The following is a 71,668-nucleotide window of genomic DNA, read 5'->3' on the forward strand; positions in this document are numbered from 1 at the left end:
CAGCGGAGGACTGTGCTGTGTCCTGTGTTCACCGTTCATACTGGTGCCATAGCAGGAGTTACTAGAAATCTTATTTGACCTAGACGGCCAACTGTGTCAGCTGAGCACCCAGTCTGGCCAGTAGCACCAGTGTTATTCTAAACCAGGAGCGCTCAAACCATCATATTAGACTTCTTCTGTGCCTTTTTTGTTGTTTTGTTGCTTTTAAAAGTAGGTCTGATCTACATAAGTCATAATAAAAGACAAACATTCCCACAGGTAATTAGAAATTCATTCATTACAGTCCTGGTTGAAAGGGGTTTGTAAATACAGTATGTCTTTTGTAACTGGCAAGAGAACCTCTATTAGCAGTGTTGTATTTTTCTGTAGCTACTGAATAAGATGTTTAATTTAAGAAATCAATTTTTAAATTCCAAATTTCAATCAGTTCCATTAAATTTAATTAAATTCCAAAGCTGTTCAGTGGGGCTGAGGTCAGGGTTCTGGAGTTTATTTAAACTGAGCTTTTCCATGTCTTTTTAAAGCCTGCATTGTGCACAGGGGCACAGTCACACTAAAACAGGAAAGGGCCTTCCCTAATCTCTTAACTCTAAACTCATCTACAGTGGTACCTTGTAACTCGACGTCAACGAGAAATTTTTACCCCTAAGCTCAGCGTTTCCCTTTAACTCAACATGTTCAGGTTGTTTTTTAAAAATGTATTTAATTTCAAATTAACAATGAGCGGTGCGGTAAAACGTCATCAAAGTGCGAATATGAGACGAAACTGCATTTGTGTGGAATAACCATCAAATTCCCTCTGAAAGCTCCACATGTATCTGTGTTTATCTGGATTTTCTTCACTGTTTCACTTTTAAACTTGCGTTACAGCTCGAGGTTCTGAGAAACTGTAAGAATCAGCTTTTATTTCAGTGATTTTATATTATATTTGTGTTATTTTCAGTGTCAAAAACATCCCAATTATTTTACATTAGCCTAAAATATATGCAGTTTCAAGGGACCATGGAACACATTAACAGGTTTCCCAAACATCCTTATGGGAAAAAATACCTTAAAACTCAACATCTTTTAAACTCTGTGCCACTCCCAGAACCGAGTGAGACACGTTGAGTTTCAAGGTACCACTGTATATGGTTTAAGAACACCTTAGACCCTAATAGAGGGCTCCCCTCTGATACTATGTTAATATGTGTTTCCTGCCTTTTCCAGAAAAGCATCAGAGCAGGTTAAGGTTCATAGTGACATGTTATGAAGCTTTACTTGTTTTAAAAGTATTTATTGTATTTTATAATACAGGGTCAATTACAGAGATGTGAATTACCAAAACAACATAGTGCTGTAACAGAGTAAATGCAACGAAAATTCAAAGTGCTTTGGGTGCTGACATTCGTATGAAATTTTAATTAGTCGAGTTTATATATTCTACACTGATCAGCCATAACATTAAAACCACCTCCTTGTTTCTACACTCACTGTCCATGTTATTAGCTCCACTTGCCATATAGAAGCACTTTGTAGTTCTACAATTACTGACTGTAGGCCATCTGTTTCTCTACATACCTTTTTAACCTGCTTTCACCCTGTTCTTCAATGGTCAGGACCCCCACAGAGCAGGTATTATTTAGGTGGTGAATCATTCTCAGCACTGCAGTGACACTGACATGGTGGTGGTGTGTTAGTGTGTGTTGTACTGGTATGAGTGGATCAGACACAGCAGCGCTGCTGGAGTTTTTAAATACTGTCCACTCACTTAGACACTCCTACCTAGTTGGTCCACCTTGTAGATGTAAAGTCAGAGACGATCGCTCATCTATTGCTGCTGTTTGAGTCGGTCATCTTCTAGACCGTCATCAGTGGTCACAGGACGCTGCTCACGGGGCGCTGTTGGCTGGATATTTTTGGTTGGTGGACTATTCTCAGTCCAGCAGTGACAGTGAGGTGTTTAAAAACTCCAGCAGCGCTGCTGTGTCTTATCTACTCATAACGGCACAACACACCACCACCACCATGTCATGTGGTTTTAATGTTATGGCTGATCGGTGTATATAATAATATATTTACTTTAAAGTCGTGTAGGATCTGCTGTATCTCAAAACTGAAGTGTTCTGGTGCTTTGGTATCTGGCCACTAGGTGGCGCTAAAGGAATACAAAACGCCATCACACGACATTGCACTAAAGTTCGGCTAACACATTTAACTTCCCTAAAAGCCCCTGACATTAGCTTTACAGATAAATCTTTAGACAGAAATAACACAAAAGTAAAACAAATATTTAGTTTATTTGGTTAACTGGAGTTATATAACGACTCTGAATATGTACAGTGTGTGTAAAATGGCTTCAGTGCTAACATGACACACTCCATACAGTAGTTATAGACCTATCTGTGGTTGAACTTTGGTTATCTGCACTACATTATTCACAAAAAGAGAAGAAAAGAAAAACATTCACGAGAGCTTAGTGTTTACAGAGCGTCAGTGCTTTATACAGGAATCCACATGCATTAAGAACAACTCCGCTAATGTCAGACGGTGTTTATAAAAGCTTCGATGCACATCGATGCACAGTGGTTTACCAAAACGTTGCTGGCTGAAAGGAAAGTGTTGTTCTATTTGTGAATGTTCTCCCTACTTTTTAGGACAGTAAATAACAGTAAATAAAGTATGTGGGCACCTCAACATTAGCTTGTTAGACTTCGTTTTTCAAAACCAAGGCATGGGCAAGGGATTGTGGAGAGTTTTTGTAGGAAATTGTCCTCATTAAGTCAAAAGAGCATGTTTGTGGTCAGGTACTATAGTAATATAGACAAGAAGTCCTAGCTTGTGATGGGCGTTCTAATTCATCCTACAGGTGTTCAATGGGGCTGGGGGCAGCACGGTCGCCTCACAGCAAGAAGGTCCTGGGTTCGATCCCCAGGTGGGGCGGCCCGGGTCCTTTCTGTGTGGAGTTTGCATGTTCTCCCCGTGGCCATGTGGGTTTCCTCCGGGTGCTCTGGTTTCCTCCCACAGTCCAAAGACGTGCAAGTGAGGTGAATTGGAGACACTAAATTGTCCATGACTGTTTGATGTAACCTTGTGAACTGGTGAATCTTGTGTAATGAGTAACTACCGTTCCTGTCAGGAATGTAACCAAAAGTGTAAAACATGACGTTAAAATCCTAATAAATAAATAAATAAATCAATGGGACTGAGCTCAGGTCTCCATGCTGGCTACTAAAACTCGAAAGTCTTACTATGTCTTTATTGACTTTGCTTTGTGCACAGGGGCACAATCATACTGTAACAGTAACTTCTTATCAACAATTATACTGTAACTTTTTCCACAGAGACGTAGGCATTTACTTTATTTTATAGAAGAATATTGATTTTGTACACTTATTGGCAACTGGTGGTGTTGAAACATTCATCTGGACTTTTGGCCACTGTCATTTAGTGTAAATGTTAACTGTCTCTGTGAACAGAAGACTTAAAACAAACCAAGATGGCATTCCTTATTGAACCAATTGGCACAAGGGGGCACTCTAAGCTGCTTGTTTCTGGGGTCCTGTTTTCTTACGGGAACGATGACGGTAGCGTCTCCTCAAAATTCACTGACATTAACACAGATAAACCCTTACATGGGTTGACAAGTTAAAAACAGCAATTTAATTGGTTAAGTTGAGTTATATAGATGACTCTGAATATGTACAGTATAGGTAAAATGGTTTCAGTGCTAACATGCCAGTGTGTTCATAGAATGCTCAGCATAAATAATCCCAAAGCTTTAGCCTTCTCTGCAGTCCATATAGTTCTCCTTGATCCAGTAGCAGATCTGAGCATATTTTAAAGGGGTGATGCGCACTGCCACGTTAAACTCCTGGGGGGCGTTATTGAGGTCCACCCACTGGTGTCCTGAAAAGACTCCAATCACTTTCCGCTCCCAGCGTCGGTGCCTGCGGTCCCACATCCGCGCATAGACCCCGGAGCCACTAGCGCCGGGCTGTGCATCACAGTGCTGATACAGTAGGTCATAGGTTTCATCCCCAGACTTGCAAAAGCGGTACACCAGCTGGCCCTGTCGATCATTGTCAAAGCCAGAGAATTGAACTCGCTGCCCAGGCAGCTGCTTGGCAGGAGGACTCACTCCTATCTTCATGTGCTTCCGCTTATGAGCCTTTTTGAGCTCCAAGAGGGCATAATCATAGTCCATGCCAATGTCATTTGCGTTGCCCTTTATCCAACCCTTGGGCACGTGAGTGCGCTTGACTCTGATCCACTGGAACTTCATTTTGTTGCTTGTGCTGTTGTTAACTGGATCTTTCTGATGCGGCTTTAGGAAGCCCACTCTTAGCCTCTGCGCACCTTTGACATAGTTCTTCCCATCATGGATGCAGTGTGCCGCTGTGAGAACATGCCGGTCACCCACTAGTGTGCCTGAGCAACCGGTTGACAGCTTGACAGCCGCTGAGAACGGGTAGCTCAACAAGAAGTCCCGGCCTATGATGCTAAAACGTCCGTCGTGGCCAAAGATCTGCCGTTTGGCTCTGGAGCGGCCTTGCACTGCGGGGCTCTTCTGCAGTGTGGCTGGATTAAAGCCATAGATTCCTACCAGTGTCTCGGTCAGCTGGCCATTTGAGTAGAGGGTCTCGTAAGACAGGAAGCTGCGTAGATCCCAGTAGTTGGGCGTTGGGGCCTGCTTGTGACACTCAGGACTGCAGGAAGAGGTCACCTCTAGTTGAGCTGGCCCGAGAAAATCAGGGGTCGGCCTTGTCTCAGTTTGTTGGGGAAGGACCACAGGGACACGCTGCAAAGGCCACTGAGGCTTGTGGGTGAGGGCTGGACAAACACTCATGAGCAGGAAGAACAGAACAGGAAGAAGCAGGGACGCCATGGTTGTAACGCACCTTAGGATGGTTAAAAAGAACCAAACAAACAGAAAAGAAAATGACCTTTAGTTTTTCAACACATGCTAGCTCTTCTAACACAACTCTGTCCCATTTTCCTGTTTACATTACCACAAACAAGTTAAACAAGTATGACATCCAGAGTTCCTTGAACTAAGACTTACAGGACATGAAAATTTTTTTTTGGTGTGATTTCATGACCAACAATCTATGATAATCCAGCAGACTTAAATAACTCGATCACACTATTTGTGATTGCATGGCGAGACAGCAAAAGCATGGAACCGACTGTCCTGTGGTATATTTAGCAACTGGGCTTGTGGAACAGAAGAGGACTGGCAGTCTGCTTGGAATTTTACGGCATAAAGGAATTACACGTTTCCTCTGTTTCCAGGCAAAACATTTTCTAATGTAAATAAATAGGCTTTATTTATTCCTTGTACTGTGAAAAGCACCGAGCTCTGTGTCGCCACACAGTCACACGTAGCTCAGGGGCTGGAAACTTCTTAGGTCTATTCTTAGTTCAAGGAGCTTTATCTGTCCTTCAGATGTCTGTCTTGTTTGCCAGCTCCTTTCTCAGTATTCTGAAAGTGTCCTTAAGCTGGTTTAGAAATGCTTAAAACATCCTGGATTGCTGATTGTATAAATACACTATATGGCCAAAAGTAAGTAAACACCCCTGTTAATGATGAGTTCAGGTGTTTCAGCCACACCCATTGCTAACAGCCCCGAAAGTAGAAGATAAAGGACATTTCCTCTTTTTAACATGACTGAACCGCTGCACACAAAGCGAGGTTCATAAAGATAAAAAAGGTTGGACAAATTTAGTAGGAAGGAACTCTATAGTCTTGCACAGAGCACTGACCCCACCGAACACATCTGGGATGAAATGGAACATCCACTGTGAGCCAGGTCTTCTAGTCCATCATTAATTCTCTTGCGACACAAATTCCCATAGATAAACTTTTGGAAAGCCTTCTCAGAAGAGTGCAGATTATTATAGCCATATACAGGTCCTTCTCAAAAAATTAGCATATTGTGATAAAGTTCATTATTTTCCATAATGTAATGATAAAAATTAAACTTTCATATATTTTAGATTCATTGCACACCAACTGAAATATTTCAGGTCTTTTATTGTTTTAATACTGATGATTTTGGCATACAGCTCATGAAAACCCAAAATTCCTATCTCAAAAAATTAGCATATCATGAAAAGGTTCTCTAAACGAGCTATTAACCTAATCATCTGAATCAACGAATTAACTCTAAACACCTGCAAAAGATTCCTGAGGCTTTTAAAAACACCCAGCCTGGTTCATTACTCAAAACTGCAATCATGGGTAAGACTGCCGACCTGACTGCTGTCCAGAAGGCCATCATTGACACCCTCAAGCAAGAGGGTAAGACACAGAAAGAAATTTCTGAACGAATAGGCTGTTCCCAGAGTGCTGTATCAAGGCACCTCAGTGGGAAGTCTGTGGGAAGGAAAAAGTGTGGCAGAAAACGCTGCACAACGAGAAGAGGTGACCGGACCCTGAGGAAGATTGTGGAGAAGGGCCGATTCCAGACCTTGGGGGACCTGCGGAAGCAGTGGACTGAGTCTGGAGTAGAAACATCCAGAGCCACCGTGCACAGGCGTGTGCAGGAAATGGGCTACAGGTGCCGCATTCCCCAGGTCAAGCCACTTTCGAACCAGAAACAGCGGCAGAAGCGCCTGACCTGGGCTACAGAGAAGCAGCACTGGACTGTTGCTCAGTGGTCCAAAGTACTGTTTTCGGAAATCAAGGTGCCAGAGTCTGGAGGAAGACTGGGGAGAAGGAAATGCCAAAATGCCTGAAGTCCAGTGTCAAGTACCCACAGTCAGTGATGGTCTGGGGTGCCATGTCAGCTGCTGGTGTTGGTCCACTGTGTTTTATCAAGGGCAGGGTCAATGCAGCTAGCTATCAGGAGATTTTGGAGCACTTCATGCTTCCATCTGCTGAAAAGCTTTATGGAGATGAAGATTTCATTTTTCAGCACGACCTGGCACCTGCTCACAGTGCCAAAACCACTGGTGAATGGTTTACTGACCATGGTATTACTGTGCTCAATTGGCCTGCCAACTCTCCTGACCTGAACCCCATAGAGAATCTGTGGGATATTGTGAAGAGAAAGTTGAGAGACACAAGACCCAACACTCTGGATGAGCTTAAGGCCGCTATCGAAGCATCCTGGGCCTCCATAACACCTCATCAGTGCCACAGGCTGATTGCCTCCATGCCACGCCGCATTGAAGCAGTCATTTCTGCAAAAGGATTCCCGACCAAGTATTGAGTGCATAACTGAACATAATTATTTGAAGGTTGACTTTTTTTGTATTAAAAACACTTCTTTTATTGGTCGGATGAAATATGCTAATTTTTTGAGATAGGAATTTTGGGTTTTCATGAGCTGTATGCCAAAATCATCAGTATTAAAACAATAAAAGACCTGAAATATTTCAGTTGGTGTGCAATGAATCTAAAATATATGAAAGTTTAATTTTTATCATTACATTATGGAAAATAATGAACTTTATCACAATATGCTAATTTTTTGAGAAGGACCTGTAGAAGACATGTATGTGGGTGGGATCCATATGTCCAACAATCTTAAGGGAGGTTATCTAGATACTTTTGGCCATAGAGTATATTTACGTCAATAAAGTCATTTTTTATAGTTTCAGTTAGCCTGACTGGATGTCTATGGACTTGTGGGAGGAAACCAGAGCACCCGGAGGAAACCCACACAGACTGAGGTAGAACATGCAAACTCAAGTTAGGCTAATTCTGCAGGTTTTGTAAGTGCCTTTGACAGACTTTTATACATTTTAACAGTATTCAAGTTAGGAGATTTACTAGGTCATGCAAGTTCAATCTCTAAGCACTTCTAAGCAATCTCTAAGGTCCTTCGTTGCCATGATTGCTCCTAATTTTAGGAAATCTTGCCAACCATGTGTAACCTATGATAAAACCAGATGCACTTAGTAGAACAACATGTTTAATTTGCATGAATCCTGGTCAGGGTCGTAGTGGGTCCGATTCATTGGGCAAGAGACAGGAAACACCCCGGACGAGTCCAAAGACATGCAGTCAAGCTAACTGGAGCTACTAAAATTGTTCTAAGTGTGTGTATAGGGCAGTTGTAGCCTAGTTTACATTTACATTTTCAGCATTTAGCAGACGCTTTTATCCAAAGCGACTTACACAGTGAGCGGAACACAATGAGCAATTGAGGGTTAAGGGCCTTGCTCAAGGACCCAACAGTGGCAACTTGGTGGTGGCGGGGCTTGAACCGGCAACCTTCTGTTTACTAGTCCAGTACCTTAACCACTGAGCTATCATTGGCCCCCTAGTGGTTAAGGTACTGGTCCAGTAATCAGAAGGTTGCCGGTTCAAGCCTCACCACTGCCAGGTTGCCACTGTTGGGCCCTTGAGCAAGGCCCTTAACCCTCAATTGCTTTGATAATACTGTATACTGTCACAGTACTGTAAGTCACTTTGGATAAAAGTGTCTGCTAATTGCTGAAAATGTAAATGTGTGTCTGCCCTGTGATGGACTGCTGATTTGACCAGGGTGTTCCCTGCCTTTCACCCAATGAAGCAGACCCACAAGGACCCTGACCAGGATAAAGCGGTGGTAAAACAGCTAATTATAATATAACTATCATCAAAATTACAGTTTTAAATACTTTATCTGCATCTTTTCTGAATTTTGGAATAAAAAAGTTCTGAAAGTCACTAAAATAAGTGATATATAGTTGGTATTTATTGAGATATGCAGTTGATTTAAATGCATACTTGGTTGTTGATTGTACTAATAGCAATCACAGTCACCGAAGCAGGTTAAATGGTTGCCGCATTGCAATATGGGATCCGAGGACCTGGGTTCGGTTACTGTCTGTAAGCAGTTTTGCATGTTTACCCCGTGTCTACGTGGGTTTATTTTAATTACAGACATCCCAAAAACCTGCAGAATGTGAAGTAGCTGATCTTAATCAACCCTAGGTGTAGGTACGTACGTAAAGATGTATTCTTGCTTTAAGTTCAGTGTTTCCTGGTGACCCACCTCGACCCTTACCAGGAGGCATTGTTATTATTTTTATCATAACTATAACTATTATAACAGGCTTTTGCGCTTGATGTAAATACAGTAAAAACAAGAACAATAACCCAAATGTCAGATACTTTGAGATGGATTTATTGCACTACAGGTGATGAAATAAGAAGGTAAATGTAAAGTGAATAATAGTCACCTGTGGCTGAGGGTCCGAGTGCTTCAATAAGCAGGTGTTTCCAAAGCAGCGCACCTATTTAAGGAAATCTAATCTAAAGAAGTCCGTTTAAATGTTGCATGTTGCATTGAAATAAAAATGTCAGGTTATGTCGCTTGTTTCCTTCTTCCTCTGGTCTCATCTTGTCTAGAGCCTCAGTAAAAGTTTCCAGACGCTGGATGCGGGTGAGAGCAGCAGCGTCCATGAGCAAAGCCCCAGAACACCACCAGCTCACACACGTGACCGCGCACAGTGCGCGCTCATGTATCCAGCCAGCGGCTGTGCGCGCACACGAATCCATACTTGAGTACTAGGTAGTGTGCTAGAACAGTACTCAAACCGAGTCTGTACTTTCACTGCAGCATAGACCGCATACTAACGTACCATATAGTATGTGAATCGTATGTTTTAACGTGTTATAGGAGAGTAGAGACGATAAAGTCACTTAAAAAGTATATTTAGAGACTCAAGTCAAATTTATTTATATAGCGCATTTTACAATAGACATTGTCTCAAAGCAACTTTACAAAATCCAGGACCAACAGACCAAAACCCCTGTTGAGCAAGCCGAGGGCGACAGTGGCAAGGAAAAACTCCCTTAAAATTACAGGAAGAAACCTTGAGAGGAACCAGACTCAGCAGGGACCTCCATCCTTCTTGGGTGTATGGAGGATACTTTAAATGAATAAGATTTACACAAATCATACAAACACAGAATTAAAATGAACTAAAAGTTATAACTAGCAATAATAAATGAACAAATAATAATAGAGTTATAATTCAGTCCAGTCTGTAATAAAGTCTGTAGTGAGTTCTTGACATTCTTGGTGCAAACACGCCAGGTCCCGTCACATCCAGCAGGAGCAGCATTGTTGGCACGTCAGTCTCGACTTCATTCCTTAACCTCGGGCAGGTAAACAGGTTTCCATCAGAAGGACCTTGGGGTAAAACAACAGAAACTGTAGTTAAAAATGTAAAATGCGGAGACCTAAATATTACACACAATTGAGGTCTAAAGTCTGCACATGCTTGTTCACTATATGGACAAAAGTATATGGACACCTGAAATAAGCTTGTTGGACATCCTATTGCAAAACCACATTAATATAATGAGAATGATTTCTTCAACAATTTGGCTCATGTCTGCTGAAAATTGTCCAGTGTCTGCCTATTAATATTTATTTATTAGGATCTTATCGTCATGTTGACACACTTTGGTTACATTCATGACAGGACAAGTAGTTACTTGTTACACAAAATTCATCAGTTTAAGGACAATGGACAATTTTGTATCTCCAATTCACCTCACTTGCATGTCTTTGGAATGTGGGAGGCACGGGGAGAGCATGCAAACTCCACACAGAAAGGACCCGGACAGGCGCTCATGTGGCGCAGCGGTAAAAACACGCGCTGGAACCGGACCTGGGATCTCGAATACATCGTATCGAATCTCAGCTCTGCCTGCCGGCTAAGGCTGAGCGGCCACATGAACAAAGATTGGCCTGTTGTTCAGATATGAGAAAAGAGTGCTCTTAGGGTGTGTCTCTCCGTACACAACGCTGAGCTGCACTGCACTCGTAAAAGTGCAGGTGATAAGATGCATACGGCTGCTGCCCACGTGTCGGAGGGGGCGAGGGTTAGCGTCGTTCTCCTCAATCAGAGCAGGGATCGGCATTGGTGGAGAGGAAGCATGACGCAATCGGGCAATTGGACGTGCTAAAAAAGGGAGAAAAAGGGGAGAAAATGCATAAACAAAATATATAAAAAAAAGAAAGGACCCAGACAACCTCATCTGGGAATCGAACCCAGGACCTTCTTGCTGTGAGGCGACAGTGCTAACCACTGAGTCACCGTGCTGCCTGCCCATTAATAAGGTGACCAGATTTCTAGCATAGCCTACACAATAATCAATGACTATGAATTAAAAAAGAACAGGGACAGTCTGGGTACTTTCACTTGTAACATAGTGATTGCAGTTTAAGTAAAATATGGAATACATATTCATATGGTCAACAACAATGGCCTAGTAAGGTGTATTTAATTATCTCTCCAGTCAGGTACAATACAGAAATGCTGATATGGTTGCGTAGGGAGGTTCAGGGTTCCTGGGGATCCTCATGGTCCCGGAGGTTTGACTACAATATAAGCAGAAGAGATAACAGCCAAAACAAGACAAGAGAACATCTGCACTTCTGAACTGCATGACAGCGTAATGGTGTATTTTGGTTATTATTTTTGTTTCTCAAGGGAAACCCATTGAACCTCCTCTGTCAGCTATTTGTCACTGATCTTTTTCTTTACTGACTGTTTTACTGTCATTGCTTGATTCTTGTTACTTCCTTTAATACTACTTTTACTTTTTGCTCTTCTCTCAATGCAGTTAACATTTCCCATCTCCAGTATTCCCTCCTCCTCCTACTGTTCAGAGATTCTTCACCTTTTCGTATCTTTCTCACTGACCTTCTTTAATACCTTTAACTGTAATTATAAGACTTTAATAATTGATTTATTAATATTGGTAGGCTCAGTCTACTGTAAATAGAAAAAGAGCTGAAAGGGGTTAATTACCTTTACGGCGGTCCAGTCATGTCATATTTACAGTGTTGGATTAAGGTTTTTAATACTAGATATATCGTCAAAAGTATGCCGACACCTAACCTTGAGATTTCCATTCGAAAATCATAGCCATTTTTAAGAAATTACACCCTGGCTACAACAGCCTCTATACTTTTGGAAAGGCTTCTACTAGATCTAAGAGTGTGGTCATTTCTTAAACTCATAGAATTGATAAAAGTATATAATTTATGTGGCATATCATTTATTTTATGTAATTGATTTTAGAGTTAATAATTAGGAGGGGTGTCCACATACTTTTGGTCATACACCAAGTCTTCACCAGGGGTGTCAATAGTTCTAAAATAGTTCTGTTTTTACTGTAAACATAATAAATCCAAGGACTGTTTATTATGTCTATAAACTCAGGCTATTTTGTAAATTATCTTGTGGCCACCAGTTTATGTGAAAAGCCATTATTGGACTTTTGGATGTTGTTGAGAACTGGAAAATCAAATAAAAATGTAAACCCTCATTTTCTTAAGCATTCTTGAACAATTCATTCAGTCTGGATTTTGATTTAAATGCTGCCAAAGGTCAGTTAATGATGTAAGAGAGTAACGCTTTCCCATGGCTACATTTCTCCTTATTTAGGTATCCAGGGGTCAAGGACATGAAATACGTCCTCAGATATTTTGCTTTGGGTCTTGTGAGAATTGTAAGCATGTACCCAATGCAGTAGAGTTTTGATAAAAATCCACATGGGAAAAATTAATTATACAAAGCTATGGGCACTCGGGTGGCACGGCAATATAGTACATTTGCCTCTCGGCTGGTCGGGCAATCTCTAGTCACACCGGCCATGGTTGAGGGAGGAAAGGCTAAACGAGATGTTGCCTGATTTCTGTAGCAACAGCAACTACTTCTGTGCAATCATGCCACTTTACTAAATCTTTCACATCTTGTTCTGTAAAAAAGGGACAACAATGCAGAAAGGACAGAAAACAGAAAGAGGATGAGGAGATTGAGTAGGATTTCTGCCCTCTGATGATGACCCTGGTACTGGTGGGTGAAGCAGGGATTCCATGAAAGCTTGGTCTGTTTTGGAATATTGGCTTAGTCACCATGGTAGCATTGAAGACTGCATGTTTGCATTTATCACCCTCCTACTCCGGCCTCAGCCCTGGGCACATGGCCTGGATGTCCTAATATTGGTGCAATCTTCCTCTAAACTGTCTATCACCTGATTGTTGTCGTTACCAGAAGTTCATTTTGAGTTTATTTGTGTTGTCATGTATCTCCAGTTGCTTAACACTTTACAAGACTCACTTATCATTTTTAACTGGTGCTAAAACTGTTTTTAATTACAATTAGTTATAAACTGGGCATCCTTCCTAAAGACATAGACAATCCTGTCTGTGTAGATGCCTGGCCAGCCGATAGCACCACTGAGATTTGAACAGATGTCAGCAGTGACGGGCTGGTGTTGCAGATGAGCGCCTTTTCATTGTTAATCATTAATCCTTTTAATAACCACTGCCCAACCCCAAGTTGCCACTGTAGGGCCCCTGACCAAGGCCCCAAAGGCCCTAAATCAAAATAATAATAATTATACAATCAGCAAATTCGTTTTTTAATTTGTTTTCATCAACCAGTCTATCCTGGTCACTGTCACGAAACAGGGTGCCAATTAATTGCAGGGTTTCGGTCAGTCTTCTCCTCATCAGAGAGTCGATAATGTCTGTATAGACGCCCGGCCGGCCGTTAGCCCTGCTGGGATTCAAACCCGGATCTCAGCATTGGTGGGCTAGCATGAAAGACCACCGTACCACCCAAGCATCTTTAGTAAAGATAGTAGCAATTAAATTTACTTAATACTGTCATAATTTAATAAACCATACATTTCTTAAAGGTTACACACACACGTCATTCTTATAATTCACTACATTTTAGTATCAAATGAAGGATTTATGTGCTACTTTCACCACAGTTACAAGTATGGCTCTGTGTGAAGAACAAATGTCGAGGAGTTGATGGCTCCAGTGCAAGATCAGTGAAATTATTTAACAAAAGTGGACAAAAGCCAGCTTTCTGTACATCCTCCCATAAAACCATAAAAACGATGCTGATGACCTTCTGTGCCGAAGAAAAGTTCCTCCTATCTCTCATCAAAGCTCTCCCGAACCTTTTAAGTAAAAAAAAAGGAAATCAAAAAGGCCAAGTAATACAGCATTGTAACACAAAAAAGCATAGCTTTGTGTCATTAAACGTAAAGGCTTCTGTCTTTCCATGTGTAAGTGGTAAATACCACGCTCATTATAGGTGTTATGAATGTTCAGAGTCCAGAGTTCAAGGAATCTGAAAAATTCCCCCATGCTTGTCCCCCATGAGTCATAGATGAGTCAGGGCCACCAGGGAGAGGCTGAGAAAACTCCAGCAGCTTTTCAAAGTAGCTTCACAAAGAAAGAGATGGAGGGGGTGGCCTGTGATGGTCTCCTGCTTTAGGCTGAGCATTGTAATGATTAAGGTTATGATTTGGCCAAAAACTGTCTTCATTTTTCCCGAAAGTAGAGGGTGTTGCTTGCACAAGGGTGCTCCAGATTCTTTTGCCAATACAGTGACACTGTCCCTTAGTCCAAGTTTCATAGAATGGCTGAGAGAACGAGCTTTTTCGTAACGGATGAAAGAACACATGATTAATTGAGAATGACAACAATCCTAATGATGTGTACCCTTAAGATATCTGGGGGATCGTTTGGATTACTCACAACCTGGATTGCCAAGTCTTAGCACCATTTGCAGCATTTCCATTTCCTTATTTTCCCTCTTCTAGTGTTTGTCTTTCATCAGGATCAGCTGACTAACCATTATTTCTCTTGAAACATGACTAAATGTGCTTAAGTGACACAGCAGTCTTATATGCCAATCCATCACAGGCTTGGCCAGGTCCTTTAAACGCAACTGACTGTGTCTGAAGGAAGGTATGATTCACCTTCTTGCTGCTTTAACATGGGTTCCCTCTGTCTGGTTTAGGTCCTGGAACGAATGGTACAAGAATACAGAAAAAGTCGTTGGAATCCATCCACCGCTGGCCGGAGTAATTATGCAGTCTGCAGTTTTACAGGTTTGGAGGAGGTGTGTGCTACCTTTCTTTTGTTTTGGCCAACAAGGGTGCTGTACAACAGACAGAAGTCACCAGAGTACACAAAATTGCAAGAAAAAAAGGGCAGTCGGGTGGCTACACTAGTCTACTACTGCTGTGGTCTGGAAATCCAGAGTTCGACTTTTAGTGGGTCGATCTGCTGGATGGGCATATGAACGAACACGGACATGACTGGCTATTGTCTGGAATGGGGAGGAGGGGGGATTTGGCTGAAAGGAAAGATGGTAGGAAAAAACCCTTTATTTAAAATAAAGGAATAGTAAAATAAAAGAAGTAAAAGTAACATTTCTAATTACTGACATTTAAAAATCTGGATTAAACAAAACTAATCTGTTCTACAAGGAACCTCCCAATATCAGACCTCCTACCAATGAAACCGTTACACAGCAGTTTATTCACATTTTTGGCATTTAGCAGACGCTTTTATCTAAAGAGACTTACAGTACTGTGACAGTATATTGTCTAAACAATTGAGGGTTAAGGGCCTTGCTCAAGGGCTGAACAGTTGCAACCTGGCAGTGGTGGGGCTCAAACCAGCGACCTTTGGATTAATAGTTTAGTACCTTAACCACTAGGCTGCAACAAGTTCATCCAGCTCATATAGCTATGAAGCTTGGTTTAATTCTGGAAAGCTTTATTTCTTTGATCAACAGATCTATTTTGATTAATCACAAAGTGTTTACTTTATAATGTAAGCATATCACATTTGATATCAGCTTAAACTGCTTAGAGTTTTATGCAGGCTGATGACTGTATAATTAAACTTCAGGCTTGATTGCTACAATCCTTTCTGGTTTCAATCCTTTCTTCTCTACGAAGCATTCAGGTAAATAGTGAACATTTAGTTTGCAGTGATCACAACGATTTTATGTAACTTTCTTCTGAGCTGACATTACTGGTTTACTGAATAAAAGAGGCTCAGATTTAAAACTCTTGCCTTGGGTGTCGGGTTCTACTAAACAGTGGTTTCAGAACTTTTTGCACCCACTAATGTGCTGTGGATTTGATTTGGTATAAATATAATTACCATAATATTAGAACATTTCCTTCGAACATGTACACTCTGAAAAATAATATACTGGATCTACTTAAAAAAATTATGGTAACAATTTGCATGCATTTTTCTATGTAATCTCAACTAGCATGTTTTAAGTAAATGCAACAAGCCTCTCGCTGTTAAACTAACTTAACTAAATTAGGTAATATCAACATGAAAATCTTTAAAACCATCACGCAAAATTAATCTGAATCTACTTAATTTTAATTTCATTGTTTTGTTCCACAAACCCAAATAAATTAGGTTCCACTGATATGAATATGCTGAATATTATTGTAATGTCGACACGATAGGAATCAGCTATTTTACTGAACCATTGGACAGACACTTATTCATACACATACACATTCTTACCACAAATGCACATGCTGATCCATTTCTCCGCATATCAACAAAGTTGAATCAGTTTATCTGGACACAAGTTTGTTGTAGAGATCAATAAACTTGTGTTCAGATGAACTAACGCAACTTTGTGAATTTTTGTACCTGGATTATCGAGCATGCATCAAAGCATTTTTCAGAGTAGCCACACTGTTCCCAACGCTGGGCTGCACGGTCACGGTAGGTCTGGATACCACTGCCGCAAGTCCTTCTGGTTAAAGCTCCGCCCCTTTCCAGTATTTAAACATAATACAGTACATTCAGGCAACTCAGATATTTTAGTTGCTCAACTCAAAATTGGTCTGATGTTGTACTAAAGCAAAAAAATGCATTGAAAAAGGTTAAAATTTTGAGTTTGTCTAAAATAATGTCTTTTTAAATTGCCCGAACTTAAAATTTTTAACAAATGTAACAAACTCATTTTTTTATGTTGAACTGACTTGTTATATTACGTTTAATTTACTAATGTGCTGAATCATTTTTTAGAGTGTACGTGGCGCAGCACAGATGCACCATGTGTGGAGTTTGTTATGAAAGAAGTCGTTTGTTTGAGATGAACGGACGTTTTTACCATGGAGACAGACATTCCCCTGAGTGTTGCTCCAGATAATTAAGGAATATTTCACATAAATTTTTTGGCAGGCTTTGACCATCATATTCAGAATCGTATCTGTAATTAACTTCGCCTGTCTGTCCTCGAGATCATTCCTCTCGGATTCCTCGTGATATCACAGCTGCCTTTGTCAAACTGTACTGATGTGATGGAAGTATGGAAAGCTGATTACATCCGAGGGAATGCAAGCCAAAGATGGAAAACTATGTTTAAGCCAGAATTTTATCTAAATGAAAACTTGCCAAAAAAGAAACAAATTGGAGGGAATTAAAAACTAGAGAGATTAATATTCCTCTGTATAGATTTGCATGCTTGGGCAAATGGAACTGAACGGATGCCAAATGAGCTGGGTCCGTTCATCATTCATGCAGCCTGATTCCTTCACTACACTATTTTACAGTATAATCATATATACAGTATATTCATATATTAACTTTAAATCTCAGTTTGAGCTTTTGTTTGTCTTGCACAGCTGGATTTCTTAAATCAAGGCCACTGCAAATTGTCTGCAGGGGTGTTCTGTGCATTTCGAAATTATTGTATATATCATTACATATATAAAAAAAACAAAGATGGGGCGTGAAATGAAATGCAGTTTCATCAAAACAGCCCATCTTGTTCCCATATGTATTTCATAAAGAACACATTTACAACTTACATTTGATTTATAAACACTATTAACATGAATGGCTATATTTGAGGGAGGGGGGTGACCATGGAGAGGTACCCGTGTCAGTGTGTTCTCATGGCTGGTCCCATGTCTGGATAGAAATAGGAGGGTTGCATCAGGAAGTGCATCCGGCATAAACACTGTGCCAAGTCTGGTATGTGGACCAGATCTGCTGTAAAGACTCTTAAATATATGGGAGCAGCTGAAAGAAAAGAAAACTGATAAGGTACATGAAGTCAGACATAGAGAGACATAAGCTGACATGAAGGTCAGGGTGAAGATAATGTTACAGGAGAATGTTAAAAAGATGTTACAGAAGAATGTTACAGAGATGTTACAGGAGAATTATACAGGGGAATGTTTCTCGAATTTCCCCCATGGGGATCAATAAAGGAATCTTATCTTACAGGGGAATATTACAGGAGAATGTTACAGAGATGTTACAGGAGATAGTTACAGGAGAATGTTGCAGGAGATAGTTACAGGAGAATGTAATGCTACAGGAGAATGTTACATCAGAAAGTTACAGGAGAATGTTGCAGGAGAATGTTACAGGAGAATGTAATGTTACAGGAGAATGTTACCGCAGAAAGTTACAGGAGAATGTTGCAGGAGGATGTTACAGGAGAATGTAATGTTACAGGAGAATGTTACAGCAGAAAGTTACAGGAGAATGTTACAGCAGAAAGTTACAGGAGAATGTTAGAGATGTTACAGGAGAATGTTAGAGATGTTACAGGAGAATGTTACAGCAGAAAGTTACAGGAGAATGTTACAGCAGAAAGTTACAGGAGAATGTTACAGCAGAAAGTTACAGGAGAATGTTACAGGAGAATGTTACAGCAGAAAGTTACAGGAGAATGTTAGAGATATTACAGGAGAATGTTAGAGATGTTACAGGAGAATGTTAGAGATGTTACAGGAGAATGTTACAGCAGAAAGTTACAAGAGAATGTTACAGGAGAATGTTACAGCAGAAAGTTACAGGAGAATGTTACAGCAGAATGTTACAGGAAAATGTTACAGAAGAATGTTGCAGGAGAATGTAATGTTACAGCAGAAACTTACTGGAGAATGTTGCAGGAGAATGTTACAGGAGAATGTTACAGCAGAATGTTACAGGAGAATGTTGCAGGAGAATGTAATGTTACAGGAGAATGTTGCAGGAGAATGTAATGTTACAGGAGAATGTTACAGGAGAATGTTGCAGGAGAATGTAATGTTACAGGAGAATGTAATGTTACAGGAGAATGTTACAGGAGAATGTAATGTTACAGGAGAATGTTACAGCAGAAAGTTACAGGAGAATGTTGCAGGAGAATGTTACAGGAGAATGTTACAGCAGAAAGTTACTGGAGAATGTTGCAGGAGAATGTTACAGGAGAATGTAATGTTCCAGGAGAATGTAATGTTACAGGAGAATGTAATGTTACAGGAGAATGTAATGTTACAGGAGAATGTAATGTTACAGGAGAATGTTACAGGAGAATATAATGTTACAGGAGAATGTTACATGAGAATGTTACATGAGAATGTTACAGGAGAATGTTACAGGAGAATGTTACAGGAGAATGTTACAGCAGAAAGTTACTGGAGAATGTTGCAGGAGAATATAATGTTTCAGGAGAATGTTACAGGAGAATGTTACATGAGAATGTTACATGAGAATGTTACAGGAGAATGGTAGCTTTTGTTTTTGCTGTAAGTTCATGCAGCTTTGTTCCGTCAGCTTAATGAGTTCATGATGAATACACACATGACTCTGTGTGCACAGCTGTGAAGTCAGGGTCGGTTCGAGCTTTTGGGATACAGAGACTGCAGTCATGTGGGTGGGGAGATGAGTCACCTAAGCTCTGGCCTAAAAACATGGAGCGGAGAGCGAGGGTTTAGATCATTAGTCTGAGCTTGTTCTGCATTTTGCTTGCTGCTCGTGTGGTTTGATTCTGAAAGCTGGCTGCAGTCGATTCGGAACAGGCAGGTTAGGATTTGTTCGGTGTTCGGTGGCAACACAGTAAAACCACTTTCTGCTGGCTGTGGCTGAGTGGCGAGCTTAGTTTTGTATGAAATGTATTTTAGTTAATGCAGGAACGTTCTGACAACAGTCATCATTTGGAGACGTGAGAAATAAAAACCCAGCAGAAGAATGAAGTGGGTTCATAAAACATTATTGTTTCGATAAATTAAGGGTGAATTACATCATACCAAAGAGCTTCAAACTTGGTAAATAGGTCCTCACAATTCACAGCTTGCTAGTCACCTTGTCATATTTTCTTTTTTATTACTTTTTTTATTCTATTTAAATTTGCATCCTCAACATCATTTTTGTTTAGTTTTCTGTCATTCTGAGAAAAAGGCCTTAATAATATTTGTGGACAAAGGCTTGAAACAGATGACCTTACATTCCCTACATGTTAGTCCAGGTCCTGATGCAGCACCCCTAAACCACTACACTACCAGCACCATGTATTTCACTGTTCTTACTTTGCCCTACCTGATGCAGCCTTAAGCTATGACTAATATTAATGGAACATCTGACACATCATGGGATTCCCAGAGACATAAAAACAGGATGTGCACCAAATTTTATAGGATGTTTAATGTTTTTTTTCTATAATTTTTCCATCCTGTCTGGGTGCTTTAAATATATAATGTTTCCCCACAAACATTTGACGAGTAGAGAACTGGTATTTCACAGAATTCCACAATAAAAAAAAATCATACCAACAGTCAGACATGGTGGGTGTAGTGTGATGGTGTGTAAAATAAATAATTTGTTGACGTTCGTCCAGCTGATGCTGGATAACGTTTTCACAGTGAGGGGGTAAATACTTTTTGACAGCACTGTGTATAAATCTGTTAACACAGTCTCATTATGGTGAAATGTTACAGGATGAGTGATTATAAAACATACGTGTGGTATTTGATAGTGCTGAGAGATGATAATACCTGCAGGAAGGAGTAGGGTCAGAGTTCGAGACACCAGCCATTTCAGAAATTGCAGTGGGATTCCATACGCTATGTGGCCAAAAGTATGTGGACACTTGATTGTGAACTTTTTGGACATCTCATATAAAAACCATGTGCATTAATACCGAGTTGTAATAACAGCCTTTACTCTTCTAGCAAGGTTTACATTTACATGTGTAGCATTAGGGCGGCACGGTGGCTAAGTGGGTAGCACTGTCGCCTCACAGCAAGAAGGTCCTGGGTTCGATCCCCAGGTGGGGCGGTCCGGGTCCTTTTTGTGTGGAGTTTGCATGTTCTCCCCGTGTCTGTGTGGGTTTACTCCGGGTGCGCCGGTTTCCTCCCACAGTCCAAAGACATGCAAGTGAGGTGAATTGGAGATAAAAAATTGTCCAGGACTGTGTTTGATATAACCTTGTGAACTGATGAATCTTGTGTAATGAGTAACTACCGTTCCTGTCATGAATGTAACCAAAGTGTAAAACATGACGTTAAAATCCTAATAAACAAACAAAAACATGTGTAGCATTAAGCAGACTTTTAATCCAAGGTGACTAACAGTTGCAAGCAATTGAAGGTTAAGGGCCTTGCTCAGGGGCCCAACGGTGGCAACTTGGCTGTGTCTTCCAATCACCTTCTATTCTGTTACCTTAACTAAGTTGTCACTGCCCCTTCCTCAAGAAATTGGATTTTCTCTGTGTGAATTTAGTTGACCTTCTTTTATTGGTCTGATGTCCTGTTCCGATGCCATTGTGCCCATTGTAGCTTCTTTTGATGGTGGACAGAAGTTAGCATGGGCACTTAGAGTGTCCTGAGATTATGTAGACCAAATACTGTGTGTTGTGACACCTTATCAATATTATAAACATGATCGGTAGCTCTTCTGTTGAGTCTTTGCTGCCCAGTAACCCGTCTGCAGTTCATGGCTTGTCTCTCCTCACCACTGTCGGTGGGGACTCACCATGGATGCATGTGTGCACCCCTTGCTTTTTCAGATATAGTTCAACCCACTCATTTGGCCCCATATATTTGGCTTTTATTGAAGTCACTTGAGTCTTCATGCCTGATCAGATTTGCTGTATTCAATGCGTGAACTATGAGAAACTCCCATCAGGCAATCATTATATATTTCCTTGTCTATGCACAAAATAGACATTGCTATGCTCTTTTTTGGAGAAAAGGGGATCACACTATTTATTTAAGCTCTTTAACAATAAGTGCGCTTGAATGTTCACATTGTTTACATTATCCATAACTGACAGTAAAACAATTAACTGGAGCTCGTTACAGATGAGCGTCAGTTTTAAGCTTTCATCCATACGAGGTGTGAAATCCTCACTCTTTTACCTATTCGGTTTATTTTGGATCAGAGAAAAGCTGTTCCTGCAGAAGCGTTGAGTATGTTTTGATAAAAGGTGTAGCGCAGGAGATTAAGCTTAAATCTGGGCGAGTCAGCACCGGGTCGATAAGAAACGGCTCCCCTGTACTTCCTGAGAGGCATGTGTAGTGCTGTGGAGTTTGATGTTGCACGCTTGACTTTTATTGTAAGTTTTGGACTGTGGTTGGTGTCCCTTGTGGAGAAAATGAGGAAATAATACTGTGTAACATGCTGATTTGGCTGCGGACCCACTGAGGCCGCTTCATCGAGCTGACGGACGGACATGTGAACCTTACGCAGATGTTGTGATCCGCTTCTGCTTCGTGCATGTAAGTTTGATTGTCACAGATGTTCTTTGAGCGGGCCAGATCACACCCTGCGCCTCACAATAACACACCCAGCTGGAAGTTCCCAGGCTCCTCTGTGTTTTGCAGTTAAAAGAACTGAAAAGGGGTTACCATGCTTCCGACATCCAACAAACCCAAATGTTTCTGTTCCAGAGTGGCAGAATGATTTATAAATACTCTAGAGTCCATTGATTGTGTGTTTTACACCAATCCAGCTTCATGCTTCTCTGTGGCTGATCAATCCATGACACTTCTTCTGAATCTTCTGCTTTAAGTTGATAGCTCAGAATTCTTAAACTGGTCCAGCACTTAAGTGACCAGATTTCACATACAATGCCCAACTGAACTTTTCATTTTACATTTGCAACATTTAGCAAATAATTTTATTCAAATGTCTGGATACAATCTGAGCAGTTCTTCCGACATCCAACAAACCTAAGTTCTTCTGTTCCAGACTGGCAGAATGATTTATGAATACTCTTGAGTCCATTCGCTGTGTGCTTTACACCAGTCCAGCCTCATTCTCCTGTGCAGTTTCCAAATCATTAAAATACACAACTCGGACACACGTTTTACATTATATTTGGTTCAGTCCTTGCTTTGGTGAGCTTGTGCATCCTGTCAGCTTTACAGCTGAGCTGTTGTTGCTACTAGATGTTTCTACTTCATAATACCAGCACTTACAGTTAACCAGCTCAGCTCATGGTGTAAAATAACTGACTTTATACTCCACAGCCAAAAAGACGGCAGCATGTTTTGAACGTCACTGAGCTTTTTGTTAAAAACCTGTTCTCCTTCCAGAATTCGTCCACTGGGATTCCATCACTGTATGTTTAATGTATTTAGAAGTAGTGTTCAGGGTTTTCAACTCCTTTTTGGGCCAGATTCCATATTCAGATCATCTTGTTTTCATTGGAAAGAGGATTTTTTGCGGGCCTGAACAGATGTCCTTTATGCTTGTGCTTCTCTCTATGGAAGAAACATCACCACACAGCAGGCATTAAGACTGCTTTGTTTTTGCGCGTCACTTAGAAACCAGTTATCACATCTTACTATCACTTTTTACACTTCTTACACAAAGCTCAAATAATTTATCACTAAAAGGTGCAGGTGTGGAAGTGATGAAGATTTTAAAAAAAGACAGCTATACTTTACCAGTTTGGGGACAGTAAGTCTACAGTTCATCTTTCCAGCCACACAGTGTGCGTGATTAGTTTAGGTTGGTAATGGTGAGTTAAACGTTTTCAGTTTCTAGGTTTTTGGGCCCATTTTTCCTGCTTCTAACATCAACTTTGAGGATAAAATGTTCACTTGCTGCCTAATATGTCCCACCCACTAACAGGTGCCGTGATGAAGAGATAATCAGTGTTATTTACTTCACCTGGTGGTCATAATGTTATGCCTTGTCAGTGTATATAAGCTATTCAGGGCATGTGCTATACCCTATTGCTACCTCACTGCTGTTTTCACCCATTGTCTTTTCATAAATATAGTTTGAGTCTTTATTCTTTATATTTAAGATTAGGTTGTACACTGTGCAATGACAATAAAGGCATCTTATCTCATCTCATATCATCTTATCTTACAGTACGATAAAATGTTTGTACCACATATCCCAGAAGGATCGGAAGTTGGGGTCAGAGCACAGGGGGAGCCATTGGAAGGAGCCTTTGGAGCCGAAAGGGTTAAAAGCCTCCTTCAGAGACCCTAGAGTGGCTGTATGGCAGAGCCAGGATTCAAACCCACAATCCTCCAAGGCTACAACTGTCAGTTGTCTATGTATTAACCTGTGGTCCACATACTTTTGGTCATGTGGAGCATGTTTTGTATTCCATGCTTATCAGCAAAGAATTAATGTCGCAACCTTTTAAAAAAAGGTTATAAACTTACTTGAATAGTTAAATAAATAATGGTGTAGCTAAGGCACACCCAGAGTGTGTGTATGTATGTGTGTGTGTGTGTGTGTGTGTGTGTGTGTGTGTGTGTGTGTGTGTGTGTCTGTGTGTGTGTTTGTGTTGGTGGGGTTTCCGGAAGTGTAAGTTGAAGATTAATTAGACCCCTGGTGAGTTAGTCATGTTCATGCCGGTACAATCGGGGATTTCCAGCTACTGAAATAAAGAAATGTTTTTCACACATTATCTGAACTTCAAAACAGAGGAATATTTGTGTTCATTTTCCGACTCAGCGGTCAGTTTTCCTCTGATTGTCTGAACAGGACAATCCGGGGCTGTTTAATGGCATGAACTTCTGTTTCCATCCTAATAAACCTGGTGTTACACACACAATATACTCCCCTCCTGTCTGAAGACTCTGTTGTTTGTTCCTTTTCGCTTTTCCACACCCTTGCTACTCCAGTGTTTTGGAGTGTGAGATTTACAACATTTACCTAGCACGATTCATTAAAAAAGGACTTTCTGATGGCTTTATATATTAGGACAGCTGGATATTTTCCTTTACCAGAAACACTTATGTCATTACTCAGTAGCTAAGGAGTTGGCCCATGTATGTTGTTATACTCACAGGTCAGTTTTTCTTCATTATTAGACAGAATTCTCCTGAACTCATATACAGTACGATCTGATGCTGGCACGCACTAGTCAGGGTTACGGCATTATAGAGAATCACAGTATATAATATTTATGTCTTAGTATTAAGCTATTTGTTGATTTTTCTTCTTTCGGCAGCTCCTGTATTTAGTGGGCCGCCACAGCGGATTTGGTCTGCATACCAGACTTTATACTGGTTGCCCTTCCTGACGCAGCCCTCCTATTTCTATCCGGGCGCGTCCCAATGGCTAGGCTGTTTCGGCCAGGACATTAGACAAGCACGTCCACATAGATGCCCAACCGGCCAACCGCTGAGATTTGAACCTTGGATCCCCAGATCTTGCAGTAGTGGGCGACTGTACTTTATAATGAATATAATATAATATTTGTAATAATTTATAATACATCAGTAATTTGCCAATTGACATTGTATATAAGCTTTATAATCAGCTTGAAATAGGGCAGTAGGGCAGTTGTAGCCTAGCGGTTAAGGTACTGGACTAGTAATCTGCCAGGTTGCACTGCCAGGTTGCAGCTGTTGGGCCCTTGAGCAAGGCCCTTAAGCCTCACATTGTATACTGTCACTACTGTAAGTCGCTTTGGATAAAGGCATCTGCTAAATGCTGAAAATGTAAATGTAAATAAAGCTGAGGTTTTGCTGTGTAAACTATCAGACACACACACACACACACAAATATACGTATATTGGCAGCTGTAGCCTAGCGGGTAAAGTGATGGCCTAGTAATCGAAAGGTCGCTGGTTCAAGCCCCACCACTGCCGGGTTGCCACTGTTGGGCCCTTGAGCAACCCTCAATTGCTTAGACAATGCACTGTCACAGTACTGTAAGTCGCTTTGGATAAAAGTGTCTGCTAAATGCTATAAATGTAAATATTATATATTATTTTTACCACTGTGTTACCTGTCCTTTTTGTCCTTTTCAGTACATTTATCACAGAAATACAGCAGTTTATAATGTAGCTGGTCTGTATTGTATCTGAGGGATCATTCAGTTAAGCTTTTTAGCCCTGCCGTTCTGTATAAATTCAGCTGTGTCCTTCTGTATTGTCATTTTGGCCGGCAGAGGGGGCACAGAGGCACAGATGATTGGTGATCAGTCTCTCCCGATTGACAATCATCTGCACCTTGTCAGCGTTAATTTGCTCCAGCTGAAAGTTATGTTGGCACGCTTGCTTCCCTTGGAAGCTGTGATACTGCTGGTCTGGTTCAGTCCAGTCTTCATGCGATGCCAGCATTCCTAAGTTTTCTGGGAACTCACCCTGAACAGCATGTCAAGTACCTTTTACTCGTTCTGCCACATTTAGCAGAAATAACTGCAACTTAAACACTTTCTCTAGTTTTATGTGAGTCTTTTACATTACTTTGATCTCACACTGCTTGGTTCTTCAACATACACTGTGTGTTTCAGGGCTTTTAACAGTAAAATTACTAGGTTCAGCTCAGAACCTTGAACAGGCCTCGCCAACAGAGAGAATGAAATTAATTTTTTCATCAATAAAACCAAATGATCCAGATTATGACATAAGGCACCACCACATCATTACAGCTCTAATGTTTGACTGCTGGTATAATGTTCCTACTATTAAACAGCAATAAACTTTTCAGTCAAAAAGCATTAACAGAAAGAGGTCTGGAAATCGTTCAGGTGCTTTTTTGTGTCATATAAGCACTGATAAAACTCGGGTTCCTCCTGGCTACCCTCTCATCAGTCTCTTTTTTGCCAGTTTTTTTGTATCATAAATTCTGATCCTGGATGAGGATGGAGACATCTGCAAATGTTAAACTGTTCCTGAATAGGTCGTCCCTGAGCCCTTGAAGAGATTCACCACTGTTCCTCCTTTGTTATATCATGATTCAGTGGAATGATACAGGGGAACCCTAACGCCCAACATATAGCTGTCTAATCCTTTTCTAAATTAAAAATTTCAATATTTTATTCTGAGCTCTTTTCAGATTTCTTTAGGATAGAGTAATCCTGTAGAAACTGTACATTTGGTTAAAATTAAGCCAAACTAAATTGGCTTAGCAATTAAATGATGTTGATTCAGTAATCGAGTGGAGAATTTATTTAAAAAGACTTACTGAAGTAAAAGTGTCTCCTTCTATCACTTTCAATTTTGTCACTTTTATTTTTAAGAGTGTGTATGATGTTACATTCATTCATTTTAGTTTTGTCTGTTTTATCACTGCTTCATTCTGGTCAGGGTCTTGGTGGGTCTACTTGGACAGTTTCTAGTATCTCCAATTGGCCTGACTTACATGTCTTGGGATTTGAGGGAGGCAACCTACATGGATACAGGGAGAACATGCAAACTCCTCACAGAAAGGACACTGTCCGCCAGTGCTACCCACTGTGCCACCATGCTGCCCATGATGTTACATATTCATATAAAGGATTTAAAAAATGAAATATATACAGTGTATCACAAAAGTGAGTACACCCCTCACATTTCTGCAGATATTTAAGTATATCTTTTCATGGGACAACACTGACAAAATGACACTTTGACACAATGAAAAGTAGTCTGTGTGCAGCTTATATAACAGTGTAAATTTATTCTTCCCTCAAAATAACTCAATATACAGCCATTAATGTCTAAACCACCGGCAACAAAAGTGAGTACACCCCTTAGTGAAAGTTCCTGAAGTGTCAATATTTTGTGTGGCCACCATTATTTCCCATAACTGCCTTAACTCTCCTGGGCATGGAGTTTACCAGAGCTTCACAGGTTGCCACTGGAATGCTTTTCCACTCCTCCATGACGACATCACGGAGCTGGCGGATATTCGAGACTTTGCGCTCCTCCACCTTCCGCTTGAGGATGCCCCAAAAATGTTCTATTGGGTTTAGGTCTGGAGACATGCTTGGCCAGTCCATCACCTTTACCCTCAGCCTCTTCAATAAAGCAGTGGTTGTCTTAGAGGTGTGTTTGGGGTCATTATCATGCTGGAACACTGCCCTGCGACCCAGTTTCCGGAGGGAGGGGATCATGCTCTGCTTCGGTATTTCACAGTACATATTGGAGTTCATGTGTCCCTCAATGAAATGTAACTCCCCAACACCTGCTGCACTCATGCAGCCCCAGACCATGGCATTCCCACCACCATGCTTGACTGTAGGCATGACACACTTATCTTTGTACTCCTCACCTGATTGCCGCCACACATGCTTGAGACCATCTGAACCAAACAAATTAATCTTGGTCTCATCAGACCATGGGACATGGTTCCAGTAATCCATGTCCTTTGTTGACATGTCTTCAGCAAACTGTTTGCGGGCTTTCTTGTGTAGAGACTTCAGAAGAGGCTTCCTTCTGGGGTGACAGCCATGCAGACCAATTTGATGTAGTGTGCGGCGTATGGTCTGAGCACTGACAGGCTGACCCCCCACCTTTTCAATCTCTGCAGCAATGCTGACAGCACTCCTGCGCCTATCTTTCAAACACAGCAGTTGGATGTGACGCTGAGCACGTGCACTCAGCTTCTTTGGACGACCAACGCGAGGTCTGTTCTGAGTGGACCCTGCTCTTTTAAAACGCTGGATGATCTTGGCCACTGTGCTGCAGCTCAGTTTCAGGGTGTTGGCAATCTTCTTGTAGCCTTGGCCATCTTCATGTAGCGCAACAATTCGTCTTTTAAGATCCTCAGAGAGTTCTTTGCCATGAGGTGCCATGTTGGAACTTTCAGTGACCAGTATGAGAGAGTGTGAGAGCTGTACTACTAAATTGAACACACCTGCTCCCTATGCACACCTGAGACCTAGTAACACTAACGGGTGACATGACATTTTGGAGGGAAAATGACAAGCAGTGCTCAATTTGGACATTTAGGGGTGTAGTCTCTTAGGGGTGTACTCACTTTTGTTGCCTGTGGTTTAGACATTAATGGCTGTATATTGAGTTATTTTGAGGGAAGAATAAATTTACACTGTTATATAAGCTGCACACAGACTACTTTTCATTGTGTCAAAGTGTCATTTTGTCAGTGTTGTCCCATGAAAAGATATACTTAAATATCTGCAGAAATGTGAGGGGTGTACTCACTTTTGTGATACACTGTATATCACGGTGGCTCAGTGGGTAGGACTGTCGCTTACAGCAAAAGGTCATGGGTTCGATCCCCAGGTGGGGCGGTCCGGGTCCTTTCCGTGTGAAGTTTGCATGTTCTCCCCGTGTCTGCGTTCCTCCCACAGTCCAAAAACATGCAGTTAAGTTAATTGGAGACACTAAATTGCCCTATAGGTGAATGGGTGTGTGTATGTGAGTGTATGTGTGTGTGTATGTGTGTCTGCTCTGCGATGGACCGGCGCCCCGGCCAGGGTATTACTGTGTGCCTTGCGCCCATTGAAAAGCTGGGATAGGCTCCAGCTCCCGCTTCCAACCCCCCCGCTTCCATATATATATATATATATATATATATTAGGGCTGTCGAAGTTAACGCGATAATAACGCATTAACGCAATCTCAATTTAACGCGATTATAAAAATTAGTGCCGTTAACGCAAATTCTAGTTCATGTTGAGACTTGACTGGTAGAACAAACGTTTTAATGTCGGACTTGCCACCGTTTTTTATTTGCGGTTTGTTAACATAATGTTACCGAGCGTGGTAGTGTCGTAGTAATGCACTTGCATAATAAAGAAGCTGCCAGTCCTCCATTCACGTAACGCTAGGACGGACACTTCAAAATCCTCCTTTTGGAGTGAACTGGTTTCATTTTTGATCAATATTATTTACCATTGGCTCAGGTACATGTCGAAACAAATGCTTTGTATTTCATTGGTTTAACAGCCTCATTTGACTCCTTATAGAGCTACCACTGGCCAATCGGAGAAGGTCCGCCCTCTAAATGCTAGTCTGTGATTGGGTGGTTGAATTTCGCCCGCCCTCTCTGTTTTGTAAACACCGCGCTACCTGAGTCAATCACTCAGCTCTCATGATCAGGAACGCGGTGAAAATGCCAAAAAGTAAACTTTTGAGGCAGCGATGAACGGACCTAAATATGAAAAGACACAACATTTAGTGAGTAAAACAGTCATTTGTTATATAATTCTTGCTTAAATTGGTCAAAAACTGTTATATGGGTTCTGGATTCATTCTGTGTGTTGCAGTAGCATGTCCCCCTGTTCCTAATATGATGTCCGGCTTTTTGGGGTGTAATGAATTTTTTTTGTTACTATGAATCTGGCCACCCTAGTCTAAACACACTCAGTTCGTGTAGAAACGTCCATTAAACCACTGGATAGTATTACTGCCTAGTATGTGAGTGAATAAAACTCCCTTACAGTTTTCTCTTGTCCCAGCAGTTTTTAACATTAGTACATTTAGCATAAAATGTGTTCACCATTGTAATTGTAACATTTCACTTAAAAATCCTTGTTTTCTATAACATTTACACAGATTTTTTTTAATGTGATTAATCGCGATTAACTATATGAAATTCTGAGATTAATCGCGATTAAAAATTTTAATCGTTTGACAGCCCTAATATATATATATATATATATATATATATATATATACAGTGTATCACAAAAGTGAGTACACCCCTCACATTTCTGCAGATATTTAAGTATATCTTTTCATGGGACAACACTGACGAAATGACACTTTGACACAATGAAAAGTAGTCTGTGTGCAGCTTATATAACAGTGTAAATTTATTCTTCCCTCAAAATAACTCAATATACAGCCATTAATGTCTAAACCACCGGCAACAAAAGTGAGTACACCCCTAAGAGACTACACCCCTAAATGTCCAAATTGAGCACTGCTTGTCATTTTCCCTCCAAAATGTCATGTGACTCGATAGTGTTACTAGGTCTCAGGTGTGCATAGGGAGCAGGTGTGTTCAATTTAGTAGTACAGCTCTCACACTCTCTCATACTGGTCACTGAAAGTTCCAACATGGCACCTCATGGCAAAGAACTCTCTGAGGATCTTAAAAGACGAATTGTTGCGCTACATGAAGATGGCCAAGGCTACAAGAAGATTGCCAACACCCTGAAACTGAGCTGCAGCACAGTGGCCAAGATCATCCAGCGTTTTAAAAGAGCAGGGTCCACTCAGAACAGACCTCGCGTTGGTCGTCCAAAGAAGCTGAGTGCACGTGCTCAGCGTCACATCCAACTGCTGTCTTTGAAAGATAGGCGCAGGAGTGCTGTCAGCATTGCTGCAGAGATTGAAAAGGTGGGGGGTCAGCCTGTCAGTGCTCAGACCATACGCCGCACACTACATCAAATTGGTCTGCATGGCTGTCACCCCAGAAGGAAGCCTCTTCTGAAGTCTCTACACAAGAAAGCCCGCAAACAGTTTGCTGAAGACATGTCAACAAAGGACATGGATTACTGGAACCATGTCCTATGGTCTGATGAGACCAAGATTAATTTGTTTGGTTCAGATGGTCTCAAGCATGTGTGGCGGCAATCAGGTGAGGAGTACAAAGATAAGTGTGTCATGCCTACAGTCAAGCATGGTGGTGCGAATGCCATGGTCTGGGGCTGCATGAGTGCAGCAGGTGTTGGGGAGTTACATTTCATTGAGGGACACATGAACTCCAATATGTACTGTGAAATACTGAAGCAGAGCATGATCCCCTCCCTCCGGAAACTGGGTCGCAGGGCAGTGTTCCAGCATGATAATGACCCCAAACACACCTCTAAGACGACCACTGCTTTATTGAAGAGGCTGAGGGTAAAGGTGATGGACTGGCCAAGCATGTCTCCAGACCTAAACCCAATAGAACATCTTTGGGGCATCCTCAAGCGAAAGGTGGAGGAGCGCAAAGTCTCGAATATCCGCCAGCTCCGTGATGTCGTCATGGAGGAGTGGAAAAGCATTCCAGTGGCAACCTGTGAAGCTCTGGTAAACTCCATGCCCAGGAGAGTTAAGGCAGTTCTGGGAAATAATGGTGGCCACACAAAATATTGACACTTCAGGAACTTTCACTAAGGGGTGTACTCACTTTTGTTGCCGGTGGTTTAGACATTAATGGCTGTATATTGAGTTATTTTGAGGGAAGAATAAATTTACACTGTTATATAAGCTGCACACAGACTACTTTTCATTGTGTCAAAGTGTCATTTTGTCAGTGTTGTCCCATGAAAAGATATACTTAAATATCTGCAGAAATGTGAGGGGTGTACTCACTTTTGTGATACACTGTATATATATATATGAAAAACCATTAAACAGCCTTTATAATGCTGCACATGAAACTACAGTTCCAAGACAGGTTTTAAAATATTGTTTTTTTTAATCATAAGATACTTTTTGATTATGTGGTAACAAATAAGTAAGTTTGCTCAGTTTGGCTGAACCCGGAACGGCACAGGCTCCTCTTCTACTGCTATCCTCTGTGAATAAACACAGCGGTGTGACTGATCATCTGTACTGTGAACATCGTGTTTGTTTTAGCACATTGTCTAAAATTCCAGCTGTAAATGAATGACTATGATCTTGCTGTCTATGGACCTGTCGTCAGGAAATAATTCATTGTACGTTAGCCACGATGTACACAACTGAACTAGCAAACATCATGGTTTGTTGTGTGGAGGTGGTGATGAAGGGCTGTACAGCAGACCGACTGATTCACCACCCAACTGATTCTGGACCCAAGTGCAGTAGCTGGACACAATCAGAACAAATTAAAGAATTTGGCTGACTAGAGAGACAATTTAGCGCGTCCAATTGCCCGATTGCGTCATGCTTCCTCTCCACCAATGCTCTGATTGAGGAGAATGAAGCTAACCCACGCCCCCTCCGACACGTGGGCAGCAGCTGTATGCATTTTGTCACCTACACTTTGATGAGTGCAATGCGAATTAGCACTGTGTACAGAGAGACACACCCTGACAGCACTATTAACCCGGCTCTGTGCAGATGCCATCAATCAGCAATCAGTGGTTGTAATTGCATTAGTTATGAGAGAGTCCTTATCCGGCTTAATATCCCACCCCTATTTGAACAACAGGCCAATCGGTGTATTCGAGATCTCAGCTCTGGTGTTCAGCGTGTGTTTTATTGCTTCGCCACCTGAGCGGCCTAGTTTTATTTCGTTTGTTGCGTCTGTGTGGGTTTCTTCCAGGCGCTCCGGTTTCCTTCCATAGTACAAAGACGTGTAAGTGAGGTAAATTGGAAATATAAAATTGCCTGGGATGATGTTTTACACTAACTTGAATTGATGAATCAAGTGTAACCGGTAACTATCTGTCCTGTCATCCTAATAAATAAAAAAGCAAAGCTGGTATGTGGGTGGGACATATCAAAATAGGTCCAAGGACCGAAACTCCACTTACTAAGCAGTTTTTCTTATTCTCCCATGTTCAAATAATCTACACTAATGCCTGGTGTCAACCAATAACACATGTTTTAAACTTCAAAGCATGCAGAAAGTCAAATGGTGTCTAATGTCATGCATAATGGCCTGCTCTTAATTTTTAACACAGCTCTTGGAGTCCGAACATGTTCTGGACAATGTATTGTAGCTACAAACCAAATAATGATGTCATAGTGCTGAACCTGTCCAATTCGATCTCATCACACAATCATGCTTCATTAGGAATAGTTTGATTTAAATCATATGGGATCCGAGTTGTTAATCCAAGTGCTAATGAGCTGTCGATGGGGAAAACCTGCTAGTGATTAAACCAACTGTGCAAAGTGAACTTGCTGGGCGTTTTCCAGTTAAAACATCCAGTAAAATATGTAAAAGAAAGGAGTTTTTCCTCAACGGTGGGTCAAGAATGAGAACAGAGGACATCAGCTGATGCTGAGATGTTCTGGTAGAAGATACTAGTTCCTAGATTGTTTAAAAAATCTGAATAAGAAATAGTGTAATTTATAATAGTGCAGTGTTTTTAATTAGCCACAACATTCAGCTGGCTATAGATGCAAATCAGACAAACTTTGGCCCAGTTTCAGCATGATGTATCAATTTTCTTTAAAGTTTAAACCATATGTGTTAAGCCTGTTTGTCTTATTTATTTATGATTCAGAAACAAAAGACAGAACAGTTATTTTTGCAGCTGCTGTTGTTCATGCAGAATTTATTTTAGAGGTCAGTGATAAATCATTTACAGACGTTATAACTAATCCTACAGATCAAAGATTAAAAGATGTAATAGCACATAAACCAAAGACAGGTACTGTTCTACTGTATAAAACCTGTCCTTCTGTTTCACTCAGTTCTGGACCACCATTAAGCTAAAGATCTTTTGATGCATGCTCAATAATCCAGGTACACAAATCCACAAAGTTGAATCAGTTTATCTGAACAAGTTTGTTGTAGAGAAACATTTGTCACTCATCCAAGTGATTTCTTTAGTCTGAGCTGGTGGTGAATAACCCCAACCGACACCGGGCCATTGCATAACAATGAAACCCCTGAACCGATGGGGGGGCCCGAGAGTACATCTCTCACCATCTTACAATGCTGTGATAGGAGCTACACCCCAATATATAAAAGGCACACATGGCCATTGTAATTAATGGTCATTGAAATTTGAATATGGACCTGATCACCGGTTTCATTGTTATGCAAATCAACTGCATATAAGGTTAGGGTTATTCACCACCAGCTCAGACTAAAGAAGTCACTTGGAGGAGTGACGGAACATTTCTCTACAACAAACTTGTGTCCTGATGAACTGATTCAACTTTGTGGATAAGCTAAAAATGTTTTATGGACATGAAAACGACTGTCTAACCCTACAGGTTAAAATCTGTGGGGGTAAAAGGCACATACAGCAGCGACTACCCACAAACTTCATGTGAGTTTGTTTTACTGCATAAATTAATAGATCTATCAGACAGCGCTGCATTAACACTAGAAGTCCCAGAGAGGGGTCATTTAGCATTTCTACCTTTGGAACCCAGAGACGGGTCGAATGACCTGAAGGATTTTAGCTAACATCCTATAATCACCGTCTTTTGTTCTGCAAATAAGGCCATTACTGTCGCACCACAGGAGGTTGTTGTTTTCCATTGAGTTTAGCCATTTAGTTTCTAGTTAGTTCTATTCAGTTTATTGTATTTGATAATATAAAGACTATACATATTGTATTTAGTTTAGTTTTATTTGAGCAAAAAAGCACTGAAACAATGAATCATTTTTTATATATTTTAAATAGAGAATTAGAAATTTTAGAGCAAGGTACAGCTGTGAGTAATGACCAGAAGCATTTGTGTCTAAGTCAAGAGGACTGAAATTTCAGTGTGAAAAATATACAAAAGAACAACTGTTATTTGTTTCCATGCTTTTTATTTTTGTTATAAAAATAATAAAAAAAATACAAGGAATAAAACAATTCCACACATATTTACAATAGGCTGCAGTGGGGGGCTGCGTGTGTGTGTGTGAGTGGCATGTCCTTCTTGTGTGACTAGCATTTCAGCACTCACTCAGCAGTCTGTCTGCACTGTCGGAACATACCTGGCACTGCCTGGGTATGTCCCTGGTACATTTGCCACACGTGTATTTGTAGCAGTCAACACATCTCTCAGTTGCACAATTGTTCGTGCATCGATGGTTGACCTGACACTTCGCCCTTTTGCCAGGGCTGGGTGTGGAAGGTTGTTGCCGAAGGAGTTTCTCCTTGCGTGCCTTCTTTTCACTCACATGAGAGTCACCTAACTCTTTTGCAAGCTCAACCAGGAAGTCCACCCGTCTCTCCTGCACCCCAGTGCATGCCTGATAAAGAACATGCGCATTCAGTGCTGCCATGTCAATCATGTTGTAGAACACGGCGACTGGCCATCTCCGTGTTCCTGCACGCACGCTGTACTCCCGCACCATTTGGTCCATTACATCCACACCGCACTTTGTGTGGTTGTATTGTGTGACCGTGTTTGGCTTCCTTTTGTTGGTATCCTCAGTCTCAACCACGCTGTGCATGCTGCTGAGAATGTAGACGGCCTTCTTTCGTTTGGGTGCATACACTGTCAGTGTGGCACCAGTGGTTGAAAACACCTGAGTGGTGAATTCAGTGCGGTCCATCTGTCTAGTGGATTGAGGAATTTCCCGGCGACTCTTGTTGACTGTGCCGAGGATAGTGGTTTTCCGGCTAAGCAGTCGTTGTGCAAGTGACAATGATGTAAAGAAATTGTCCGTGGTTACAGTTCTGCCCTTGTCCATGAATGGTTCCATCAGCCTCATCACTACAGTTTCGGACAGTCTCTCCCTGCTGGGACGACTGGGGTCCTTGCCAAGATATGGGAGGACATTACAGATGTACTTTGATTTCAAGTCGCAAGCCACCCAAAACTTGATGCCAAACTTGTCTGGTTTTGTTGCAATGTATTGCAGAAAACAGCAGCGAGTCTTTGACGGGAAAAGCTGTTCATCAATAGTGATGTGTCGACCAGGGTTGTAGGATGCGATGCAGTTGGTGACAAACGATCTCCACACATCGGAGATTGCAGCAAACTTATCGGTCTCCGCTCGCTCACTGCGTGTGAACATGTCATCAAAGCGTAGGTGTTGCATGATGTCTTGGAAGCGGTTTCGGGCCATAGTTGCAATGATCCTTGGGTTTGCCAGGTTTGCTGACCAGCTGTCACGTAGTGATGGAACCTTGGTCACCCCCCGCAAGATAATGACTGAAATAAATGCCATTAGTTCCGGGAGATCCATGAACCAATCCACCTGCTCTGTGTGACGTGCATGTTGAGTAGTCCATTCTTGAATGCTACGAAGCATGTCAAGAGTGATAAAACAGAGGAAGCTCTGAAGGCGACTCCGGACACTTCGTCTGGCCTTAGCCCTTGGCTCTCCATCTGTAGGGTACGGTTCTATTGGGGTGAAATGGAGACGTTTCCCCACTTGTACTTCACGCCACACTGTGCCATCTTTTGCGGTCTCTGTCGGCTCACTCGCCAACCGAGCTCTCTTTTTTGGTAGAGGAGGAGTCTCCTCATCTGCAAGATAAATAATTTCAAATTAACATTTTGTTTTGGTTCTAAATAAAAAAGATAGTCAGGAAATAAAAATAGGTAATTTGAAAAATCTAACCTGAAGACAGCTCAGAGTCCGAATCCGGTTGAAGGACTATGTCTTCTCCATCTGAGTCACAAGGGTTGGTGTTGCTCAGGATCAGTTCCAATGCCTGTTGAGTGGTGAGCCTTCTCTGCATTTTGTTTCTTTTGAACAAAATAGGTGAAGCAGTCACCTATTTATCCCCCACAGCACAAAAGGCTGCATGCAAATTTGCTAAGGTGTTAGCAACCTTATGCATATCCCCTGCACAACAATGCAGCTGGGGGGTGGGCAGACACACTCAGGAGCAGCTTACATTCTTTTGCTTACACTCATAATATAAACTCATATTACACTCAAAAACATAAATAAATTATTTTAGAAAAACTTGAAAACTTGAAACAGATTGTATGTTTTGCAAACTATATGTACAATATAACCAGTTGATTTCACAACTGTTAAGAGTATGTTAGAAATTGATTTTTTAGGTAAAATTTATTGATTTATATGGTAAAACTTTTTGACTTATAACTACTTAAAAAGCTGACTTTTGGATGGAAAAAGCCATTACATAATGTCTGGCTAATTCTCTGTACAGAACATTTAGGAACAGGGAACTGAAACTGATCTTTGTGAGTTTTTAGTCCTTTTCAAGTATTAGACAGACGTTAGTGTGAATTCAGCTCTACTCCCCCCTGCAGATTCCTCAGGCAATGGCCACATTTACAAATGAAAGGATGCTAATTGGAGCCATCAGAGTCGTCAGTTCGGACTAAGGGTCATTTGACCCTCTTTCGGGACTTCAGGGGGGAGCTCGAAATTTCTGGGACTTCTAGTGTTAAAGACTCACATGCTTCTCTAAATGATCTAACCCCATTGCCTTGGGAATGCTTAACACAACCCTTGTCAGTAAACACATTTTCTTTGCTACATCTAAAAAATGTAAGCCTCCATATAACAACCACATTCACTCAAGGTCACTTGAGATGGACTGATGCAAATCTACACGATCTCTGATCTCACGAGTCCAACTTTCAAACTGTTTTTAAATATAATGAATGTTGTATTGTTGTTACCAATGCAACTTAGGCACCAATGCAAAAGGCAGTCTGTCCTGGTATTATGTTAGTGCCAGTGAATAACACTAAGGGGTACATGAAGCAAAATATGCTGCCATCTAGGGGATGTTTTTCAGGGACGTCTTTGCTTGCTTCAGTAAAACGATGACAAGCCACGTTCTGTGTGTAACAACAACATGACCATTGCTTTGTAGAAGGTGAGTGCAGGTGCTAGACTGGCCTGCCTGCAGTCCAGACCTGTCTGTTATAGAAAATATGTGCTGCACTATGCCAGCTGAGTCTGTAGTTGGTAATTTAACCAGTATATACCAATATACACCGATCAGCCATAACATTAAATCCACCTCCTTGTTTCTACACTCACTGTCCATTTTATCAGCTCCGCTTACCATATAGAAGCACTTTGTAGTTCTACAATTACTGACTGTAGTCCATCTGTTTCTCTACATGCTTTGTTAGCCCCCTTTCATGCTGTTCTTTAATGGCCAGGACCCCCACAGAACCACCACAGAGCAGGTATTATTTAGATGGTGGATGATTCTCAGCACTGCAGTGACACTGACATGGTGGTGGTGTGTTAGTGTGTGTTGTGCTGGTATGAGTGGATCAGACACAGCAGCGCTGCTGGAATTTTTAAACACCTCACTGTCACTGCTGGACTGAGAATAGTCCACCAACCAAAAATATATCCAGCCAACAGCGGCCTGTGGACAGCGACCTGTGACCACTGATGAAGGTCTAGAAGATGACCAACTCAAACAGCAGCAATAGATGAGCAATCGTCTCTGACTTTACATCTACAAGGTGGACCAACTAGGTAGGAGTGTCTAATAGAGTGGACAGTGTGTGGACACGATATTTAAAAACTTCAGCAGCGCTGCTGTGTCTGATCCACTCATACCAGCACAACACACACTAACACACCACCACCATGTCAGTGTCACTGCAGTGCTGAGAATGATCCACCACCTAAATAATACCTGCTCTGTAGTGGTCCTGTGGGGGTCCTGACCATTGAAGAACAGGGTGAAAGCAGGTTAAAAAAGTATGTAGAGAAACAGATGGACTACAGTCAGTAATTGTAGAACTACAAAGTGCTTCTATATGGTAAGTGGAGCTGATAAAATGGACAGTGGCTGATCGTTGTATATATATATATATATATATATATATATATATATATATATATATATATATGTGTGTGTGTGTGTGTGTGTGTCTGTGTGTGTGTGTTTTATGTTGCAGTGCCCTGTCACTGCAATTGGACATACAATTATTTTAATCTAAAGCCATGAAGGAGGCCCAGTTGCTCTAACTACTAAAGAATAACCTAAAAACCTAAAAATGTCTTACAATTTGGACAAAGGCAAGAATAAGAAAAGTCTTGATCAGTTTGTTTTGAATATAATCAGAAAGCAGATCCAGTGAGTCTTAACCTGAAGCTGAGTGCACAGTTGTTTTGAATGTGATTATGTGCTTATCTTGATCTTGATTGCTTGGGTAGGGTTTGGAACAGTTTGAACAAAGTGAAATTGGAGCCGTTTTATCACATTACATCTGGCAGTCGTGAGCCTGGTCCACTTTTTATTATTCAGTCAAGCTTTTGGAAACAACATGGATATACGACATTAACTGCTAAGCTTTTACATGCGGGTTAGGCCGATATAAACATGAGCATGAACACTGACTATGGGAATAGGTAAGGCAGTGGTAACTTAGTGGTTAAGGTACTGGACTAGTGATCAGAAGGTTGGTGCTGCCAGGCTGTCACTGTTAGACCAGTAAGAAAGGCCCTTAATGTTCAATTGTTTACATTGTATTCAGTCACTATTGTACGAGGGTTGTTCAAAAAGTTTTCACACTTTTTAAAACTCCATTTATTAAGAATTTCAATAACAAATGACCACTTTTCTACATAATCACCTTCCAATGCATTTTTCCCAGCGTCTTTTGAAGAGCCCTCGTAAGTGGGTCAGTGGGAGCCTAGTGGGTAGATCTTTGGGCTTTCAATCAAAAGGTTGAGAGATTGAATCCCAGCTCTGCCATGCAGTCACTGTTGGGCCCTTGAGCAAGACCCTTGGCCTTCTTGGCTCCAGGGGCGCCAGACAATGGCTGACCCTGCGCTCTGACCCCAGCTTCCAAATGAGCTGGGATACGTGGAAAAAGAATTTTGTTGTACTGTACACATGTATACACTGATGAGGCATAACAATATGACCACCTTCCTGACATTGGGTTGGTCCCCCTTTTGCTGCTTCATACACAACAAACTGTGATGCACTGTGTATTCTGACACCTTTCTATTCTATCAGAACCAGCATTAACTTCCCCAGTAATTTGAGCTTTAGTAGCTCGTCTGTTGGATTGGACCACACGGTCCAGCCTTCACTTCCTATGTGCATCAATTAGTCTTGGCCACCCATGACCCTGTTGCCGGTTTACCACTGTTCCTTCCTTGGACCACTTTTGATAGATACTGACCACTGCAGACCGGGAACACCCCACAAGAGCTGCAGTTCTGGAGATGCTCTGACCCAGTCATCTAGCCATCACAATTTGTCCTTGTCAAACTTGCTCAAATCCTCATGCTTGATCATTTTTCCTGCTTCTAACATCAACTTTGAGGATAAAATTTTCACTTGCTGCCTAATATATCCCCCCACTAACAGGTGCCGTGATGAAGAGATAAACAGTGTTATTCACTTCACCTGTCAGTGGTCATAATGTTATGCCTAGTCAGTGTATGTATATATCACAAATAAAGGCATCCTTCAGGGTTCTTGCTGTAGCGGGCGTAGCCTTGGGATGAAGTAGGGCACAGTCATGATCGCATTCGAATGAACTGCAGCCTAGTTCATGGAAACAACCATGCAGCAAGTCCAACTGCTTTTGGTCCCCTGACACAAGAGAAAAGTTACAAAAATGTTTGTGATTCATGAATGATTCACCCAATATGAATCTGAAATCGGAGTATTTTAAGTATGAATGTTTTAATGGGCATGGATCAACAGTGAGTCATTAAATGTGCTGAAAAGCTGAAGAGTCTTTGTGGCTGTGGGTTTTGTGCCAGCTCACATGGTTCCTTAGGGAAGCACCATTTTTTAGTCATGACTGTGAATATGAATGTCATAAGAAAACAATAATGTCAGGGCTGGATGCTGAAAAGTCTTATGTCATATGTCCTAAAACCCTTTCCCATGGACCAATAAAGCCCAAAGAATCAGTGCCATGGTTTTATCTTTTGAATTTACCTTTATACGCACATTAAATTGCGAAAAAAGGTTGGGATGAAGACTGCTGGCTCAGCAGGGATTCACGATACAAATACAGTGTCACCATAAAAATAATACAATAAATATGATCAGCTGTTCAGGCATGAGTTTCCATAAAGCACGCGATTGCTAAAGAAATCGTTCAGCCAAAAGTTAAATTCACACAATATTCCCCTTATCCCAGGGGTCATCAATCCTCCAAGACATGCTGCTCTGCAAAGTCTGCGTCTTTAGATTAGCATTGGATTAAACTCAAGGATCAGATCAGTGAAGCACAGAACTACAGGGAGGTACAGGATTAAGGATACGGAAAATACTGGAGCTTCGTGTGGTCAATCAATAAGAAGTTGAGAAATTATAAAACTCCTTACAATGGACTGCTGTACACTATAAGCCCAAAAATATGTGGACACGTGGATCAGTTTTTTGCTGGATACCCTTCCTGACACAACCCTCCTATTCCTATCAGGGCTTGGAACCAGCATTGTGAGCACAATGACAAGTGCGCCTTCCATTGGCTAGGCTGTTTCGGCCACACCCCACCCTTGGATGTCATGTCAGTGCAGATTTGTGACTTGCCAATAGCACTGCTGAGATTTGCACCAAAACCATGTACATTTAAATGGAGTTAGAGAATACTGATACCATATTACCATATGAACCCCCTCACTGTGACTATCAGCCTCTTCTTTTCTGGAAAGACTTTCCACAAGATTTCTGATTGTGTCAAACATGGGAAATTGTGCCCATTTAGTCAAAGCAAAATTTGTAAGATCAGGCCACTGATATTGAAGAAGAAAGCCTGGCTCACAGTTGATGTTCCAATTCCATGTTTTTATGGAAATTCATGCATTGGGCATAGTCATGCTGGAACAGGAATGGGTATGTCCAAAATGCTCCCATATATTTGGAAGCAAGCATGGTGTTTATTTTATATTATTGGTTTTATAAATCTATATAATATGTTTTTTATTAGAACGCTACATTACTGAAGCCCTGCTATATGTATATGTGTATAAATACATATGTTTTGAAATCCTTTAGTCACAGAGAAAGTAAATTTGCCAAAATCATTACATCTTACTAGGAATGTAACGATGCACCACAAGGCAGTTAAAAATTGGTGCACATGTGCCCTGATTCGAATTGGTAATTCATGTAAAATAAATCGATATTCACTTTAAACAGCAGAGGGCGCTGGCGCTAGTCACCTCGCCTGGTTGACGTCACTACACGTACAGTTGTATGGGATTTTCCAGCCAAATCTATGTATGTGAGGATACTTTCCTTATTTGTATTATTCATTTATTTATATAATGTTGTATTTGTTTTAAAATTTCAGTTTTGTTACACAAAAAGGGAAATGTGCAGCATTGTTTTGCATAGTTTAAGAGAAGCAATAAAAGGAAACTGTCATCATTTGTCTTCAATTTCATTTTGTTTAAAAAATCGGGGGAAAAAATCGTATCGTGAATCGTATCACATCGTGGGTGTATCGTTACATCCCTACATCTTACATAAATGCATTTTCTCCCTTTTTCTTCTGATTTTAGCATAGCCAATTAGTCTTCCACTGCTGGGAATCCCAAATGCATTTGAGGAGGGTATATTTGCCTTCTCTACAATCATCTACCATGATGCTTTTAGTGCAGGATTTGCTTGAGTATTTAGATTAATTACTTTCCTCTTTGTTTGGCACTGATCAGGTGAGACTGTTTTTCTCAACCATGTTCTCATCTATGACCCACTTTACACTGGAGCTCAGTATATAAAAAGTGGCCAAGTGAGTCACTTCATAGCCTTGTCTTGCTGGAGATGTTTGGCATCCGATACGTGTACACAAATACAAAAGTAGACTGCTGACACCCCATTAGTGCTTGTTGAACATCACATTCCAAAATTAAATGTTAATATTGCTGCTAAAGCAGCCTCTTGAGAAGACTTAGCATTAGATTTTGGAAAATGGCTGCAGTGATTTGCTCATGTTTAACCACAATGGTGTTCGGGAGGTCAGGCATTTCCAATTTATCCCACAGTCTTTGTATGGTTTGGTGTTGGTGCTCTTTATCACAGATGGGGGCGGCACGGTCGCTCAGTGGGTAGCACTGTCGCCTCACAGCAAGAAGGTCCTGAGTTCGAATCCCTAGTGGAGCAGTCCGGGTCCTTTCAAAGACATGGAGTCAGGTGACTTGAAGATACAAAACTGTCATGACTGTGTTTGACATTAAACCTGTGAACTGGTAAATCTTGTGTAAGCAGCAATTATCTGTCCTGTCATGACTGTACCCAAAGTGGGTAAAACATGACGTTAAAATTTTAATAAATAAATAAAAATCACAGATGGGCTATGTGTCTCAGGACTCGTCAATTCTTGTGTGGCCTTTTTATTTGTAGTTGGGCTGTTGTCGCTCCTTAATAAATCTACTTTACAGTAACAGCACGTATGGATGAGCAGAAGAGCTCCAGCAGGGCAGAAACGTAATGACTTTGCTTGTTAAAAAGGCGTCCTATGAGAATGCCAAATTGAAAGGTCGCTGAACTCATAAAACAAAATTCGTTCTACTGCCAGTGTTTGTCTGTGGGGATTTCTTCATAATTCACTTGTTAGCACTGATTGTGGTTTGTAAGATTATATCATTCGTAGTGTAACAGACTGGATTGTAAACAGTGATTACTGCACTTTTGAGAGTTCGTTCTTACCCCAGCTAACGTTTGCTTGTGGCTCTTTCTGTCTGCCAAGTGTTGGATTGAATTCCAATGTGTATAATTCTGTAGATAAAAGCATCAGGCCTTCAATAAGACATAAAGACACACCGAGGGTGTTTGAAGGAGCTTTGTGGACACGGTGCTTGGAGGCCAGAAGAAGGGACATAGAATTAAAAAGGCCGAACATCTGCTGGCATGAACTGTGTCCATCCAAGAGTTGCCGGCCAGTAAATCTGGGATATCAATTTGATCTGGTGCCCTGGGAAAGTGGAACAGCGCGCTACTCCGTCTCAGTTTCATTTATTCGTTGATTGGCCTTTGAACATCTGCACGTGTTCTTGGAATATGTGCACGTACACCTTTTTTATTATCATGTGAATGACTGTTTTACACAATTTGATGTATTACACAGGCATCTGTGAGCCTTTGCTTAATGGATTTATGGATTTCTTGGTCTGTTACATTAATCATCTGAGGATGTAGCAGTCAGGTTTGATAAACATGTGTAAGATCTTTATGTTCTTGCAAAATTATTAGGAAGCTATCGATTTTCTCTGTCTTTTCTTTTTTTATTTCCAATGTGTGTGTTCTTCTGTGAATAAGTATACCTTAATGAATTCCCAATGGTCACTACAAGGAAAGGCAAAGTGATGTTTCTGTCCACCAACGACACCTTATTTAATCTCTCTATTTAAATACATAGCTGATTGCCCAAGAACAGAGCACAGATGGCTTATATGTGTACAGAATTTTATAGAGATTCATAAATTTTCTTATAACATTATTGAATATTAAATCTTTCCATTTGTTTCCTCGTTTTCTCAGATTTTCCCCCCCAATTTTCTCCCCTAATCTAGTTGTATCCAATTACCCTGATTGTTAAACTTCACCTCTACCGATAAAACCCTCCACTGCTGAGTGAGAAGCCTCGCAACTGACACACGCCCCCTTCGACATGTGAGCAGTACCAACTGCCTCTTTTCACCTTGACGAGTCGAGTTTATATGCGGATCAGCTTTGTATACAGAGAGCCACACCCTGATCAGCATTATTCCTCAACTCTGCGCAGGCACCACCAATCAGCCAGCAGAGGTTGTAGTTGCACCAGTTATGAGGTACCCTGGTGCGGCTTGTCCCACCCATGAACAACAGCCAATCGTTGTTCATGTGGCCACCCAGGCCTGCCGGATGGCAGAGCTAAGATTCGATATGATGTATTCGAAATCCCAGCTAGCGTATTTTACCGCTGCGCCACCTGAGCGCAAGTTTTTTTTTTAGGTTTTAATCTGGTTTAAGTAAATTAATGTGACCTTTTAATCCAGAAACTATGCTAATTCATAATTTAATGACAGAGATCCTTAATTATGATGTAAAACCATGTTATTAGTTCATGTTATAAACAAGTACAATCACCCTAAACCACAGCCAGCATTTTGTTTTATCACAAACATCATCTTTAAGTACATAATCATTAAAATGACAGCATGACAAATGCTTTTGCTTCTCAGTACTGAAGTGTTCCGTGAGCTTTATTCAGTGGGCTGTTGCTCTTCGCTGACAGAAATCTTGGGGGGTTCCGAAAGTTTGAAAAGAATGAGGTACCAGATTGAGAAAGGGGTCATACAATCTAGGGCGTAACTCCATCTGTTCCCCATTTCTTCCTGGCCACTAAACAAAATGCATTTTCCACGAATATGCTTCATATAGAGCTTTGTAATCTTTAAAAATGAGCGCTGTTTAAAACAATCAATAAAAAAGGACTGAACATTGGGAACATTATGTTTTCCTATCTCAGAACATCAAGTCTCCAAAATCATTTTGGAGATTATGTAGACTTAGAAATTGTATTTGTATTTAAATCTACCATATGTTAAACATAATGTAAAGCCAGCCTGAGGCAAGGACAAAATGAACCTAGTCATATTTTTTGTATTTCCCTGCATGGACGGGTTTGTTTTATTTGAAATCCTCGGTTCGAAACTTGGTGTTGCCACCGATCGGGTGGGCGCCATCTAGCGGGCATAATTGGCAGTGCCTGAAGCAGATACTAATTGGCCACGGTATCTGCAGGGTGGCGGTCGGACTATGTGTGGGTGGGTGTTACTTCATACGCTGTGTAAGGCCTGTGCAGAATGCAAGGGCGAGAAGAGGAGGGCTGTGCACGTGTCGGAAGAGTCGTGTACAGCGACGTGCTCTCCTCGGATGCAATCAGGTATCTCTCAGCAGCGGAAGACAAAATTGAGTGCGCTAAATCTGGAGGAAAATGGGGAGAAAACGCAGTATTTGGACACCTGACCATGAGTTTTCTGGACATCCTATTTCAAAAATAAATTTAAAGCAGTGACATCTATGTGATCTTTTAATAACTTTATTAATGAAAGGGTGTGCATATTCATGCAACCACGTGTTGCACTGTAACATTTTCAAGATTTAGTTCTTGAATCAGTCAATCATTTAGTTAAGGTCGTGTGGGCTACACCATCAGACGAGACCCGGCGATGTAGCGGAAATCCTTAAAGATGTTGCTCTCACCACAGTTGCTCGACTTTCTCTTACACTGGAAACAGCGGCGATATTGTTCACACTGATCCAGCAGCAGCATGCCGCCTGACCTGAACACCATTATAGAATAGTAAAATGATTAGGCTATAATTAATGCTGGACATGTTCTGTGCTCATATAAATAGGCCTAGTTTTTACCAAGGTCCCGTCTCACCTGATAAAAACCTCCTCCTCTAGATCTCTGAGGCGCTTCGTTTCAGCACCGTGCCTCAACGACTGTTTTAGCAAAGCTGCCATGTTTCCTTGCTTCTCGTGACGAGCGAGCTGATCTTCTCGGAACCTGTAAGGCAGCAAGATATGAGATCAAACCTTCATACTACAGAGAGAATAGTGAAACGAGACATCATGATGACAAACAGATACAGTTAGGTTAGGAATCTGTTACAGCCCTGCTATGTTTCTATCGTTTTACTTTATAGAGATAAATGATATAGTATTAGTAAAACACATGCATTATTTAGCCACAAGTATGTAGATGGCTTATTGGACATCCCATTCCAAAGCCTTCTCTTTTCTCCACAAGATTTTGAAGTGTATCTGAGGAAATTTGTGCTCATTCGGTCACAAAAGCTTTTGTCAGGTTAGGCACTGATGTTGGGCAGGAAGGCCGAGCTTCTGCCTTCTAATTCAGTGGGGTTAGGTGAGGTCACTTGAGACAAACCATGCCTTTAAGGATCATCTAGGGCAATAAAATGGCATTCTTTATCATATATAAATAAACACGTGTACAGTATAATGAAATCCCAGTATTCATTTGGAAGCTGGACTGTTACCTGCTGTAGATCCCTGACTGCAGTCGAAATGGGTATATTGCTGCTCACGCCTCCAACCCGCACAGCACTCTGCACAGTCGCCTCTCTATCTGCTAATCAGGGTCCTTACACAGCGTTTGAAGACCCCACACACATAGTCCGGTCATCCTGCTCTATCAGAAATGTGTCTGCTGCAGGCACTGCCAATTATGCCCGCTAGATGGCACCCAGCCGACCGGTGGCAACAACGAGTTTCGAACCGAGGAGCTCAGAATCTTAACTGGTGTGCTAGCAGAATATCCCGCTGTGCCACCTGGGTGCCAGACTGGTTCATTACTATTTATATTTTTTACTGTTTCTTTGAATCAGTTCTAACTGAGATCATACACACTGAACAGTGGGGATAGTCCTAGGCTAGTGGGTGGAGCTTTGGGCCATTTATTGGCAGGTTGTGGGTTTGAACCCTGGCATTGCCATGCAGCCACTGTTGGGTCCTTGAGCAAAGTCCTTAACTCTTTGGCTCCAGGGGTGTTGAAATTGGCAGATGCTGCACTCTGAGCAGATTACTTGGGAAAAATTTTTATTGTACCTGTGTATATGTATAAATGATATATAAAAGTGTTCCATCTGCACTAGATTATAAGAAAGATTTTTAGAGATGCTGTTGAACAATTTTATTGTCTATAATTCTATCGTTTCTGAACATGTGGCTACTTTGCATATGTTTCCATAGATATTGAAATAACGTTCAGATGTATCGGCCATCCATAAAGCGTCTAACAAATGTAGCCCAGTCATATGTTGATTGCTCACTCACTCCTTGTGGTTGCGCTGCAGCATTTCCTTTTCTTTTTTCTGCTCATTCAGCCTCTTTGACTGAACCTCGTTTCTCTTCACAGTGGCTGCATTCAGCTGATCTGCATAAATCCTCCGTGCTCGCAGCTTTTCTTCAGCCTGTGCAGCTGCTTCAACATCGGCTCTTGCACCAAACACCGGGACATCAGAGTTGGGCTGGCGTGCAGGGATGCGTGGGCCCAGGAACTCCAGCTGAACAAAACACATATATAAATAGGTTTGTGTTGGTTTGTGCATGGTGCACGTGTATATGATGGGAAATTTCAACAGGTCATTAACCGCTTAATCCAGATCTGCTGCATTCAATTCATGCACTCCTACTATCCCTCTGACTATCTCATGTACATGTTTGGTGGGTGTACAAGTGGGTTTTGTTTTATTGGGCTTGATAACATCATAAAACTTGAACTTACCTGGTAATCAAGGGCCCGCTGAAGCTTTCTGACATTCTCCTTTTTCATCTTAACATCATGAGCTTTTCGTCTAGCCAAGCTGTGGAAGACAAGACCACCTTAAACCTCAAGAATCATTAAAACACCTTGAGCAGATAACAGATCTTACTCTTGATCTTACTCTTCTGCTAGCTGGACCTGCTGAAGCTTATCGATAATTTTCTCCTCCTGGAGGCTCCGCTCGTGGGACTGTTTAAGTTGGGTCACCTGCTCTGTCAGCTCCTGTGTGTACTGCCTCTGCTTCAGGAGCTTTGGGGGGGTAAATGGGCGTACGTTGAAAATGTAGGAGCCCTGGAAGTGTGTGTTTGGATTTTAGTGCTATTAAAATGACGGGACATCAATAAAGAGAAAACTGAAATACTTTGCTCTACTATCTGCTATCTACTATTATTAGATTAAGGTCGGAGTTAAGGTTAGACCCACCTCAAACTCTGAAGGTCTGGCTTTCGTTTTAGCCTTCAGTTTTTCAGCAGTTCTGAGATTGAAAGCTGCAGTTTTCTTATTCTCCTCCCGATTTTGCTCGCGCTCGGCCTGTAATTTCCACAGAGCCACAATTAAAATGCACGTTGTGTATGTGTAAGAGAATATGTGAGCATTAAACAGTTTATACCATCCACAACATTAATAATACAAATCTTATTCCAAAAATGGTACAGTTGGTAAAAAAGCAATTCACATGTATTCCATTGAAATTAGCACAAATTACAGATTTTGTTATTAATTTTTGTAAATACGCACTAATTCCCAAATTAATTCCTGTAACACTTTTCAAAAAAGTTGGGACAAGGCTCAAATAAAAATCAGAACATTGCAAACTGCAAACAACTGGATTAAGCTGGCAAGGAGCATTAACAATGTCCATATCAAACCTCAATCTGCATGGCTTCATTGTAAAAGAGTGCAGATGCTAGACTGACACCAACAGCAACGACAAGCAGTGACAAGCCAATGCTGGTCCGGGTCTCAGGAGTGCAGTCTCCTGGTTCATGCTCATTTTCTAGCCAATGATTGGTTGTTATGACCATTAATTTTTGGTTTGGCTCATTGTGTTTTGCCAGAAGTTTGTTTGTTTGTTTGTGTGTGTGTGTGCGTGCACTGGTTCTCACCTGCTCTCTCTGGAGGGTCTGCTCGATCTTCTGTGCCTCAGCAAGCACCAGCACTTTCTCCTGTTCCCTTTCCTCTCTTCGCCTCTTATCCGCGACATACACGGGGACGTTACGCTGGGCTCGCTGCATACACACGTAGCATAGTTCCTACACACACACACACACATTAGCTCATTGTGGTCCCCAGATACATTTGTACGCAAATGTTAATGTATCAACTACAATAGAATAGTGAATGTGGCAAGTCTGGATGCCCTACAAAGTCCAGTACCGACTGGTGAGCCTTAATTTGTTTAAATAAACCACCTCAGGTCTGGTTCCACTGGGAAACACTGGTCGCAAGGCAGGAATATCCAGGACAGGGCACCAATCCATCCCAGGGCTTTGTCCACCCCCACCTCAGACATAGCCAATTATTTCTGTGTAGATGGCCTAACCTTTGAACCAGGATCTCTAGCGCAATAGACTGCTGTGCCAACCAAACGCACTTAGTTGTATTTCTTAATGTTAAATGTTTTTTGTAGTACAGTTTTATGAACATGTTTTAAAGAACCCCCTTTTACTGTGAAAAGTCCTGCTAAACAGCTAAACAAAGTTTAGAGAACGTATTACAAATACTATTTTTAGCAAAGCCTCGTTAAACTAATGTGTTTTGTGTGTGTGGGAGGGGGTGTCTTCATTTTTAATGAACATTGAAACTAACTCTACTAAATCTACCTGTCCAGCTCTGGTGTGGTCATGGCAGGTCTGACCGCAGTCAGCAGCTTCTTTGTTTATTTTCTCTTCAGCAGCACCGCCCTCTGGTGGCTGAGAGGATGCAGCAGATCTAAAAATCAGATTGACCTCAGGTCAGGTTATAACTGTGAACGAATCTTTTCCTCTCTTACGACCAGCCTACACATTTAACCACTGGCCATTGCTGCCGACCCATACAGATAATAATCAGAAAGTGTGTCCTTCCTGTAGCTATCTTTAGCTTTTAAGCGCAGTTTAAAGTGCAGTTTATGTACAAGATTTTAATAATCAGTGTGGACACTAATTTGAGTGACTTTTGAAAAAAAAAACATAACTGTAGGAACTTGTGCCTTAGAAGTCAAGATGCATGCAACTGGACTCAAATGCAAAAGGTTTATATCAGAAAAACTATCCACTGAATGCCAGGCTCAAGAACTTTATAAATGTACAGCATCACTGGTTGAGTGATGGGTTCAGATTCTCCACTTTGTCATCAAACATTTCAGGGTGCACTGTAAGGTCCTGACAGAGTGTTTTCATTTGATCTCATACCAGAGAGGCTATTTCACTAATACTATAATACTGGCTTTAGGCTGGTTGTAGGCCAGAATCCAAGCAGCTTTTGTTAGGGGTTTCTGTTACACTGACACTGCTGCGCTGAATAAGCTCAGTGGGGGTCCAAGTTAAACACTCGTGTTTTGTTCACTACAAAGCAACGGATCTGCCACTGTCCTAAACCAGGTCATTTCAACACAGACTTCTCTGTTATTAAACAGCCAAAACCTGACAGAAATGCAATTATCTATGACTTCATGGAAAAATAGCACCTCAAAGGATATTGATATTGCCAGTATGGACTGTCTAGGCAGTTATTAAGACAGTTTAAAACGACCATAGGTTAAATAAATGTGGTAAAATTTGCAAGAGATCTCCAAATCTATAATAAAATTATGCTTTTTATTGCATACATGTACAAAATTAGACAATTGGTGCCAACTTTGACTATTGTAAGAAAAGATGTTCAATTGGGTTGAGGTCTGGACTTTGTCTGGGCCAATCAAAGTCATTTAGAGTCTTGTTTTGACTGCATGCTTTAGATCATTGGGTGGATGTTCTTGTGTTTGGTCACAATTATCCATCACTCAATTCTTACCAGCCTCCTTACTGCTAAGAGGCGGCACGGTGGCTAAGTGGGTAGCACTGTCGTCTCACAGCAAAAAGGTCCTGGGTTCAATCCCCAGGTGGGGCGGTACACGTCCTTTCTGTGTGGAGTTTGCATGTCCATGACTGTGTTCCATATAACCTTGTGTGACCTGATAAACCTTGTGTAATGAGTAACTACCGTTTCTGTCATGAATGTAACCAAAGTGTAAAACATGACGTTAAAATCCTAATAAACAAACAAACCTTGCTGCTAAGAGAGACACACATTGCATGATGCTGCCAACACCATGTTTTACTGTAAAGATGAAGGTACTGATAGGTGCACACTGTCTGATTTTAACCAAACATTGGGCTTGCTGTTCTGCTCTAGGAATCCGATCTCTATCTCATATCTAATGTTGTCATTACATGCAGTTTAGCAAACTCCAAGTGGGCTGTCATGTGACTTTTACTCAACAATGGCTTCAATAATGGATTAACAGAGCACTGCAGAGATGGTTGTCTGTCCTACAGGTTTGCCCATCTCTCAGCATTACTATTAAAGCTGCATTAGAGTGACTGTTGGCTTCTATCTTGCCATGATGACTCAATGCAGGGGTGCAGGGATTTGTTAAACACAAACCCCTAATTTTCTCAGTACAAGATTGACTTAATTAACCCCTAAAGATGTTTTATGTCCTCAATCATACATAATGCAAGAACACTGGACTCACATACCCTGCAGTTTCATCAGACAAAACCTTGGCCACTTGGTCGTCTGTGAAGATAATAACATTTGCTTTAGCTGTAGCCAGTCCGGACATGGGTCGTCCTGAAAGCTGGTTCTCTGCTACACATGCAAACAAAATTCTTCCACATAAGAATAAAATGCTGGTAGATAATTATAGATAACGGTGACCTATAATGAGCTTGTAATGTTCAATGTGCACACATTTACATTCTATGAGCACTGACTCACCGATTTCAGTCTGCTTTTGTTTATCTGCTGTTTTGCTGATTGAAGGAAGAGAACATTTGTCATCTTTCTCCTCCTCTTTCAGTGGCTCTGCTAAAGGGATTCTGGGAAACATGATGGCATTGCCGGTGTGAAGACGCTGAAGACATGACAGTCTTCCAGAGACCACAGAGATGGAGGTTCCAGGTCTCTGCAAAATCAGGTTATTTATAATAATGAGTTAATAAATATTAAGTAATGAATTTGTCCTAAAGTAAAGCTGTTAGCAGGAACAGATCATGAGAAAGGCACTGATCTTATTACATAAAGATAACGTAGCAACCAGATACACAATACTACAATGCACAGAGAAACGGTCCTGTGACAGCCACTGTGAGGGTAGTTTGGGGTGGAATTTCACTGTCCTTTGATTTAAAGGATTATCTTAGGAAGAATGATGCTTTAGCACTGTGTTAATTTACCTTGATATGACATTGCAGTGGTACCAGCACTAGCTTCACCTCCGATATTCAAAAATGAAGCTGGAGTTTATTCACATGACCCTAAAAATGCTCTTGTGACTGAATCAGCACAAATTCCTAAAGGTACGGTACAAAATCCTTGTAGAAAGCCTTTAAAGAAAACTGGTAAAGACAGAAGGGGGCACTTTCATACTAATACCCATGGTTTTTGAATGATACGTCCAACAAGTTCATGGTCAGACGTCCACACTGGGCCATGTAGTGTACAAATATCTGTACGGGTGAATGAGCTAAAGCTGAAATGTCAGATAATGTCAAAGTGATTCTTGTTAGCTAATGACATGACAGCTCACATATTGAAGTAGTTTCTTAGAAAACACAACTTAAATAAACACAACCATCACCCATGTATGTTTGGCTTACATTTGTTAGAGCTGTCAGGAGCGTCCCAGTGCCATCCATGCCTGAGATAAAGTCCTTGTAGAAGTTCATCTTGACGACGCTGTGACGGAACCTGAGGACGCCGATGCCTCTGAACACCAAGAAAACAGAACGCTGGGCAGCCACAGCACGTAGCAGCAAGAGGAGCATCTCCTTCACACAGCCCTCCATGATGTCACGCTGGAAAGGACTGTCCATGCTCAGAGCGGTGAAATTGAGCTGCACCACCGGAACGTCTCCCGCTGTGATCCGGTAATGACACATTGATCACTGATACCTACAGTGTGCTTCTCTAAGTACAGGTAAACATCTACAACGTCCCAATGCAAGAGAAACATTGCTTAAATACACTGATCAGCCATAACATTAAAATTACCTCCTTGTTTCTACACTCACTGTCCATTTTATCAGCTCCACTTACCATATAGAAGCACTTTGTATTTCTACAATTACTGACTGTAGTCCATCTGTTTCTCTACATACCTTTTTAGCCTGCTTTCACCCTGTTTTTCAATGGTCAGGACCCGGTCAGGACCCCCACAGGACCACCACAGAGCAGGTATTATTTGGGTGGTGGATCATTCTCAGCACTGCAGTAACAATGACATGGTGGTGGTGTGTTAGTGTGTGTTGTGCTGGTATGAGTGGATCAGACACAGCAGCGCTGCTGGAGTTTTTAAATACCTCACTGTCACTGCTGGACTGAGAATAGTCCACCAACCAAAAATATCCAGCCAACAGCTCCTTGTGGGTAGTGTCCTGTGACCACTGATGAAGGTCTAGCAGATGACCAACTCAAACAGCAGCAATAGATGAGCGATCGTCTCTGACTTTACATCTACAAGGTGGACCAACTAGGTAGGAGTGTCTAATAGATATATAGATGCAGTGCAATGAAGCAGGTACACAATGAATACTGTAGTACCGTTTCATCTGGCCTTAATGCTAACATGTTCAAAATGGAAAAAATACAATAGTATTATACTTGTATGTCATACTACACTATTGTAATGTAATGTAATGTTTAAATGAAAGTGAATGTTAGATTAAAATAAAGGCCATTTTCCCTTAAATATAATCACATCTATCATATAATTAGGCTATTGGGTGGCACCGCAGTAAAACATACTAGCCAAACAGTGCCTGTGAGTTCTAATCGTTTGACTGAAACTAGATGATACCTGTATTAGGTCATTTTTGCCTTCTTGTGTCCTGGCTGCAATAACAGTGTGATCTTCTTCATCCAAATACATTAAGAAACTATCACCTGATGTAATAATGTACTTACCTGGAGCAAGAGGTTTGTTCTGCTTGAGGCCATGAGACTGGGAGAGTTTTTCAGCCAAGAGGAAGATTGGCCGCTGAATGAGGACGTACTTCATACCCAAGTCCAGTTTTTGCTGAGAGAACGTGAACAGTCCCAAGCCAGGAATGCGCACACCCTAAAACAAAAAGATCAACCACATAAGTAATGCACACTTTAAAACTGTATTTTATACCGTCCTCTCAATTTTGGGCCCAAAGAAATTATATTAATGATTAACATTGTAGGTGCATTAATTAGATCATGTTAAATAAATACTGTTTACAAGGTTTTTTTGTTTGTTTATTAGGATTGTAACGTCATGTTTTACACTTTTTGGTTACATTCATGACAGGAACGGTAGTTACTCATTACACAAAGTTCATCAGTTCACAAGGTTATATCAAACAGTCATGGACAATTTAGTATCTCCAATTCACCTCACTTGCATGTCTTTGGACTGTGGGAGGAAACCCACACAGACACGGCTTCATTCATTCTAACAGTACACCACAGACATTTCATCATTACTCAGGTCTAAGTACTTTCTCACCTTTTGCATGGACATTTGCATCTGGATGAAATCGGACACATTTCCCCAAATGTCATCCACATCTGTACAGAAATAAAATACATTTTGCTTAGTTCTTTTCACTCATGTTAAATAAACTGGCTGTCATTTCTGCAATTATAAGCACCTAAGGAATTTCTTATTTGATGGAATGACTTCATTTCAACTAAGCAAAGATTTAAAACAGTCGAATCAGTACCCTAGGTGGTATGTCCTTGGCACAACCAGCTATTGACATATGGGGTATGACCCCAAAACCCACCAACATTATGTATCTACATACAATATATATCATTGGGTATAACGTATTTATAATAGTACAAGAATTTAATAAAAAATATACAAAGTTTTATTTTATATTAAAACAATTTTTGTCCCAAATAATTCAGTGACAGCTTCCACAGAGAGATAAAATGTAAAATCAGCATTGTAAAAGCTATTTAACCGAAATAACTAAATAAAAAGGGCATTAGAGTAAGATAGGCTACATTAGACCAGCTGAAACGTTTTTAAAATAAATAATGGTTATTTATTTATATTTTAAAGGAACTGAAATATGATCTGATTTTAATTGAAATTGTAATAATTATAATGAAATGTTTATAAATGAAGTAATAATATGGTAAATACAGGTTTATGTGACATGTAATGTAACCTACCCTGTACTTATAACTTTATGAATTATAACTTGTGAACAACAGATCTCCAGTAGACTTTATTCTGTTAAGGTGTCAATATGAAGTTTATCAGTAAGTAATGATAATGCATGAATAATATACCCCAGACTATAGTACTTTACTGAAGTAACACTTACATTACCTTTCTCTCTCAGCTGGGACAGAGTTGGTAAAGCTTGGCGCTCTGCGTCCGACACACCGGCTAACAAGCCGTCAGTCATGGTGAAAAAACACACTTTAAATCTGAGCTTCTATCCGAAAGCAGTTTGTAATTCGTGGTTATTTCTGTTGGGAAGAATATGTCGATGTGAAATCCTGACAGATCAAACGAACAGATCAAAAGAACTCCGGCACACTGTGCGTTGCTACGGAGAAGTGACGCAATCAACACTTGAACCCCCCGCATTGTGACACTGATCATGAGAGGCTTTACAGGTTCATACAGGTCACCTGTACTCAGTGCTTGTGGATGATGATTGTATTGTTCAAAGTTAACTATTCTATACAAACTAAACCCGGGAGAGTGGAGGCCTAGTGGGTGAAGCTTTCGATTATCAATCAAAAAAGTTGAGACATGAGGCCAATGTTTGGCCCTTGAGCAAGGCCCTTAACCTTCTCAGCTCCAGGGGTGCCATAAAGTGACTGACCCTGTGTTCTGACCCCGTGTTCTGACCCCAGCTTCCAAACAAGCTGGGATAAGGGGAAAAATAATTTCTTTGTACTGTACATGTGTAGGGCGGCACGGTGGCTCGGTGGGTAGCACTGTCGCCTCACAGCAAGAAGGTCCTGGGTTCGATCCCCAGGCGGGGCGATCTGGGTCCTTTCTGTGTGGAGTTTGCATGTTCTCCCCGTGTCCGTGTGGGTTTCCTCCGTGAGCTCCGGTTTCCCCCCACAGTCCAAAGACGTGCAGGCAGGTTAATTGGAGACGCTGAATTGCCCTATAGGTATACGGGTGTGTGTGTGTCTGCCCTGCGATGGACTGACGCCCCATCCAGGGTGTTACTGTGTGCCTTGCGGCTATTGAAAAGCTGGGATAGGCTCCCCCCCCCCCCCCCTGCCCAAAGAGGGCATTTTCTACACTGCTGATTAGCTAATGTGAACAGTTAGCATTTAATCATTATTTATACAGAATGCTGAAAAGCTCGGCTTTCCTAAGCTGCATACAAGAAGCCCCAGAGTCACTCACACAGCTTTATTATGTAGATAGATAGATATATGATAGATAGATAGATAGATGATAGATAGATGATAGATAGATAGATAGATAGATAGATATATGATAGATAGATGATAGATAGATAGATGATAGATAGATAGATAGATAGATAGATGATAGATAGATAGATAGATAGATAGATAGATAGATAGATAGATAGATAGATAGATAGATAGATAGATAGATAGATACTACTGCTGAGATCAAGGATTCGAATCTTCGAATCTCTGCAATTTTCTCAACAGGTTGGGTGTTTGCCTCACTAATGTCCTGTGGTTGGGGGGATTGGGTGGCCGAAATAGTCCCAAACCCAAATAATACTAGAGCGATGTGTCAGGAAGGGCATCCAGCATAAAAACTGCCAAATGTGGTACGTGGATCAGAACTGCTGTGGCGACCCATAAATACAGGAGTACATTTAGGCCAGAAAAAGTAATTTTTATTCTTTCTTTGTACTTTTTCAGATTCATTAAGATTCGATAGAATTAACAAATGACAGATGTATATTTTGAACTGAGAGAAAAAACACAATAAGCTGTAAAAATCAATGAAATTTAATTTCTGCCAGTGACATACATGTCCATTATAAGTGTATGTAAATGTTAACATAAATATAAGAGCACTAAGAATGCTGTTGTTTTGGGAAACATTACTCAGGGCTCCTTTAAGTAATTGGATCTTCATTTTTATATCCTTTTCATTAGATTTTTGTTATGTTTAACATGATTCCATTAAAAAAGGAAAATAAAAACAGGAAACATTTATTTTTTCCATTTAGGATCATAACTGACAAAGAAAAACCACCACTATCAGACCCCTACATTAAGCCTTTGCCAGCGTTGAAAGCATTTAAAGAACACATTAGGGATAAAGATTGCTCAACTTACTGCATTTTTTCTTTAGCGTATCTTTAGCACATAAGACAATATAAACAATACGGTTGAAGATCTGCAGTCCATCAACCACTCAAATTACAACCCCTTAATATTCACTGCATCAGTAATGCATTTCAGTGACATTCTTCTTGCTGTTCAGTAAAACTGTCCAGAAATCCTGCAAAGTCTCAAACATAAAAGGGCGTTTCCTAAATCTGAATACATGTCAATGTTCTGCTCCTCCTTCAGATAATTACTCAGATGAAAAAGCATGTCATGTCTTCCAGAAGTTTGGATTCTGCGCCATTCGTCTTTGAAAGTTTTCATACCTGAAGAGAGAGAAAACAAGGAAACGCAGATAAACACATGAGATTAACAGATCAGTTCTTGCAGAGAGTACAAGCACAGTGGGGGGCACAAGTATAGGGATGCTACTGGTTGTGCTTTTATTGTTTTTTCATTACAATATAATCAGCATAATTCAGTGAAAAGCTGAATCTCTGAACTGAGTTTCTTGGTCATTTCTAAGCTTGTATTAGTGAGAGATAAACAACGGCTGCAGATTTAGTCATCTCAACAAAATTCTACCAGCTCAATGTCGCCTAAGCATGTTTTTCAATGGAAGGCAGAAAGACTTTTTGAGTAAAATTGTAAAATCTAAATGAGATTAAACATTGACTAAAAAGAGCCAATCGCAGCTCCAGATCTATTATATTATTACACGTTAGCTGAAGTTTAGACCAGACCCAGAATAATCATCATTTCTAAAAGAAAAGCCTGAATTAATCAACTATAGACCATTTCAGAATGGAGCTGGCAGGAACAAACATCTCAGAGGGGTTTGGTGTCATCTGAGCCTGTGACAGAGCGAAGGACGAGGTGAAGTTGTACAAACTCTCCAGCATCTTCTGTGTAAACTGTTACAAAGAAGAAAAACGACTTTTTGTCATATATACATACACACGAGTACAGTACAATACAATTACTTTTTTTGTGCAGGGTCAGCAATTGTGCGGCGTCACTGGAGACAAGAGGATTAAGGGCCTTGTTCAAGGGCCCAACAGTGGCTGCATGGTAAAGCCAGGGTTCAAACCCACAACCTTTCGATTAACAGCCTAAGGCTCTACCCACTAGGCTACCACTGTCCTCAATAGGGTTTTTAATGGTTAAGGGATTTTGCTCATGGGCTTAACAGGGGCAACTTAGCTGGAGTGGGGACTGAACTGAGAACCTTCTGATAATTAAGTAAAAAATTGGGCAAATTCTGATATTTGTTTGTTTATTAGGATTTTAACGTCATGTTTTACACTTTGGTTACATTCATGACAGGAACGGTAGTTACTCATTACACAAGATTCATCAGTTCACAAGGTTATATCAAACACAGTCATGGACAATTTCGTATCTCCAATTCACCTTTGGACTGTGGGAAGAAACCGGAGCTCCCGGAGGAAACCAACGCAGACACAGGGAGAACATGCAAACTCCACACAAAAAGGAACCGAACCGCCCCACCTGGGGATCGAACCCAGGACCTTCTTGCTGTGAGGCGACAGTGCTACCCACTGATATTCTGATATAAATGTGTTGCAGTGCTTTTACTTACTAATATAAATCTACACTGATAGGATCCAAAACATTAGGACCACCCCCCAAAAATGTGCCTGGCAATGCCAGGTAACAACTGTGCATGACAAGAATGGGAATGGTATTAAATGTTGGGCTGATGGTAGATGAAAGGTTCAACTAATGGACTTATTTATTTGTAAATATGAGGTTATTCTAAATTTGATGGCTGCATGTATCACAGAAAGTTGGGACAGAGGCCGGTTACGTTCCTTCCAACATTGTTCTGTAATCATTTTAGAACAGAGTATACCAATTGTCATGAAAGCTGCTTAACAGTCTGTAGTCTGCCTTGTTGTATACTAGGCTTCTAGACTGCACGCAGGCCAGTCTAGTACCTGCACATCTTTTACCACAAAGCTACACTTTTATAAAACATGCCAAATGTATATTCTATAGTACACTTGTTTAGTGTATTCAAATGCAACAAAAAACTACTAAACAATTTATAAGGAATGTTCTGCTTTGGCTGCCGTTAGTTACCTGTGTGAAGGAATCCATGGTGGAGACGGCCGAGTTAGAAACGGGTGTCTGTTGGGCAAGCTGGTCAAGAGGCTCGATGGAAACACCAACCTGAGCCACTGAGGCCTGGGAGGCAGCCATCATGCCGAATGGATGACTCCCACCCTCACCTGCAAAAGATAAAGGATAAAAGATACAGCATTAGTTCATTTATCTTTTACTCAATGTGTCAATCGCTTCATCTAAATCCGGCATTTAATTTTTGGGATTTGTCACCATGTGTACAAAAACATATCATGCAGATGTCTGTACTGTCAGTCAAATTACTTAAACTTTCTAAACTAAAAGGACATCTGTAATGCATCTTTAGAGCATGCATGCAAGTACGTAGATGCAAGGAACTGAATGCATTCAACTGCTTATAGAATAAACCTGTATTTGAAAGGAAAATTCTGTTAATAACATAATTTAAACAATAAGCAGCAAGATACATGTACGTTTTCAATTTGGGTCATTTCTCATGGTAAAAGACATTATTTTATTTTTTCTTTATAATCAGCTTCCACATTCTTGACATAAAAAGCTGCTTATAAGCACAAACCCCTCTGACCATAAGCTGACTAAAAATATGACAGCACTTTTAGTTGCATTATGTAAACACGACTAACCATGCAAGGACAAGATGCACTGGAGGATATTGTAATTGCCAGTGTTTGTACTCACCAGCTTTTAAACCAGATATTTTGAATATGGCACTTGGCTTTTCATTGGTTATGAAGCCCAGGAGCTGCCACACCTGGCCAGCTACAGAATCGGGGAAGGAGAAGTAAACGGCACCACCCATCCCAGCAGGGAAAGGCACTGTGCCCAGCATGAACACCACCACATGGTTCACATTTTCATAGTCAGGTAGGTTGAACACAAACTTGTCACTGGTAACCTGCTGGGCATCTGTCTGCACCTACAGTAAACACGGGTACAACAGAAAAATGAGAACGAGGCAGAATATTACAAAAATGTATTCATGGCTTAATACTAAATAAACTGCCACATGTATTTAGCACCACAGTCCATTCTGCACGTGTGCAGTAGCCGACTGCATCTTTTCATCTGCACGAGGCGAGTTCATACGCTTATACAATCAGCTTTGTGCACGGAGAGCCACACCCTGATCAGCATTATTCCTTAACTCTATGCAGACGGCATCAATCAGCCAGCAGAGGTCGTCCCTATTCAGCTGATCCTACCCTATGAACAACAGCCAATCGTTGTTCATGTAGCCACCCAGCCCAGCCGGATGGCAGAGCTGAACCTTTTCTTTTTTTAAAAGTTGTGTTCTACGTCACCACTGTGTGTTCATACAATACACATTTTTAGGAACCCAGTTTTTACTGTAATAGTCAACATTATAATCCAGTGCTTACAAAAAGTACACTGAATATTTATGATAAAATTATTAAGAGACAATAATTTGACTTTGACTGTTTAGATGTAGCTGGATAGTTGCAGCGGCCAATCAGCGTCACATTTGTTTCTCCAAAAACATTAAAAATCAAAATCAGCTCAAGGCTCAGAATGAAGCTGCTTTTTCTCAAATTTAATCCAAGATTAAAGACCTTCCTTGTTTCTACACTCACTGTCCATTTTATCAGCTCCACTTACCATACAGAAGCACTTTGTAGTTCTACAATTACTGACTGTAGTCCATCTGTTTCTCTGCATACTTTTTAAACCTGCTTTCACCCTGTTCTTCAATGGTCAGGACCCCCACAGAGCAGGTACTATTTAGGTGGTGGATCATTCTCAGCACTGCAGTGACACTGACATGATGGTGGTGTGTTAGTGTGTGTTGTGCTGGTATGAGTGGATCAGACACAGTAAAATACCGTGTCCACTCACTGTCCACTCTATTAGACACTCCTACCTAGTTGGTCCACCTTGTAGATGTAAAGTCAGAGACGATCGCTCATCTATTGCTGCTGTTTGAGTCGGTCATCTTCCTATGGGACGCTGTTGGCTGGATATATTTTTGGTTGGTGGACTATTCTTAGTCCAGCAGTGACAGTGAGGTGTTTAAAAACTCACAGCACAACACACACTAACACACCACCACCATGTCAGTGTCACTGCAGTGCTGAGAATGATCCACCACCTAAATAATACCTGCTCTGTGGTGGTCCTGACCATTGAAGAACAGGGTGAAAGCAGGCTAAAAAAGTATGTAGAGAAACAGATGGATTACAGTCAGTAATTGTAGAACTACAAAGTGCTTCTATATGGTAAGTGGAGGTAAGTCTTAGTCCTGGACTAACTGGTTAATCGTGTGTACATTTCAGTCTTCTGATCGTTTACTTACCAGTCTGCCTGCAACCAAACACCCAAACATGATCCTGCACTACTGTCAGTACTGTTACCAGTGCAGAGCTCTCACCAAAACAATCTTCCACACTGCCCACAACATTCAACCATGGCTTAATAACCTCTCCACGTTATAAACCACACATTCTATCCGACCCGACCCGAACCGATCCGAACCGATCCGATCTAACCACACGATCGCTCCTGCGGCTGCTAGAAACTTCCAAACTACGCTGCTCACACGCAGCTGCTGATTGGCTGAAACATCTGCGCGAGCCTTTTACGCCGGAAACAAAACACAGAAAGGGCTGTGTTTCAATCAGCAAACTACACTACAAACTAGTACACTCTTAGTGCACTACTTTATGGGTGTTTAGAGCATTTTGACGCACTACGTAGTAACCAGAATGCGAATTGGGACGGACTCATAGTGTTATTTAGAAAAGCGCTCATTCATCACCAAAAGCTTAATCCTGGTCAGGATCGCGTATGATCCCTGGACTTATGACATCTCATCGCAGTTCTAGAGAATCTTTTTCCTTTACATGCTGCTTAGTAAACTCCAAGTGTGCTGCCATATACCTTTCACTTAACAGTACCCCCAGTCTTGGAGTGCAGTTGTAGCCTAGTGGTTAAGGTACTGGGCTAGTAACCAAAAGGTCGCTGGTTCAAGTCCCACCACTACCGGGTTGTCACTGCTGGGTCCTTGAGCAAGGCCCTTAACCTTCACTTGCTTAGAATGTATACTGTCACAGTGCTGTAAGTCGCTTTGGATAAAAGCGTCCACTTAATGCTGAAAATGTAAATGTCTTAATATACGTATTTATGGCCGCTCAGGTGAAGTACGTTAGCGCACCAGAGTTGGGGTTTCGAATACATCGTATCGAATCTCGGCTCTACCTTTCCGACTGGGCGGCATGAACAACGATTGGCTGTTGTTCAGGGTTAGAGGGTAAGAAAGTGGGATCATGGGTCCTCATAACTGGTGCGACTGCTGCCCCTGCACAGGGCTGAGGAATGGTGCTGATGGGGGTGTGGCCCTCCGTACACAGTCCCCGTCAAGTGTATGAACTCGACTCATGCAGGTAAAAAATGCAGCCTGTACTGACTGTACGTGCCAGAGTCAGTTGAGAAGTCCTCAGTCAGCGGTGAAGGGTCAAATCAGTATAGAGGACGCAATCAGGGTAATTGGACACGACTAGATTAGGGGAAAAAAAATTGGGGGAAAATATATATATACGTATTTATTTACTGGAATTTTTAACGTCACACTTTGTTTACATTCATGACAGGATTCATCAGTTCAAGTTTTAATGTCAGACACAGTCATGGACAATTTGTATCTCCAATTCACCTCACTTGCACGTCTTTGGACTGTGGGAGGAAACCGGAGCACCTGGAGGAAACCCACACAGACACGGGGAGAACATTCAAACTCCACACAGAAAGGACCCGGACCACCCCACCTGGGGATCGAACCCAGGACTTTCTTGCTGTGAGGCGACAGTGCTACCCATAAGATGGTTGTCCATCCAATTGCCCCCCCCCCCCCCCCTTCTCTGCACAGGACTCTTAATATTAAACACTGTTTTTTATTACCCATCTGTCCAATTTGCCAGACAGCCAACTCTAAGAAGGTTCAAGGGCGTGCCAAGCTTCCTCCATTGAGGCCACTTTGGTACTGGAAACACTCAAAGCCTTAAATATTGTTTCATATCTTTGTCCCGATTTGTAATCTGCCACAATTTGATCACAGAGATCCACAGATAGTTCATTGGTCGTCATGGTTTGGTTCTTGCTCTGACAATGGGGGTAAATTTTGGGCCCTTGTATCACCAGCTTTGTGCCTTTCCAAACTATGTCTAGTCAATTCAAGAGAAATTAGCTCCTATTGACCACGACTGGATTGGGTAACAAAAGAGGGAAATAATTAAGCCAATAAATTGTTTTTTAAATATTATAATTCAAAAAGAAATTAGAAGTTCAGAAGTTTAAATCTCAGCTCTGATACTTGATGGCTGCAATCACATTTACATACATTTATACATTTTATGCATTCAGCAGACACTTTTTATCCAAGGCAACTTACAATACTGTGACAGAGTACTGTCTAAGCAACTGAGGATTAAGAGCCTTGGTCAAGGGCTCAACAGTGGCAACCTGGCAGTTGTGGGGCTTGAACCAGCGACCTTTTGATTACTAGTCCAGTACCTTAACCGCTAGGCTACAACTACCCTAGCAATGTATTATGACCTCTGCTGGCTGATCGATGGCGTCTGCACAGGAACGGAGGTTAATGAAGTTCAGTGCATGACTCTCCATGTGCGATACGGCTCTACATATGAAGCTGCTTTGTGCAAATAAAATGAACATGTGTTAGTTACGTCCTCCTCAGTCAGGAGTAGAGGTCTGCAGCAGAAGAGGAAGCAAAATGCGATTGGATACAACAAGATAGGAAAGAAAATTGGGTAAAAATAGGAAGAAAGTTTTAAACAAGTAAAAATAGATTTTATTAAAGACATAAAAGATAACAAAAAGCCAAGAGGTGCGACATTTGAGGAAAGCAACTTCCACAGCCTAATTCCAAGCTTATTGGACCTAAAGAGCATCCAGTGTCCAGGTTGCACAGCCACACAGAACTTCCTGTGATGTGTTCCTGTGACTTCTCTAGCGGTCCGGGGAAGGAAAACGTCAGCTTACAAAACACGGTCAGGAAAGTTCATCAGCGCAGTCGGTCCCAGCGCCAGATAGAAGCATCGTCACACACTGCTATAAGAATACTGCTGTCCCTGCTGAAGCTGGTCTGCCTGATGGCTGAGGTGCATTTAGGGAGTGTCAGGGTGGTACACCTGGAGAACAGAAGTTGACAATAAGAACCCTACATCAGGAGAAAACAGTATGAATATCTTATTGTGCACAGAATAAAGATCTTCAATGTGCAGTTAAATGCGGCACTGCATCATGATTTACAAGTTTAACAAGTGAATTCTTGCCCACTCTTGCTTCATGAGACTTCAGCTGCTCAAGTCCGTGTTCGCTGTCGACTGATTCTCCTCTTTATAACGTGTCGTACATTTTCAATAAGAGACAGATCTGAACTGCAGGCAGGCCAATAAAGCACATGCACTCTGTGAAACCCAGACACTTATACGAAGTTATACTGTTGTAGCGTGTGCCTGGAACTGGCTTACTAAAATAGCAATGGACTTCTCAGGAAAAGTTGTCATTCTAATGGCTTCATACGTCTTCATAAGATCCTGTCTCGATGGTTCCTTCACATATGTGAAAGTCATCTATTGCGTGGGCTCTGGTGCACCCATATTCCATGACCGATGTTGGCTTTTGCATCTTTCACAACAGTCTGGATGGCCCTTTTCATCTCAATGTCTGATTTTCCAGAAAATGGGACAAATTGTGGACTCATCTGACCCCAGAAATATAATATATTATATGAAATATAATTTCACGGACTGGTGGGGAAGGGAAGGGTTAGTAATATTGCTCACATGATTGAAAATGAGAATTTTTCGCTGCAGTGAAAACTGCTTTTCCAGCGATCTCTAATTATTCATTCTTTCAGTGCGGCCCGGTTGGGGAGCACTGCTCTACTCTCTGTTGATTCATCCGAGATGAAATCGGGGTCAGTTCAACAACTGTTGTGGCTAAAACACGTGAATTTAATAATTAGAAGGGGCGTTTAAATACTTTTGCCCATGTAGTGTATGTACAGTATAGATCTGGATTCAGACCTTATTTGAACATGATGAGGATTAGAAAAGCAGCACATATTAACGAGCAGAATTCAGAAGGACCCGGTTTTACTTCGCTTTATGAGGATCTTCGACTTCAAGGTCCCACACGTACAGCTTTCCGACTTGATTTCCCAGCGCCAACATCTGCAACAGCAGCAAAAAACGATGAAGTAACTACTTTTCAAACATGAATATTATTTAATATTGTTTGGTTTGTTATTAATACAATTTAATTAAAATCATCATATGATCATTGTAAGCACCTTTTGCCAAAAGTCCATGGAGAAGCGCATGTACCAGATGTCACACTGGCTGTAGTCGAATCGGCCCAGAATGGTCACGTTTGATTCGCTAGGCTTGATGTGGTCGATATCGTCCTCCATCTTCCCAGGTTTCCAGCACACGATGGCATTTTCACAGGACTGAGACACAAAACAGTGATTCAAGAGAAAATCAAAACAAAACAGACGTACTGGAATGAACGAGGATCATTAAATTGTAGAACATCCAGTCTTACCTTGGAGAGGATTAAATCTCCAAGCCAGCGAACACAATCTACGTAGTTTCTGTGGATGTCACGTGTGGAGAAGTCTGGGAAGTGAATCTTCTGAGACACAAACGGCCTGAAACGTAAAACAGTGAGAAACAGTGAGAGCATGAACTGTAATGTTTCCAGCGAAGAAACGGCAAATCTTACTGGTCATGGCATGGATTATTTTCTGATGCATTGATAAATAATTGTTTAGGGTTTTTTTGTCCGCAGTTTCAAGTGAAAATTCTGTCTAAACTCTTAGTTTGACATTTTTCGCATGTTCACGATACAAAATGCCAAATTAAGAATTAAAGGTTTATTTTCTGTTATAATATTCTGCTGTGTGTATTTACATAAATACAAAAATTATTCACAAAGGGCACATGATCTAGCCAGAGGAGGAGTAGAGAACTACTTCATATTAATGACCAATTGTTTTGGTAATGGGTTTCAAACAAGCTCATTTACATTTACAGTATTTACATTTAGCTTTTATGTGCAATTATTATTTGTAATTATTTGTAAATATTTAGTTTTTTTCAGAGTTTTTCAGAGTTTTTTCTGACTTTTATTGTTATTATTGTTATTACACTGTACTTTTTATTGTCTATTTTTTGTACTGAGTGCGTTACTGTCCCTTCGCTGCTGCAACACTGTGAATTTCCCCACTGTGGGACTAATAAAGGATTATCTTATCTTATCTTATCCAAATCGCCATTTAGCAGACGCTTTTATCCAAAGGGACTTACAGTACTGTGACAGTATATAGTCTAAGCACTTGAGGCTTAAGGGCCTTGCTCAAGGGCCCAACAGTGGCAACCTGGCAGTGGTAAAGATTACTAGTCCAGTACCTTAACCACTAGGCTACAACTGCCCTGCTATTATTTTGCGAGATGGCTTAATGGCTCAACAGTGGCAACTTGGTGGTGGGGCTTAGACCAGCAACCTGTTGATTACTAGTCCAGTACCTTAACCACCGAGTTACCACTGCGCATGAGCTCATGGTCAGGTGTTCACAAACTTTTAGTCACATAGTGAAGCTCCCACACCACAACCAAAGCTCTACCCATCTACACTTAATCACCTCAACTGACTTTATTATATATCTTGTCCAGTCCTAGATGTAGGTCCTCAACACAAAAGGAAAGTCCAGTTTAATGGTGTTTTGTACATTTTTATTTACCTGTTGGTTTTGTTGGGGTTGTACTCGTAAGAGCCTCGTATTGCTTTTTGCATTCTCTCCGAGTTGATTCTCCACAGCTTCAGCGAGTGGTCCATTCCACAGGACATGATCTTCTCGCCAAGCAGGTCAAAGTCCTACAATCCAGAACAGAACAAATTAGGGACGCATCAGTATCAGAGCTGCTACTGGCCTATTATTGTGGTTCTCGCGGAAACAATGGGCGCAAGGGCAGGACGCCAACCTATCACAGGGCGCCAAGTCTATCTTTGAACCCAGTTTTCAGCAGTGGTTAGTAATAGATAATAGATCGCTGGGTTGCCAGTATTTATTTATTAGGATTTTATCATCATGTTTTACACTTTGGTTACATTCATGACAGGAACGGTAGTTACTCATTACACAAGATTCATCAGTTCAAGTTTAATATCAAACACAGTCAGTCATGGACAATTTTGTACCTCCAATTCACCTCACTTGCATGTCTTAGGACTGTGAGAGGGAACCCAAACAGACACGGGGAGAACATGCAAACTCCACACAGAAAAGATCCAGACCACCCCACCTGGGAATCGAACCCAGGGCCTTCTTGCTGTGAGGCGACAGTGCTACCCACTTAGCCACCGTGCCGCCCCCAGAACGGTGGACGCATCATTATCAGAGCCGCTACTGGCCTATAGTCACGCTTGTCCTGGAAACAGTGGGCGCAAGGGCAGGAACATGCCCCGGACTATCTCGGGGCGTCAAGCCACAATGCCAGATGTCTGTCATTGAACCCAGATCTCAGCAGTGGTGGGCTAGAGTTGGGAATCACTGCCTTAATACCAGCAGAACAGAACCAGGGACTGTTAGTGTGATATGGAACTTTATGGCATTATCGCCATAACTGCTAACTAACACCTACATACAGGCGGTAGTGACTGAAAGCTCAGTGTCTGTTTGTAGATGCCCAACCGGCCAACAGCACAAACCCTGGATCCCAGCAGCAGTGGGGTAGCCTAATCTATCACTGCACTACCTGAGTGTGCTTCATGACATATAGTTTAAAACAACAGAAGTATTCTCAAGAAAATGACACACTTATTTTGCATCGAAATGCATCTCACAGAGCCGAATGCAAATGCCAACAGAATTCAGGAAGCAGTTCTGATTTCCAGCATTAAAGCCATTAATGCCAATTTGAAACTGTATGCTACAGCACGGCAGTATTAAAAAAAACGAACTCAGTTATTATTGTTTATACTCACCGCACTCAAGACCTCGTCTCTGTGGCCCTCCACACCGCCGAATATGGCTACAAGCGTGTCCGTCTGAATGTTCCACAGCCGCAGCACGTGGTCTAATAAACAACACGCGTGTTACTCACGGCTCAGTGTAAAACCTCTGTGTAATGTTAAAGGTGCATTTAGCATCTTTACCTTTGCTAACAGACAACAGGAGGTTGGGATCCCGGGGATGAAATTTGAGTTCGTTGATGGCGTTCCCGTGCCCAACGTAATGCTGCAAGAGGAAGAGCCAAAAATTCAATCATACATCACTCCTATACTTACGTAAACATACAACACTATAGTGAAGTAGTCCTTAGTGAATAGCATTTTTAAAAAATAGCCTTTTCTAGACTGATATATTTCTGTTCCAAGTTCCCTCTTTTTAAAGATATCGCCTTTCACTGTGGTTTGGTGGAGTCCTAAAGCCCTAGAAATGGCACTGTAACCTTTCTAGACCTATATATTTCAAGTTTTCAAGATATTCATTCTTGCTGTGGTTCAGTGGAGTCCTAGATCCTTAGAAATTACACTGTAACCTTTTCTAGACTGATATATTTCTGTTTCAAGTTCCCTCTGTTTAAAGATATTGCCTCCCACTGTGGTTCGGTAGAGTCTGTAACCCGTTCTAGATCAATTTATTTTTGTTATCATCCTCTGTTTAAAGATATTGCTTCTTGCTATTGATCAGTGGAGTCCTAGATCCTGAGATATTACACAGTAACCTTTTCTAGAGTGATATATTTCTGTTCCAAGTTTAAAGATCTTGCCTCTTGCTGTGGTTTGGTGGAGTCCTACAGCCTTAGAAATGGCATTGTAACCTTTCTAGACCGATATACTGTATATATTTTAAGTTTTCTCCTTTTAAATATATTCATTCTTGCTGTGGTTCAGTGGAGTCCGAGATCCTTAGAAATTACACTGTAACCTTTTCTAGACTGTTATTTTTCTGTTTCAAGTTCCCTCTGTTTAAAGATATTGCCTCTTGCTGTGGTTCGGTGGAGTCCTAGGGCCTTAGAAATAGCACTGTAATCTTTTTAACTGATATATTTCTGTTCCAAGTTCCCTCTGTTTAATGATATTGCTTCTCGCTGTGGTTTGGTGGAGTCTTACAGCCTTAAAAATGGCATTGTAACCTTTTTAGGCTGATAAGTTTTAGTTATTTTCCTCTATTATTGCTTCTTGCTGTGGTTCGGTGGAGTCCTAGATCCTTTGATATTCAACTGAACCCTTTTCTAGAGTGATATATTTCTCTCCAATTTCCTCTGTTTAAAGATCTTGCCTCTCACTGTGCTTCAGTGGAGTCCTAGAACCTTACAAATGTCACTGAAATGGCACAGTACCAATGTTAATGTCCCTCTATATAACTTCCCAATGTATGATAAAAACACACGCCCATAGAGAGACCACAGAATCAGAATCAAAATCATGAAACCAGTTCACCCACCTTGACACACTGCATAGTAATGTGGTTGATGATGCGAATGATGCCACGGGAGCCTGCCACGGCCAGGAGAGGGTGACTGGTGCTGGTGTCGTAGGTCCAAGCACAGGTATAAAAGTTCTCATCTGCCTGTGCAGTCGTTAAGAAGTGCAAACAACAATTTTTTTTATATCACAATAACAGAGATGCAGTTCAATACAGCCGACGCCTGGCAAACAATGTTAAATAAATACAGACAGACAAGGATACATCTGCATCTACGTAAGACTGCAGGAGCCGGATTTCTCCCTGAGAATGACACTCATATAAAGTGACCTGTAGATAGAAAAATGTAGAGTGTAGTTAGCCATTGACAACTCAGTAACCACCACAATTAGCATCCATGGCTGGTCTGCTTGTGCTTTGTAGACTCGGGAAGCTAAGCTCAAATATCCACGCTGGTTTATTGACCCTGACAACACTCCTTTTTTTTTTAATGCATTTTCTCCTCATTTCCCCCCTCGATTTAGCACACTCAATTTTGTCTTCCGCTGCTGAGGGATACCCAATTGTATCCGAGGAGAGCACGTCGCTGAACACGCCTCTTCCGACACGTGCACAACCCTCTTCTCACCCCTGCGTTCTGCACAGGCGTCACTGCCGCCAATCAGGGTCCTTACACAGCGTATGAAGATCCCACCCACCCACACATAGTCCGGCCCCTACCCTGCAGATACGGTGGCCAATTAGTATCTGCTGCAGGCACTGCCGATTATGCCCGCCAGATGGTGCCCAGCCGACCGGTGGCAACGCCGAGTTTCGAACCGAGGAGTTCAGAAACTCGGTGCGGGTGTGCTAGCGGAATATCCCGCTGCACCAACACTCAACACTTCTTGTGGATCAACGTTAGTCTAGGTAGAGAGTTTTAACCACTTACTCTGTTGCTTCCCACTGTTGCGAAAACTAGCGGGTCACCCTCCTTACTGTGCCAGTTAAACTGGACACCGAACAAAGGCTGGCCATGGTCTTCCTGGAAAACAAAAAAAACC

At 41.3% G+C, this 71,668-nt stretch overlaps 5 protein-coding genes across 6 annotated transcripts in view; all 5 read right to left on the reverse strand.

Annotated features, from left to right (window-relative positions):
* Window positions 1-1,287: 1,287 nt before the first annotated feature.
* Window positions 1,288-9,306, reverse strand: LOC134329396 (serine protease 23-like). The gene is made up of 2 exons (XM_063010647.1): window positions 9,157-9,306; window positions 1,288-4,880 (listed from the first exon to the last, which is right to left on the reverse strand). Exon 2 carries the CDS (start codon window positions 4,865-4,867, stop codon window positions 3,761-3,763), a length of 1,107 nt encoding a protein of 368 aa, XP_062866717.1. The 5' UTR covers window positions 4,868-4,880; window positions 9,157-9,306; the 3' UTR covers window positions 1,288-3,760.
* A 25,806-nt stretch (window positions 9,307-35,112) lies between these two features.
* On the reverse strand, window positions 35,113-37,159 carry LOC134329249 (uncharacterized). Its single transcript, XM_063010455.1, has 2 exons — window positions 36,876-37,159; window positions 35,113-36,781 (listed from the first exon to the last, which is right to left on the reverse strand). Exons 1-2 carry the CDS (start codon window positions 36,994-36,996, stop codon window positions 35,256-35,258), a joined length of 1,647 nt encoding a protein of 548 aa, XP_062866525.1. The 5' UTR covers window positions 36,997-37,159; the 3' UTR covers window positions 35,113-35,255.
* A 9,127-nt stretch (window positions 37,160-46,286) lies between these two features.
* On the reverse strand, window positions 46,287-56,151 carry LOC134329545 (coiled-coil domain-containing protein 81-like). Its single transcript, XM_063010829.1, has 14 exons — window positions 56,073-56,151; window positions 55,236-55,297; window positions 54,668-54,821; window positions 53,362-53,621; window positions 52,481-52,667; window positions 52,240-52,351; window positions 50,341-50,449; window positions 49,624-49,770; window positions 48,941-49,048; window positions 48,639-48,808; window positions 48,479-48,557; window positions 48,028-48,257; window positions 46,613-46,738; window positions 46,287-46,508 (listed from the first exon to the last, which is right to left on the reverse strand). The coding sequence occupies exons 1-14, from the start codon at window positions 56,149-56,151 to the stop codon at window positions 46,370-46,372; spliced, it is 1,962 nt and encodes a 653-aa protein (XP_062866899.1). The 3' UTR covers window positions 46,287-46,369.
* A 1,531-nt stretch (window positions 56,152-57,682) lies between these two features.
* hikeshi (heat shock protein nuclear import factor hikeshi) lies at window positions 57,683-62,685 on the reverse strand. Of its 2 annotated transcripts, none has more exons than XM_063009779.1 (5): window positions 62,466-62,685; window positions 60,833-61,070; window positions 60,131-60,279; window positions 58,850-58,938; window positions 57,683-58,350 (listed from the first exon to the last, which is right to left on the reverse strand). In XM_063009779.1, exons 1-5 carry the CDS (start codon window positions 62,493-62,495, stop codon window positions 58,296-58,298), a joined length of 561 nt encoding a protein of 186 aa, XP_062865849.1. In that variant the 5' UTR covers window positions 62,496-62,685; the 3' UTR covers window positions 57,683-58,295. The 2 variants fall into 2 exon arrangements, with proteins under 2 accessions (XP_062865849.1, XP_062865848.1); XM_063009778.1 differs by having other exon boundaries at window positions 58,820-58,938.
* Window positions 62,686-64,953: 2,268 nt separating this feature from the next.
* eed (embryonic ectoderm development) overlaps window positions 64,954-71,668 on the reverse strand; it is an 11,732-nt gene continuing 5,017 nt past the window's right edge. Inside the window, exons 3-12 of the mRNA XM_063009366.1 lie at window positions 71,557-71,649; window positions 70,890-70,955; window positions 70,644-70,769; window positions 69,350-69,431; window positions 69,179-69,270; window positions 67,935-68,068; window positions 66,737-66,842; window positions 66,483-66,641; window positions 66,290-66,363; window positions 64,954-65,316 (exon numbers count right to left, since the gene is read on the reverse strand). Of these exons, the coding sequence (XP_062865436.1) occupies window positions 65,190-65,316; window positions 66,290-66,363; window positions 66,483-66,641; window positions 66,737-66,842; window positions 67,935-68,068; window positions 69,179-69,270; window positions 69,350-69,431; window positions 70,644-70,769; window positions 70,890-70,955; window positions 71,557-71,649 (1,059 nt within the window). The 3' untranslated portion in view covers window positions 64,954-65,189. The remainder of the gene's footprint in view (window positions 65,317-66,289; window positions 66,364-66,482; window positions 66,642-66,736; window positions 66,843-67,934; window positions 68,069-69,178; window positions 69,271-69,349; window positions 69,432-70,643; window positions 70,770-70,889; window positions 70,956-71,556; window positions 71,650-71,668) is intronic.

The sequence above is a fragment of the Trichomycterus rosablanca genome, chromosome 15, assembly GCF_030014385.1.
Source record: "Trichomycterus rosablanca isolate fTriRos1 chromosome 15, fTriRos1.hap1, whole genome shotgun sequence".
NCBI lineage: Eukaryota > Metazoa > Chordata > Actinopteri > Siluriformes > Trichomycteridae > Trichomycterus > Trichomycterus rosablanca.

Coding starts and splice junctions, on each gene's coding strand:
- LOC134329396 (XM_063010647.1), bottom strand. CDS start 4,867: ATGGCGTCCCTGCTTCTTCCTGTTCTGTTCTTCCTGCTCATGAGTGTT.
- LOC134329249 (XM_063010455.1), bottom strand. CDS start 36,996: ATGCAGAGAAGGCTCACCACTCAACAGGCATTGGAACTGATCCTGAGC. Junction 36,782..36,875: donor GGACTCTGAGCTGTCTTCAG/GTTAGATTTTTC, acceptor TTTATCTTGCAG/ATGAGGAGACTCCTCCTCTA.
- LOC134329545 (XM_063010829.1), bottom strand. CDS start 56,151: ATGACTGACGGCTTGTTAGCCGGTGTGTCGGACGCAGAGCGCCAAGCT. Junction 54,822..55,235: donor TGCAAATGTCCATGCAAAAG/GTGAGAAAGTAC, acceptor TTTTTGTTTTAG/GGTGTGCGCATTCCTGGCTT. Junction 48,809..48,940: donor CCAGACCTTCAGAGTTTGAG/GTGGGTCTAACC, acceptor ACACACTTCCAG/GGCTCCTACATTTTCAACGT.
- hikeshi (XM_063009778.1), bottom strand. CDS start 62,495: ATGTTTGGGTGTTTGGTTGCAGGCAGACTG. Junction 61,071..62,465: donor GTTTGGTTGCAGGCAGACTG/GTAAGTAAACGA, acceptor TGTTTACTGTAG/GTGCAGACAGATGCCCAGCA. Junction 60,280..60,832: donor AATATCTGGTTTAAAAGCTG/GTGAGTACAAAC, acceptor TATCTTTTGCAG/GTGAGGGTGGGAGTCATCCA.